Source organism: Melanerpes formicivorus, unplaced genomic scaffold (genome assembly GCF_026170545.1).
Source record: "Melanerpes formicivorus ecotype bairdi unplaced genomic scaffold, bMelFor1.0.p_v2 SCAF_520, whole genome shotgun sequence".
In the NCBI taxonomy this organism is placed as follows: domain Eukaryota; kingdom Metazoa; phylum Chordata; class Aves; order Piciformes; family Picidae; genus Melanerpes; species Melanerpes formicivorus.
The window spans coordinates 57,367-125,424 of record NW_027142872.1 but is presented as its reverse complement, the minus strand read 5'-3'; the positions used below and the strand labels follow the sequence as shown (position 1 = coordinate 125,424).

Sequence of the window (68,058 nt, the reverse complement as noted above, 5' to 3'; positions counted from 1 at the left end):
AGCTCCTCCCCCTCTGCTCCCTCATCTGTCCCCAGGGCGGGTGGGCAGCTGTTGGCTCTCCTGGTTGGAGGGGGGAGAGGAGGGGGAGAGGAGGGGGAGAGGAGGGGGGAGAGGGGGGGGAGAGGAGGGGGGAGAGGAGGGGGGAGAGGAGGGGGAGAGGAGGGGGGAGAGGAGGGGGGAGAGGAGGGGGGAGAGGAGGGGGAGAGGAGGGGGAGAGGAGGGGGGAGAGGAGGGGGGAGAGGAGGGGGGAGAGGAGGGGGGAGAGGAGGGGGGAGAGGAGGGGGGAGAGGAGGGGGGAGAGGAGGGGGGGAGAGGAGGGGGGAGAGGAGGGGGAGAGGAGGGGGGAGAGGAGGGGGGAGAGGAGGGGGGAGAGGAGGGGGGAGAGGAGGGGGGAGAGGAGGGGGGAGAGGGAGGGGGAGAGAGGGAGGGGGGGAGAGGAGGGGGGAGAGGAGGGGGGAGAGGAGGGAGGGAGAGGAGGGGGGAGAGGAGGGGGGGAGAGGAGGGGGGAGAGGAGGGGGGAGAGGAGGGGGAGAGGAGGGGGGAGAGGAGGGGGGAGAGGAGGGGGGAGAGGAGGGGGGAGAGGAGGGGGGAGAGGAGGGGGGAGAGGAGGGGGGGAGAGGAGGGGGGAGAGGAGGGGGGAGAGGAGGGGGGAGAGGGAGGGGGAGAGGAGGGGGGAGAGGAGGGGGGAGAGGAGGGGGGGAGAGGAGGGGGGAGAGGAGGGGGGAGAGGAGGGGGGAGAGGAGGGGGGAGAGGAGGGGGGGAGAGGAGGGGGGGAGAGGAGGGGGGAGAGGAGGGGGGAGAGAGGGGAGAGGAGGGGGGAGAGGAGAGGATTAACCAGGTTGGAAGAGCCCTTTGAGATCATCAAGTCCAACCTCTCACCAGCACCATCTGATCAACTAAACCATGGCACCAAGTGCCTCATCCAGGCTCTTCCTAAGCACCTCCAGGGATGGAGACTCCACCACCTCCCTGGGCAGCACATTCCCATGGCCAATCTCTCTCTCTATGAAGAACTTCTTCCTAACATCCAGCCTAAACCCTCCCCTGGCACAGCTTGAGACTGTGTCCTCTTGTTCTGGTGCTGCTTGTCTGGGAGAAGAGACCAACCCCCACCTGGCTCCAGCCTCCCTTCAGGGAGTTGCAGACAGCAATGAGGTCTGCCCTGAGCCTCCTCTTCTCCAGGCTCAGCAACCCCAGAGCTCCCTCAGCCTCTCCTCCCGGGGCTGTGCTCCACCCCCAGGTGCCAGTGCCAGCCCCGCCTGGTGCTGAGTGCGGGCAGCAGGGCTGGGATGAGAGTTGCACTCTGGACCCCGTCCCTCCCGGCCGCTCTCTGACACCTCACCGCCCCCCCCCCATTGCTGTCCCAATGCACATCCTGCACAGCACAGACTGCAAACAGCCAAGAGCTTCAGGAGCCAAACCCCGCGGCCCCCAGCCCCGCCGGCACCGCCCTGCCCCTGGCCCAAGCCAAACAGAACAATTCCTCACCCTCCCCGACCCTGCCCCAGCCCCACGGAGCCCCCTGCCCCCCCGGGCCCCTCCCGACCCCCAACTCCACACACGCCCCCGGCAGCCCCACGCAGCCAGAGCCTTCCCCGCTGCGCTGCCGCCGCCCTCAGCGCTCCCCGGCCCCCCTCAGCCCCTCCCGCCCCGCCGCAGCTCACCAGCCGGCAGCTGCCGCTCGCCCGCCAGCACCTCCGGCACTTCTCCCGCGCTCCGGGCCCCGCTGCCGCTCCCCACGGGGGCAGCAACAATGGCGGGCCGCGGCCGGCAGGGGCAGCTCCTGGCTGGGCCTCGGCAGCGCCCAGGGGGGAGGAGCTGCCGCGCTCCCGCCGCCTCTCATTGGCTGCGGCTGCCCGGCCGTGGGCGGGGGCTTCCTCTGCGGCCCCAGCCCCCGCCTGGGCTGGGCTGCAACGTGGGCGGTTCGGGGCCTCCATTGCATCGCTCTCTGCTCGCCCAGGCTGCCAGGAGGCTGCAGGGGACGGCAGTCGGCAGCTGCCTCTGCTCCGAGCTCTTCCTCCTTCCTCTTCCTGCTGCTGTGCGCCCCTTTGGCCTGGGCTGTGGGGTAGGTGTGGGCAGGCGCGGGGCAGAGTGGGGGCTGCTGGGGTGGGGATCCCTTGGGGCTTGGGGGAGCGGCTCGTGGGGTTGGCATTGGGCTGCGGTGGGGCTGAGGGCTGTGTCCTGGAGCTGGGCTTGAGGAGGGCTCGGTGAGGTGTGGGGGCTGGTGTGGGTGGGGCTGTGGGGGGTGGTTGTTGGGGGCTGTGGAGTTGTGGGGGGCGTGTGTGAGGTTGGGTGGGGGCTTGGGGTCCGAGAGGGGTATGTGAGGGGCTGGTGAGGAGCCCGTGGGGCTGTGTGGGTTTGGGGGTAGGAGTTGGTGGTGGTGGGGGAGGCTGTGTGGTGGGTGTGGTGTGGGGTCGGGGTGGTGAGGCTGGGAGTGGGGAGCGGTGGGGGTGGTGCGAGGGGGGTGGGTGCGGTTGTGGGGAGCTGTGTGTGGGGCTGGGGTCGGGGGTGGGTGTGTTTGGGGGTTCGTTGTGGGGGCTGTGCTGCTGCCTCCCCCTGGTGGGGGCAGCTGCAGGCCCCCCTTTGGCTGCTGCTGTGTTGCAGGCGGAGCCATTGGTGGGCTGCAGGGGCTGTCCCTGGCCCTGTGTCCCTGTGTCCCTGTGCTGGGGGCTGGGCTGGCAGCAGAGCTGAGGTGGCAGCGGCGCTGTGGGGGCTGCTGTGTGCAGGAGAGGTGGTGGTGAGCGTGGGGTGTGGCTTGCAAGCAGAGGCTGCTGTGGGGGTGTGTGGGGGAGCCCTGGGGGTTTGGAGGCTTTGTGCTGGCAGGTGCCGGGCGGCTGCTGTGCTGAAGGGCAGCGGCTGGGCTGAGGGCCAGGCGCGGGGGGGGAGCTGTGGGCAGGCTGTGTGCTGGGTTGCCGTGGGGGGTGTCAGGCGTGGGTGCTGTGCTGAGCCTGAGCTTGGGAGCGCCTGGGGCTGGTGTCAGCTGTGGGGCGGTTTGGCTGTGCTGGGGGTGGTGGCATCCAAGGCCTCTGTGCTCTGCAAGCTCTTGAGGCACAAAGATTCCCTGGGGGGTTGCAGAGTGATTCTCAGTTTCTCTGCAGGCCTCCTGAGCACAGAAAGGCTCAGGGCAGGAGGAGCTTTTGCTGATGGTTGTTTTGTGCAGCCTTGGCTGAGGTTTGGTCCTTTCTCTTGTGGCCAAGTTGAGGTCCCTTTGGTTTTGTCAGCTGAGCACAGCTTGAGGCTTTTGCTGCGATGGTTTTTGTGCTGGCAGCATTGTGTGCTGCCAGCTGGAGTGCTGTGTGCAGCTGTGGTGCCCCCAAGAGGGGCAGGAGGTTGAGCTGTTGGAGGGGGTGTGTAGGAGGCCCTGGGGCTGGTGGGAGGGCTGTGGCAGCTTCCCTGTGTGGGTGATCTGTAAGAGTTATGTCTGAGGCTGGAGAGGAGAAAGCCTTGGGGAGAGGTTGGAGCAGCCTTGTGGTAGCTGCTGGGGGCTGCAGGAGAGCTGGGGAGGGACTTTGGTGAGGGGCTGGGAGTGATGGGCTGAGGGGGACTGGATTGAAGGTTGAGGAGGGCAGATTTGGAGTGGAGCTTGGGAGGCAATAGTTTGGAGTGGGGGTGGTGAGAGCCTGGAGCAGGTTGGGCAGGGAGGTGCTGGCTGCCCCCTCCCTGGAGGTGCTGAGGGTGAGGTTGGATGAGGGCTTGAGCAGCCTGGTGTGGTGGAAGGTGTCTGTGGGCATGGCAGGGGGTTGGAGCTGTCTGATCTTTGGGGTCCCTACCAGCCCAAAGCATTCTCTGGCTGCTTCAATTTGGACACTTAGCAGAAGTGCAATGAAGGGAACTTGAAATAAGCAAAGTTGTGAAACTGTCTCTGAGCCTGGGGGCTGGGGGTGAGCTTGGAAGTGGTTCTGACCTTAGTTGCTGGCTCTGGGCTTGGGGTGTGGTTCCTGACCTCAGGGTCTGTCTCTGAGGTCAGGGCCTGGTTCCTGAGCTTGTAAATGGCTCTGACCTTGGTTGCTGGCTCTGGAGCTTGGTTCTGGCCTTTGTTGCTGGTTCTGGAGCTTAGGGGCTGGCTCTTGAACTTGGGGGCTGGCTGTGAGCTTGGGAATTGTTCTGACCTTTCTGGCTCTTGAGCTTGGGAAGTGGTTCTGATCTTAGCTGCTGGCTCTTGAGCTTGTGGGGGGCTGGCTCTGGAGCTTGGCTCTGACCTTTGTTGTTGGTACTGGAGCTTGGGGGCTGGTTCCTGAGGTTGGGAAGTGGTTCTGACCTTAGTTGCTGGCTCTGAGCTTGGGAGCTGAGTCTGCCCTTTTGGTTTAGGTTGCTTGGGTGCTGGTTCTGCAACTTGGGGGCTGGCTGTGAGCTTGGGAAGTATTCTGACCTTAGTTGCTGGCTCTGGGCTTGGGGTGTGGTTCTTGACCTCAGGGCCTGTCTCTGAGGTCAGGGGTTGGTTCTTGAGCTTGGGAAGTGGTGCTGACCTTGCTTGCTGGCTCTTGAGCTTGTGGGGGCTGGCTCTGGAGCTTGCTTCTGACCTTTGTTGTCGGTACTGGAGCTTGGGAGCTGGTTCCTGAGGTTGGAAAGTGGTTCTGACCTTAATTGCTGGCTTGGGAGCTGTTTCTTGAGCTTGCAGAGTCCCCTTTTGCAGAGGGACCTCGACAGACTGGACAGATGGGCAGAGTCCAATGGGATGGCATTCAACAAGTCCAAGTGCCGAGTGCTGCACTTTGGCTACGGCAATCCCATGCAGAGCTACAGGCTGGGGTTGGAGTGGCTGAGAGCTCCCAAACAGAGAGGGACCTGGGGGTGCTGATCGACAGCCACCTGAATATGAGCCAGCAGTGTGCCCAGGTGGCCAAGAGGGCCAATGGCATCCTGGCCTGCATTAGGAATAGTGTGGCCAGCAGGAGCAGGGAAGTCATTGTGCCCCTGTACTCTGCATTGGTTAGGCCGCACCTTGAGTACTGTGTCCAGTTCTGGGCCCCGCAGTTTAAGAAGGACATTGAGGGACTTGAACGTGTCCAGAGAAGGGCAACAAGGCTGGGGAGAGGCCTTGAGCACAGCCCTGTGAGGAGAGGCTGAGGGAGCTGGGATTGTTTAGCCTGGAGAAGAGGAGGCTCAGGGGTGACCTCATTGCCCTCTACAACTACCTGAAGGGTGGTTGTGGCCGGGAAGGGGCTGGCCTCTTCTCCCAGGCAACCAGCACCAGAACAAGAGGACACAGTCTCAAGCTGCGCCAGGGGAGGTTTAGACTCGAGGTGAGGAGGAAGTTCTTCACCGAGCGAGTCGTTCGTCATTGGAACGGGTTGCCCAGGGAGGTGGTTGAGTCATCGACCCTGGAGGCGTTCAAGGGGAGATTGGACGTGGCACTTGGTGCCATGGTCTAGTCATGGGGTCTGTGTTGATAGGTTGGACTCGATGATCCTCGAGGTCCTTTCCAACCTAAGTTCTACTGTGATACTGTGATTGGGGTCTGGGTGTGAGTTTAGGAAGTGGTTCTGATGTTAGTTGCTGGTTCTGGAGCTTGGGGGCTGGCTCTTGAACTTGGGGGCTGGCTGTGAGCTTGGAAAGGGGTTTTGAGCTTAGGTGTTGGCTCTGGGCTTGGGCTGTGGTTCTTGACCTCAGGGCCTGTCTCTGAGGTCAGGGACTGGTTCTTGAGCTTGGGGGCTGGTTGTGAGCTTAGGGGCTGGCTCTGAGCTTGGGAAGTGGTTCTGATCTTAGCTGCTGCTTCTTGAGCTTGGAAAGTGGTTCTGACCTTACTGGCTGGCTCTTGAGCTTGTGGGGGCTGGCTCTGGAGCTTGGCTCTGACCTTTGTTGCTGGTACTGGAGCCTGGGGGCTGATTCCTGAGCTTGGAAAGGGTTTTGACCTTAGGTGCTGGCTTGGGAGCTGTTTCTTGAGCTTGGGGGCTGGATGTGAGCTTGGGAAGTGGTTGTGAACTTAGTTGCTGGTTCTTGAGCTTGGGAGCTGAGTCTGCATTTTTGATCTAGGTTCTGAAGCTTGGGTGCTGGTTCTTGAGCTTAGGAAGTGGCTCTGAGCTTGGGGGCTGGCTCTGAGCTTAGGGGCTGGCTCTTGAAATTGGGGGCTGGGTCTGAGCTTGGGAAGTGGTTCTGAGCTTGGGGGCTGGCTCTGAGCTTGGAAGTGGTTCTGACCTTAGCTGCTGGTTCTTGAGCTTGGGAAGTGGTTCTGATTTTGTTTTCTGGCTCTTGAGCTTGGGGTCTGGATGTGAGCTTGGAAAGGGGTTTTGAGCTTAGTTGCTCACTCTGGGCTTGGGGTGTGGTTCTTGTTCTCAGGGCCTGTCTGTGAGGTCAGGGGCTGGTTCTTGAGCTTGGGAAGTGATTCTGACCTGAGTTGCTGGCTTGGGAGCTTGGGAGCTGAGTCTGCAGTTTTGGTCTAGGTTCTGGACCTTAGTGGCTGGCTCTTGAGCTTGGAGGCTGGCTCTTGAGCTTGGAATGTGGTTCTGACCTTATTTGCTGGCTTGTGAGCTTGGGGCCTGGGTGTGAGCTCTGGAGGTGGCTCTCAGCTTGGGAAGTGTTCTGACCTTAATTGCTGGTTCCTGAGCTCAGGGGCTGGCTGTGAGCTTGGGAAGTGGTTCTGATCTTAGCTGCTGGTTCTTGAGCTTGGGGCCTGGATGTGAACTTAGGAGCTGGCTCTGAGCCTGGGGGCTGGCTCTGCATTTCTGATCTGGATTCTTGTGCTTGGGAGCTGACTCTGACCTTAGTTGCTGGTTCTTGAGCTTGAGGGCTGGGTGTGAGCTTGGGGGCTGGGTGTGAACTCCTGGGCTGGGTGTGAGCTTGGCCCCTGTCTTGAATTTAAAATGTGAGAGTTCAGGCAGTTGGAAGTTGAAGCTGAGCTGCTTTGCACTGCAGTGCTTCAGAGTTTGTGGTGCTCCAAAGGCAGATCTCAAAGAGCTGCTGCAAGAGTTGAGCTGAAGTGGCACAGTGCCCTGCAGAGGCAAAAGCTTTTCCCTGCCAGTCAGCCATTGGAATCCTCTCCCCAGGGCAGTGGTGGATTCCCCTGCAGGGCAGAGTTGGAAGGCTCAGCTTGGCAGGGGGCTGGGCCAGCTCCTTTCCAGTCCAGTGTCAGCTGGCAAGGTTGGAGCAGCTGAGCCTTGGGGTCCCTTGCAGCCTGGCATTGTGTGGCAGCAGAGCTGTGCTGCTGGTTTTGAGGGCACTTGGAAAGCTTCTGGAGCATTTGTGCAGAGTGTGCAAGACATCCCTGAGCCTAGCAACTCCCTCAGCTCTCTTCAGAATGAACTCTGCAGAGCTGGAAGAGCTTTCCAGGAATTTGGCAGAGGTTTGGAGGAGTTTGGAAGGGATTTTGGTTCTCCTCCTCCTTGTCCTCTTCCTTGTCCTCCTCTGCCTCATCTTTTTCCTGCTCTCCCTGGAGGCTGCACTTAGACTCCTAGAATCCTGGAGTGGTTTGGGTTGGCAGGGAGCTGCAAAGGTGCTGCAGTCCAAGCCCCTCTGCAGTCATCAGGGACATCCTGCACTAGCTCAGGTTGCCCAGAGCCCTGTCCAGCCTGACCTTGAACATCTGCAGGGTTGGGACCTCAAGCCCCTCCCTGTGCAACCTGTTGCAGTGTTCCAGCAGGCTCCTGGTGCAGAACTTGTTCCTCACCTCCTATCTCAATCTGCTCTGCTCTAGTTTGAAGCCATTGCCTCTGGTGCTGTCCCTGCAGGCTTTGCAAAGAGTCCCTCTGCAGCCTTCTTGTAGTCCCCTTGAGGTACCAGAAGGTCACTCTTAGGTTTCCCCAGAGCCTTCTCTTCTCCTTTGCAGGCTGATCACCCCCAGCTCCCTCAGCCTGTCCTGGTAGCAGAGCTGCTCCAAGCCCCTGATCATTTTTGTGTCCCTCCTCTGGGCCCTCTCCATCAGGTCCATGTCCTTCCTGTGCTGAGGGCTCCAGAGCTGGCTGCAGTGCTGCAGGTGAAGTCTCAGCAGAGCCAAGTGCCAGGATGGTCTCTGTCCATCTCTGGCCCTGCTGCTTTTGGTGCAGCCCAGGCTGCCCTTGTCCTTGTGGGCTGCAGGCTCCCCCTGTCTGTTCCTGTCCAGCTTCTTGTCCAGCAGCACCCCCCAGTGCTTTTCTGCAGGGCTGCTTCCTATCCCCTCCTCCCCCAGCCTGTCCTGATTGTGAGGATTGTGCCAGGCCAGGGGCAGGACCCTGCCCTTGCTCTTGTTGAAGCTCAGGAGGTTGCCCTGGGCCCCCTCTGCAGCTTGTCTGCTTGAGCTCCTCCAACTTGTTCTGCAGGATATTGCCTTAGGTTTCAGGAGGCAGAGAGGCTCTCTTTGAGCCTGGTGAAAGGAGTTGATGCCAAGCTGTGGCCAGAGGGTTGGATAGAATTGGGCAGTTTCCATGGCTGTGCTGTTCAGAGCTGCATCCTACAGTGCAAAGCATCCAATCCACAACAATCCATAGTGTGCCTGGGCCACGGGAGCCAAGCAACCTCCCTAGGCCAAAGCTTCCTCCAGAGCTCCACCAAAGCAGGCCAGAACCCCAGGCCCCAAATGCCTTCCCCCTCCCCCATGCCTCTTTGCCCCTCCTCCCCCCATACCCAAGAGATGCAGTTAGATTCTGGTAGGCAGCTCCCACGTGAGCCAGGCTGCTGCAGGCTGCAGTTGGCAGCATTGCCAAGGCCTCAAAGCTCCTCTGCAGAGAGAGATCCCAGAAGATGTTGCTGGGAGCAGAGAGGAAGGGCAAAGGAGGTTGGAGAGCCTGTGCTGTTCCTTTGTAGAGAGTGGGTGCAGGCCTTGTGGGAATGAACTAAGCTAGATGACACTTTGTGATGTAGCTCTGGACTCTGCTGTCCCTGCTGGAGGTCTCTACTCTCTGGTGTAAGACATCCCAGTGCCTTCCACCCACCAAAGGGATTCTCCTCCATGCTCTCATCCAGGGGTTTCTGTTGGGCCCTGCTGTCTGTGAAGATCAGCCCTGGGACCTTGGGGACTCTGAGAGGGCAGCAAGTGAGTGGAGCTGGAGCAATGGATGGAGAGATGGAGGGTGGAGGCTGCAGGGGGTGGGAGGGTTTAGTTCAGCAGCTGTGTGGCTCTGCCTGGCTCCTACTTCCAATGGTGCTGGCAGCAGCTGACCCCAGAAGCTCAAAGCCCAAAACCCTGCCTGGCTCAGGTCTGACACCCCTGACATCCCCTGATCCCTTCTGACATCCAGCACAGCCCAAGCTGGCACTCAGGGCTCCTAGCCACACAGCCCAGCCATCCCCCATGGCAGGAGTCACCTGCGGTCTCACTCCCTCTCTGTCCCCCTTGCTCTCATCAGTTGCTGCCTGAGGTGGCTGCAGGGTCCCTCCCCAGCCCTCATCTGTAACCCCCCCTTGGCTTGGTGCTGTTCTTTCAGGCCTCCAGCTGATCCCAGCCTTTAGTCTCAGGCCCCTTCCATTCTTGTGCTGCTGCTTGCAGCCCAGTTCCTTAGATGCTTCCTCAGTCACAGCATTTCCCGCTCTACCCTTCTAGCTGCATTGGCAGTGGAGGTGGGGGACACAGGGCCATGGGACAGCCAAGGCAGTAGGGACATGGATAGGCTGGGAATGAGGGAAAGGCCTGAGAATGCTCAGGCAGGAATTAGGACTTGTCCCCCCAAAAGGGGAGAGGATCCAGGGCCCAGGTGGCAAATGTGTGTGCAGGGAATGGCAGAATCTGGCAGCATTTCAGGAGGTGAAAGGAGTGAATTGTGCTGCAGCTCTGCCTGTGTCATCTGGGAGATGAACAGCAGCCCATGGGCACTGTGCCCTCCCATCCAACCTCATTTTCTCTTGGGGATGTGGAGTGGCAGCTGCAGGGAACTGCAAAGAGCAAGCTGAGAGAAATGGTCAGGGAGAGAAGGAAGCCAAACCCTTTTCACTGAGTATCTTTGGGCTGCAGGTGTGTGAAGGGTGCTGGAGGTGTGAGGTTTGGGCAGGAGCCAGAGACTCCTGCAGCATCCCAGTGAGGGCTGAAGAAGTTTATCAAGAAGCTGCCCAAGTCCCTTCCCCCTTTGATGCACCTTCAGAAAGCATGAAGCTCCCTTTGTGTGTGTCCTGAGGGCTGCTGTGATCTTCTGTTGGGGAGTGGGCAGCAGAGAGGTGTGCAGTGCAGAGCTGAGCACAGACTGGATGTGGTTGGGGCAGAGCCAGGGAGGAGAGCTGGGACCAGAGCAAGATCTGCTATCAAATGCAGCTGCAGGCAGCAGAGGTCTGGGCAGGCAGTGGGAGGAAGCTTTAGGCAAGGGCTGGGAGAGGCTGTGTGGAGGCAGCTGTGTTGTGGTGCTGGCCTGCAGCTGTGTGCTGGGGGCTGTGTGCTGGGCAAGGAGCTGAGTCTGCACTTGTTGAGGTCTCCCATCTTGATCAGCCCTGGCTGTGTGCTGTGGCTGTGCTGCTGGGCTTGGGAGCTGCCCCCAGCAAGGCTGAGCTGTGCTGCCTGGTCCTGGGCAGTGCTGAGTCATCCCTTGCAGATCAGTGCTCTCCCCTGAGCCCTTTGCTTCTCTCTGTCAGGGGCTGAGTGGTCTCTCAATCATCCCTGCCCCTGTGTGCTGTGGAAGAGCAGAATTTGCAGTCCTGCCCCTTGGAGCAGCCCAAGAGGTAAGAAACCCAGAGTGGGTTAACAGCAGGACCCCAGCCCCAAGGGCAGCTCCCAGCCTCCACCTCCTCCTGTGCAGCATATTTCACCTCTCCAGGAGCTCTGAGGCACATCAGGTGTTGTGGGAGCTGAGGAATGCTCCAGGCTGCTGGGAGTGTGTTGTGAGCAGGAGGTGATGTTTGGGGGATGGGATCTGGAGGGTGGTGGGAGAAGGTTGGAGGTGGTTTGTTCTTCCTTGGTCAGTGCTGCTGCCTCCATTGTCTGAGCCAGGGGAGATCAAAGGACAGGGCCTGGTCCAGGAACCACCCTGCCAATGCCACCAGGCTCGAGCAGAGTAGGACAAGACCATGTGTAAGTCCCACGGTACCTCAGGGCACTGATCACAGGAACCTGGGGTCTCAGCACAGGTATTAGAGGTCTGTGCCCACACTGTGGCAGAAACTGAAGGTTTGAGGTCCCCTCTGCATTCTCTCCTCTAGCTGGGTGTTGGGAGTCAGGGACTGTCATGACCCAGTCAGGATCTGAGGGTTTGAGGTCCTGGGCTCAGGTGCTTCCATCTTCCCTATTGCAGAGCTGTGACCCCTTCCTGCCACAGTATAGCCTCACAGAAGGACCCAGACACGAGCTGGGAGGAGAAGCAGCACCCAGAGATCAAGTTGGAGAAGCCAATGTGCAGTGCCAAGGTAGAGGAGGATGGGGAGGAAAAAGAGGAGAAGATGGAGGATGATGTTCAGAATGACAACTATGAAGAGGAGGATAATGATGATGAAGGTGAGCAGGATGAGGGGGAGGAATGTATGGAGGAGGATGAAGCCAGAGCAGGTCCCTCAGTGTCACCCAAAGAGCTGAATCAGTGCTCTGAGTGTGGGCAGAGCTTCCCAGGTAGGTCAGAGCTAGTGAAGCACCACTGCCCGCAGCCTGGCTCCCGGCCCTTAGTTTGTGGTGACTGTGGCAAGAGGTTCCGCTGGAACTCTCATCTCATATATCACCGCCGCACCCACACTGGAGAGAAACCTTTCACTTGTGCTGACTGCGGCCGGAGCTTCACCCGGCGCGGCACTCTCACTCGGCACCGCCGCACCCACACTGGAGAGAAACCTTTCATTTGTGTAGACTGCGGTCAGAGCTTCACCCGGCGCGGCCATCTCACCCAGCACCGCCACACCCACACTGGAGAGAAACCTTTCACCTGTGCTGACTGCGGTCAGCACTTTACCCTGCGTGGCATTCTCACCCAGCACTGCCTCACTCACACTGGAGAGAAGCCCTTCTCTTGTGACAGCTGTGGCAAGCGCTTCAGACAGCTCTCTCATCTTATGCAACACCACCTCACCCACACCAGTGAAAAGGCCTTCACCTGCAGGGACTGCGGCAAGAGCTTCAAACACAGGTCCACTCTCACCATCCATCGCCGCATCCACACTGGAGAGCACCTGTTCCCCTGTGCCGAGTGTGGCAAGAGCTTCACCACGAGTAATCGATACATCCGGCACCAACTCATCCATAATGGTGAGAAGCCGTACAGCTGTGCCGACTGCGGCAAGAGCTTCACCCGGAAGAGCCATCTCACAGAGCACCGTACTGTGCACACTGGCGAGAAATCTTTCAGCTGTGCTGAGTGCAGGAGGAGCTTCAGCCACAGGAGCTATCTCATTGCTCACGGCCGCACCCACACTGGAGAGAAACCTTTCACCTGTGCTGACTGTGGGAGGAGCTTCAGCCAGAGGCACGCTCTCAGTCGCCACAGACGCACCCACACCGGTGAGAAGGCTTTCACGTGTGCTGATTGCAGTAAGCGCTTCACCCAGAAGGGCCATCTCAACAAGCACCGCTACATCCACACCAGAGAGCAGCCTGCACTGGAGGGGAGGCATAAATCCACCTAGAATCTCTTGAGTAATCGTGACCCCTCTGAGAAGGCCTTTCCAGGACCAAAATCATCCCTTTTTCCTTTGCAATTCTCAGGGACTGGGGACACCAGCAGCAACAAACACCTCCTGCCCATCTGAACACCAATTATTGCTAATGAGAACAATTACAGTGCTGAGTCAGCATACCTGGAGCTCCCAGTGGAGCTGGGCAGGGCTTTGCCAGGGTCTGTCTGGTTCTTCCCCAATGCTTTGTGTCTCCCTGGGGTAAGAAATCCTCTGTCCATTGACCAATTGTCTCAATAAACCCCAAAAGTTACCCAAATCCTGTCTGTTTGCTTTTATTTCAGATATCCCTGCCTCAATGCCTGAATTTTGGGGGCATTTGCTCCCAAGGGATGGGTTGGAGCTGTGTTCCCCGTCGAGGGAAGGCAAAATGAGGTTCTCAGAGGAGTCTTGAGGGGCATCTCAGAGACATTCCTCAGGGGCTTTCAGGTGATCTTACATGTTTGGGATTTGGATGGTCCTGGGACTGACTTTTGGGATCTTTGGAGGGTGTAGGGGGAAGCTCATGGAGATCTTTGGAAGAACTCAGAAAGCTTCTGTTGGCTTTCCACTCTGGGGCTGGAACAGGTTGAAGAGCTGAGAAGAGGTTAAGCTGTCTGTTCCCTCCCAAAACAGAAGTGAGGGAAAAATACACACATGAATCAAAAAACCCTCTGGGCTGGGATAAGGACTTGAGATAAGCTCAAAAGAGTTGAATCCAAATGAGATCCCATAATGCACACTGACCTGAGGCTGTTTGCAGAAAGAAGCACAGCAGTGAGCAGCAGCAGTCAGGAGTTCAACCCCTGCAGCCCTCCCCCTCAGCAAAGAGCCAGCACCTGAGAGCCAGAACCCAACAGCAGCAACCAGAACAGGAAGCCTCTCATGTTGCCATCTGAACTTCAAGCCCTGTAGTCCTTTGCTCCAGCCAGCACTGTCCCTATGAAGGAACCACCTCTGCAGAACGTTTGTGCCTGGGCACTTCAGAGGAACCAAATGAGTTCTAGAATTTAGAGTTGAAACTGATTGGAAAAGCAGTGGGGGAGGGGTTGGTCGGTGACCGGCAAACCCACAACCCAGGACAGTTTCAGCACTACCTGAACCCAAATTCTATAAAGCAAAGGTTTGGCTTCCTCACGAGCTGAGAACCTCATGAAATCTTTCCTTGGTGATGTGTTTAGAGTCCTGACAGCGTGGCACGGCTGTGCCCTCATGAGGAACTAGAGAACGGCGCCGCTGTGCCGCGGGGTTGCTGCTTCTCCCAGAGCACAAAGGTCCTGGAGCCTCCCAGGGGAAGCTTCAGAGGCTTTTGCCGCTGGCTCCATGAAGCGCAGCACCTGGCAAAGGTTCCCCGCTCTGGGGGCTGTAGCGCTTCAGGACCGGTGGTGCACAGGGGCTGCCATGGTTTCCTCCCGTGGTGATGGCTCATGCGGCAGTTGACCCCACGCTCCACGGCACTGCCCCCAGCCGGGCAACAGTGGCAATGTGCAGCGAGGCCTTCTGGAGCTGCTTCAAGTCCCGGGCGAGGCGGACCGTAGCGGCACAGAGACGCACGCAGGCATAGGCACGGACACCAGCGTGGGGGGCACTTGTTTACCAAACAACTCCTATTTACCATTTGCCCCAAAGAATACTGCTCCAGTCAGCATCCACTGCTAACACAATAATTAACCAATCAACTGAGACTTTGCCAAATGAGCATAAGCACACGCTGTAAACGGGGGTAAACAAACATGTAGCCTGGGCCTTGTTTACCACAGGGGTGGAAACATGCCCAGGCAGATTGTTGACCTGGACTCAGTGTTGCTAAGGTCCCGCCCTCCCTCAACTCCAGAAGGGAGGGGGGAGAAAGGGGGTTTGAGTCACACACACAGAAGCATGTTCTGGTAATATTTGGGGCACAATCCTGGCCATAAGCACCATTCACTACGAGGGGCAGCTGATCCTGGCACAGGCTGCTTCTCTGACACAGCTGCCATGCCTGTCGTACTGTCTGTAGGTCCAGAGACCTTCTCTTGCCCCTGAGCCCTCTGCACAGAGATGAGAAGGGCTCGAGAGGCATGGGCCAGGCCCAAGCACATTGCAGTGATTTCTGTCTCTCAGGAACAACAGGCTTTCCCCAAACCTTTCCCCAGCTGGGGAGGATTTTGCACTTGATCTGGGCTGAAATTTCAAAGTATTAGAGGTGACCACCAGCCTAAGAATTTGCCCCTTCTCTCCCCCACCCCCTGCCACTCCTCAGTATCCAGCATCTGGGCAGATCTCACAGTGGTTTCCTTGGGAGTGTCCTGTATTGCTCTGGATGAAACCAGAGCAAGCTGCCCAGCAGTGGACAGCACAGCTCTGAACCATTGCCCTAAGCTAATACTCAGCACCATCAGTAGCACAACCAGGACTGCAGCTCATCAGCCCCCCGAATGCAAATCCATCAACATAGTGAACACACCACAGGACTATAGCTCATCAGAGAAGAGCTCATCAGAGAAGAGTTTCCTGAGCAAATCAGATCATCAGAATACAAAAGGACAGTGACCTCAGCCTGTGTGCAGAAAAGGCACAGTGGAAAGCAGCAGCAAGCAGCAGCAAACAAGGCAAAAGCCCAAAGCAGTGAGCTGATCCCCTACCCCTCCCTGTCCCACTGCTATCCCAGCAGAGCAGCCAACACCCAAAAAATCCCAGGACCCAGAAGCAGCAACTGGAACAGGGAGCCTCCCATGCTGCAACCTGAACTTCAAGCCCCCTCATCCTTTGCTCCAGCCAGCACTTTCATTTCTGAGGCTGGCATGGCTGCAGCATGGTCTGGATAACAGCAGCAGAGTCAACTTAACCCATGACAATCAGGAGCCTCTCCAAGCAAAATGGAAAGGAGCCTCTCAGCTTCTGTGAACAACTTACACTGCTTTGAAGGCACCTGGACTTGCCACATGGATACATCATCTCAGAGCCTAGAAGAGCCCAAGGGGGCAGTGGAAGGTGACTTCAGAAGGATCCTTGAAGATGAAGCTCAGACTTCATGATTTGTAGCTGGAACCTTGGTATTTCCTACTGGGATCTCCTTTGGATTCAGAGCCCTGTGACAACTCACAGGGTTAGGGATTGGAAGGGACCTTTGGAGATCTCTGAGTCCCCCTGTCAGAACAGGACCATAGAATCCAGTGCAGGTCTCACAGGAACACATCCAGACAGGACTGGCAAGTCTCCAGAGAAGGAGACTCCACAACCTCTCTGGGCAGCCTGTTCCAGGGCTCTGAAACTCATACAGTAAAGAAGTTCTTCTTCCTTTTGATGTGGAACTTCCTGTGCTGCAATTTCCTTCCATTGCCCCATTGTCCCATCCCAGGGCACAAGTGAGCAGAGGCTGTCCCTGTCCCTTCCTTTCTGACCCCCAGCCCTTGGATATTTATTGATATTGATCAGATGCCCTCTCAGCCTTTTCCTCTCCAGACCAAACAGCCTCAGGGCTCACAGCCTCTCCTCATCAGGCAGTGCTGCAGTCCCTTCAGCATCCTCACAGCCTCTGCAGCAAATCCCTGTCCCTCTTGAACTGGGGAGCCCAGAGATGGATGCAATATTCCAGGCGGGGCCTCCCCAGGGCAGAGTAGAGGGGGAGGAGAACCTCCATGGAAGTGCTGACCACACTCTTCCAAATGCACTCCAGGATCCCACTGGCCTTCTTGGCCACCAGGGCACATTGCTGTCCCATGCAGAACTTGCTGCCCACCAGAACTCCCAGGTCCTCCATGGGGCTGCTTTCTAACTATTTGTTCCCTTGAGTGCTGTAGGGTTCACATTGCTCTGGACATTGCATGGGGCAGATCACCTCTAGTGAATCTGAGGCTCCCCAGAAATTGCCAGTGGGTTCCTCTTAATCACATGGATCCTGTCCCAGCAGGCACTAGTGCAGGAGAAGGAACAGCAGACTGAAGAGAAGGAGAAAGGGAACTGAAAATCTCATCACCTGAATCTAGAAAGAAAGCCCTTGGTAGCAAATGTCCATTCTGGATGGACACAGAACACAACACAGAGAGCTGATGAGAGCAACTGCTGGGGGTGCACCAACAACCCTGAGAACCCTAAGGAAGGGCTGGAGGGGGGAGGGCATTCACTGGAATTCCAATACCTGATAATACCTCTTGGGACCTCAAGGATCATCCAGCTCCAAGCTCCCTGCCATGGGCAGGGACACCTCATACCAGAGCAGGTTGCTCAGAGTTACATCCAGCCTGGCATTAAAACCCTTCAGGGATGAGACTTCTACCGCCTCCCTGGGCAACCTGTGCCAGTGTCTCTCCACCCTCATGGGGAAGAATTTCTTCCTAACATCCAATCTGAATCTCCACACTTCAAGTTTTGCTCCATTCCCCCCCAGTCCTATCCCTACCCAACACCTTAAAAATTCCATCCCCAGCTTTCTTGTAGCCTCCTTCAGATACTGGAAGGCCACAAGAAGGACTCCTTGGAGCCTTCTCTTCTCCAGACTGAACATCCCCAACTCTCTCAGTATGTCCTCACAGCAGAGCAGCTCCAGCCCTCTGGTCATCCTCATGGCCCTTCTCGGAACACCTTCCAGCACCTCCAGATCCTTCTTGTAATAGATGTCCAGAACTGGACACAGAGCTCCAGGTGTGGTCTCACCAGGGTGGAGCAGAGCGGGAGAATCACCTCCCTGGCCCTGCTGGTCACATTTCTCTTGCTGCAGCCCAGGATACAATTGGCTCTCTGGGCTGCCAGTGCACACTGGTGGCTCCTGTTGAGCTTGTGGATGAACACTTCCCTTATTAACCCAGAATTAGAAGCACAGGATGGGGATGGAAGAGGCTCCTGATCAAAAAAAGACCTATTCCAAATGTGTCCAGAGATGCAACCTAACTGATTAGCAAACATTGACTGCCTGAAGTCAAGGCACCTCTGTGGGAAAAACACTCAGGCTGTGCATCCATCCAGGCTGTCACCATCCCATAATGAGGAACAAACACACAGGGTGGGCAGCACCAGGAGGAAAGGGAAAGTATTGGAGATGTGGCAGTAAAGGCAGGAAAAGATTACCCCTCAGCTGGTCAGGAATGTGTGCCCCTGGGGCAGTGCTCCCAAATCCAACTGTGGCGGATCAGTGAGAGACTCAAAGTTGGGTCCAAGGAGATGTGAAATGGCACAAATGAAACAATGCTGCAAAGGAAAAGACCTCTGCTTGGCATAGCTTGGCCTGATGGTTTCTGCCTTGCTCAGGAGAAAGTGAAGCACAAAAGGCTATGGTGAAGATCTCTGCTCTCCCAGTCCTCTGGAATAGGACTGCAGGTGCAGGATCAGCTTCCCAGGGAGGAGTGAAACAGTTTGCAGAAATAGCTGCTCAGGAGGGAATGGCTCCAGGCATGGTCTTTGCTTCAGAAGGAGGAGTGGGCACAGCACTGAACACAAGTTGCTGTGTTTCCATGGATCAGAGAGGAAGGACATCCATAGACATGGGAACAAAGCAGGATTGTGCAGGAAGGAGGAGCCAGCACAAGTTCTGCACCATGAGGGTAATGGAACACTGGAACAGGTTGCCCAGGGAGGGGGCTGGGGTCCCATCCCTGGAGAGATTGAAGGTAAGGCTTGACAGGGCTCTGGGCAACCTGATCTAGTTGAGGATGTCCCTTGGGAAGGTTGGACAAGATAAGCTTTGGAGGTCCCTTCCAACCCAGCCCATTCTGTGATCAGTGAGATATGGGAACCAAGCAGATTCTGCATGAAGTGCAAAAGGAAGACACCACCTGGGGCTTCTCAGAGCTCTGGGCCTGGCTATGGTTGTGGATTCCTGCCTTGGGCTTCAGTCTCAAGCAGTTGGTTGGAGCACTAACCCTGAGCTTGTTCCCCTTTGTTTGCATGGCTGTTAGAGTGCAGGGCATGTGTGAGTGCTGGTCTGCTTGAGGGAGCAGAACAGGGGACAGCAAGGACCTCTCTGGGAAGAGCTGGGGCAAACGTCACCATAAAGAGCAAGCCGTAAGTCTCTGTATTCTCCTAAGGTCCCATTTCAAGGACCAGGCCTAAGGCCTGTCTGCATTTCATAGAGCAATACTGAGCAAGACTTTCCTGAGGTCCTTTTCCCTATTCCAAATGCCCTGGGATGGAACAAACCCTGCACACAGGGAAGAAGGCCAACTGCAGATGGGTTGTGGCAGAAGAAAAGTGGCCACCCAGACACAGGAATTGTCCTCCCGCAGGCTCAACACTGCTGTGGCCACATCTGGATTCCTGGTATCTGGGTGCAGAGTTCAGAAGTCCAAAGGGGAAGCCAGGAACTGGGGAGGCTGCAGAGGAGATTTTCCAGGGTGGCGATTGACATCTCTGTGGAGAGGCTGAGGGACCTGGGCTGCTTCAGCCTGCTGAATGGAGGCTCAGAGCACTGCCATAGCAGTGTGCACATGGCTGAAGGGTGGTTTCAGAGAGGATGGAGCTCTTCTGGAGAGTGGAAAGACAAAAACCTTCAGAAAGTGCAGTTTGGAAGGTTCAGAGTGGAGAGGATGCCAAAGAAATGTCCCTCAAAGGGCAGAGCTGCTATGCATGAGGCCATCCAGAGGTGTCAGGAAACGGCAGGGAGAGCTGAGACAGCTCAGGGAAGGGATGGAAATGGCAGGAGGAGAGCTGGCTGGGGAAGCAAGATTGGTGTCAGCAGCAAGAAGGGAAAGAGCTGCAGGCATGGGACAGTGTAGGAGAGGCTGCAGTAGGGATGGCCAAGGGCCCTGGCAAGGCTGAGAGGCCCAACAGGACCAAGGGCTTTTTGCCCTTGGCTCTGGCAGTTGCCTCTGCCACCAAGGCCTGTGAGGAGAAACTTGGCTTTGAGGCTTTGAGGTGGTTCTATTGGAAGGGCAGTGGTCAGGGCTTGGCCTTTCTGCTTCTTAGACCAAAGGCAAGTTTTTCTGCCCTGTACTTTGCCTTTGTCTCCCTGCAATCCTGGCCTCTAACAAGCTGCTCTAACGAGTCCCTGGGGAGCCTTTGTCAGCAACAAGCCTCAGTGAGGCCAATCAGTGCTTCAAGGTACTTTGGAGTTTTCTTCTGACTTGGACTTCTTGAGAGGCTTCTTGGCAGTACCTTGGCAGAGTCTCCTGGCATTACCTAAGGATGATGTAATCAGCCCCAAAGACTCCATGGGGCTCATTAAATACTGCTGAACCTCTAATTATTGCCAAGTTTTCTGCAGCTAATTGGAGAGGTTTTTATTGCACAAAGCATCTGATAAAAAGTATTTTTAAAGGTACAATTCATTCCTTTTCAGCAGGAGTTGTCTCTTTGCAGTCAAACCACAGCAAAACCTGACAAGGTCCTACCCTGCTCACTGCTCATCCTCACTCCCCACTGCTACCAGCAGAACCCTGAGCCACAGGTGAGGGACAGGATCTACCTTGTCAGGGGCTGAGGGTCAGGGCTTGGCCCTTTGGATCAATGAAACCCCTCCAGGTTTCCTCAGCAGCAGAGCCACCTTTAGGTGCTTGTCCTGACCTGTCAGCATTGTCTCACTTCTCTGCTCTTACCAGACCCTGAGGTCATTTTCCCTGTAGTGTCCCCAAGTGGAACCTATTAACACTATAAGAAACTTCAGAGTTTGACTCTAACTTTGACTTCTGCAGAGGTTTCATCAGCTTCCTCTCCGTCCCTGAGGTGTACCTGGCACCAAAGCCACCAGAGGGCTCCTTTAAATGCCCTGTGCTGATCATCTGCTGCTAAGCTGGGCCAGGCTCCTGGGCTGCATGGAGATCTGGCCAGGAGCAGCTCCTCTGCACAGCACAGCAGGACTGAGGGCACTGCCAGGGCATCTCAGAGAGATCTGGAAAGCAGAGAGAGCTTCAAGGCAGCCAGGACTGGGAGGATGCTGAGAGCTCACTGGAGGAGAAGTCACTGCAGGTGCTGACAGGGTGAGTCTGAGGTGATCTTGAGCCTTTCCTGAGAGTGACAGCTTCAGGCAGGAGAGGGATGGGCTGGGGATGAGGGGAAGATGCCAAAAAGCCCTTGTGGAGGCTGTGTTCAGGCTGCTCTCTCAGTGCTTCTCTGCAGATGCCTCTGGGTTCTGTCTGCTGGGCAATGACTCTTTAGAACATCTCATCTCCAGGATCCCTGACTGCTCTGCCCCTCCTGCTGGACTTGGAGCTGCCCCCAGGAAGGCCCAGATCTCCCATAGTGTACTGGACAGTGCTGAGCCTTTCCTTGGGGGTCAGCACTCTGCTCCCAGAGTCCTTTGATTCTCTTCAGGAGCGGCTGTGTCCTACTCTGTCTCTCACATCTGTACCTCTGGGCTGGGACAGAGAAGAGTTCACAGAACTGTCCTTTGAAGCAGTGCTGCCCTGCTCTCCTCAGAGCACAGAGAGCTGGGGGGGGGGGGGGGGGGGGGAAGTCCTAAAGGCTAATTTGGGCATAAAATCTGCCAGGCAGCACAGGGAAAAGTGCAGGGCAGAGGGAACAGCCTGATGGGCACTGTAGCTCCAGTGTAGCAGAGCCAAGATGAGCCCTTGGCAGTACATGGACTGAGCTCCTGCTCCTCACAGCAGCCTCAGCCAGAACATAGCAGACAGCAAATCATTTTCAGCTGTGGGATTGCTGTGCCCCCTGGAGTGCCTCTTCTCAGAGGAGTCTGTCATCAAGTTTTGCTCTCTTTTCTTTCTTAGACATTCCCACAGGCAGCAGATGTCCAACAGCAGCTCCATCACCCACTTCCTCCTCCTGCCCTTCCCAGGCACAAGGCAGCTTCAGCTCCTGCACTTCTGCCTCTTCCTGGCCATCTACCTGGCTGCCCTGCTGGGCAATGGCCTCATCATCACCACCATAGCCTGCGACCACCACCTCCACACCCCCATGTACTTCTTCCTCCTCAACCTTGCCCTCCTTGACCTGGGTGCCATCTCCACCACTGTGCCAAAATCCATGGCCAATTCCCTGAGAGACACGATTGACATCTCCTATGCAGGATGTGTTCTCCAGGTCTTCTTTTATGTATTCCTAATTGATGCAGAGTATTTTCTCCTCACCACCATGTCCTACGATCGCTACGTTGCCATCTGCAGACCCCTGCACTATGAGACCCTCCTGGGCAGCAGAGTTTGTCTCCACCTGGCAGCAGCTGTCTGGGGCTGTGGCTTTCTCACTGCTGTGCTGCACACAGCCAATACATTTTCCTTGCCCCTCTGCCAGGGCAATGCTCTGCACCAGTTCTTCTGTGAAATCCCCCAGATCCTCAAGCTCTCCTGCTCCACATCCTACCTCAGGGAACTTTGGCTTATTTTGGTCAGTGCCTGTTTATACTTTGTCTGTTTTGTGTTGATTGTGGTGTCCTATGTGCAGATCTTCAGGGCAGTGCTGAGGATCCCCTCTCAGCAGGGACGCCATAAAGCCTTTGCCACCTGCCTCCCTCACCTGGCTGTGGTCTCCCTGTTTGTCAGCACTGTAATTCTTGCCCACCTGAAGCCCTCCTCCATTTCTTCCCCATCCCTGGACCTGGTGATGGCAGTTCTGTACTCAGTGGTGCCTCCAGCAGTGAACCCTCTCATCTACAGCCTGAGGAACCAGGAGCTCAAGGATGCCCTCAGAAAAATGACCGCCGGATGCTTTCAGAAGCAATAAACTCTTTGTCTTCTCCTGCAGAGCAGTTCTGATGTCACTCACAGTCTACTTTCTCTCCTTTTGGCTGCTGCTGGTGCTGTTCCCTTTGTGGGAATGTTGTTTCCCCACCACAGTCTTTCTTTAGACCATTTCTGATTCAGTGCTGGCCTGTCTGCTGTGACCCAGAGGCTGCAGACAGGAGCAGCTGTGCTCCCTGGGTGTGCAACATGCAAGGAAAAATTCTTCCCATCTAGAAGTTCATAACAGAGACAGAGGAGTCTTGTAAAACTTCCTTTGAATAAAGGCAGAGTCCACAGGACAACTCCCTGTGGGGTCTCTCTCACTGCTGAAGGCACAGCTCCCCTTTCATCCTACATTTCTGGGTGCAGATTTCCCTCTCCCTTTCCCCACTGGCTCAGGTACTCAAGATTTAGTCTTTCTTAAGACCCCTGCTCCATGTCCCACTTCACATGAACCCTCCCTGCTTCATGCATCCTATCTTCATTTAAATTAGGTTCTCCACTTCTCTGGGTGGAGAAGTTAATATTCAGTAGTCTCTTAAGCCTGTGCTCTGGCCTAAAAGTTCAGCAGTTCAGGCTGTGTTCAGTGTCTGCTGACTCTGGACAGACCCCTACTGATTTACAGCATGGTTCAAGGGAAGGGACTTAGCAGAGGCCCCTCTGTGATTTACATACACACAGAGAAGGGGAACTGTCTGGTTCCTCCCTTTCTCTTCCAACTCCCTCTTAGCCAATTCTTCCTTTGTAAAGACACTCTCTCCTTTTGATCCCATCAACCCCTCCTCTTCTTGCTTTAATAATTGTCTTTACAAATTTAATTAACCATTAACTTAATCTTTTCCTCTTGGCTCATTTCTGATGTTGGTCTGATTTGCAGATACATCATACTGCTCTTTTTTATAGCTTTTCTGGCTCACTTGATATGGCTACAACCTGCACCTGGCTGACTGCAGGATGGATAAGCCATACAAACCAGGGTATCAGACATGGTAGAAAGATTAGAGCTGCTGTTGCACAGAGAGAGAAGAATGACACTCGTTTGACCCATGGCCCACCAGGCAACCAAGACAATGTGTCCCACGCCAGTCCTTGCCAGGTTTGGACTGGTCCATGAGCTATTTTCCTGCTGTTGGTGGCTATATTTTATTGCTGCCTCCCCATTGTCCTCAGTCTTTAGGCACCAATCAGATGTATTAAACTTTCCACATCCACCTCCTTCCTCAGCTAATAGACAGTCTGGAGAGTCCATTCTGGTGCATTGCCTCTCACACCTGAGTTTGGTGTTTGGCTAATAGCACAAAGTACTACTACAAAGGAAAAGTACGAAATAACAACAATAATAATAATAAAAAAAGCAAATTATAGAAAAGAAAGAAAAATATTTAATATAAAAAACAATTTAACATAATAATAATTAAAAAAAACCCAAACAAATAAACCCCATAAGGATTACTAACAAAAAATAACTATTAACAAAAAGCATAAGGATTATTAGCAAAATAGAAATTTACAAAAGTTAAAATGAAAAATAAGGACAAAATATTAAATACAAAAAAGGTTAAAAATAAAATAAAAAAGGAAAAAATAAAATAAAATAAAATTTAAAATTAAATAAAAAAGTAATTAAAAAATTAGATTATAAAATAACATTAAAAATTAATTAATACAAGATTAAAGTATGTTAAATAAAATTCAAGAAAAACTAAAAGCTGTAACAAAATCAATCAATAAAAAAAGACTTAAAAGAAAAATAAAATTATCTAAAAAAAATTAAAAATTATAGACCAAAAAATACAGATAACAACAAAAGAAAAAATATTTAAAAGGCATATTAAAAACTTTAATTATATTAAAAATTAGATTATAAAAATTAAATAAAAATAATTAAAATTAAAAAATAAAAATTCATTAAAAAAGTATTAAAAAATAAAATACAAAATATAAATAAAAAAATGTAAAAAATAATTTTTTTTAAAAGGTAAAACAATAAAACCAAAACAAAATAAAATTAAAATATTAAAAAATAGATTAAATAAAAAATTAAGATATTTAAAAAATGATTAATTTTTTAAATTGAAATAAAAATTATAGAAAATTTAAAAATAGATTAAATAAAGCAAACAATACAAAAATAATTAAAATAGTTTTTAAAAAATAATATAAGATCAAAAAATAATAAATTTTTAAAATTGGATTAAAAATTAAAATTAAGAAAAATATTTTAAAATAAAATACTTAAAAATTAAAATTAAAAATAAAATTTAAAAAAATAAAAATAATAAAACCCAAAATTTAATAAAAGTAAAAAATCTATCAAGAAAAAATCAACAAAACAAAAGAGAGGATGTATATTTTATAGCTAAGGGGCTTTAGTGACACCAGCAAGAAATGTCTACCCCATGCCAACTGCAATCATCACAATGAACAATGGCAGAGGAATCAAGGCCATGAGCACACAGCATTTCCCATGCAGTCGAACATCGATCACAACAACTGCTATGGTAATCTGGGATCAAAAGCATCACTCAGAAGAATGCACCACAGCACCGTGTGAATTAGGACTGGCTGTTATGATTGTTTAATTGTTGTGTGACTAGAGAAAACGTTCCTATGGATTTCTGTGTTACCTCACCAGTTTGCCTTAGTTTTAAATAGTTAATGGGAAAGTCAAAATTCCTTATAACACAACATGCATTCTCATTTTAGGTTAAAAACAAACAAACAAAGAAAAGGCCTAGTCCATGAGCTAGCCCAGGGTAAGCCAGGGATGGATCAGGACAGAGAGAAATAGAGAACTGAGAGGTGTCCTTGGTGTGCTGCACCCTTGCTCTCCCAGCCTTGCACTTCTCTCCCTGTGGCTTGGGGGTTGTTCACCTCCTGCCAGCTCAGTGCATCTGTGCTTGGATCACAGCCAACAGGGAGGTGATAGAAAACTCTGAAAGTCAAAAACTTCAGGGTCTGTGCAAGGGGCAAAAGATCCCAGGATGATTCAGCATCCAAGGTTCTCCAGCTCAGAGAAACACCTGATGGAAGTCAATGATCTCCCCCTCTAAAAACAGTGACCCTAAAGCCAGAGCCTTGGAGCTCTCCTGGATCACAGCAGCTGTGTCCAGCATCTCCCCCACGCAGACATCTCTCAGGCACAACCTGCACCAAGGGCCAGCACCAAGTCAGACTTCTCCAGGCTCAGTTCTTTTGCCCTAAGAATGCCAAAGCTTTGTGAGTGTTTGTCCTGAGCTCCAGGAGGAGGAAACTGAACTCCCGGGCACCCTCCGCCAGCCACCTCTCCACCTCTCTGTGTCTTTGGACACACACCCTTGTTGTCACCAGGAGCAAGGTTTCTATCTGCACTGAACCCAGCCAGCTCTGTCCCTGTGTCTGTGTGCTTGGTGCTTCTCTCCAGGCACAGCCATAGGAAGAGATTTGAATTCAGGATCCCTTGCAGTCACTCAGGGTCAGCCTTGTCCTTGTCCACTCTGTCATTCAGAGGCTCTTGGATTAGAACACATTTCTGCTGAATCACTTTGTAAGCCCCAGGTGGGCAGTGACAGCAATGGGGAGGTTGGAGAAGGTGGGGAGCAAAGTTGTCCATTCAATGTCAGCCCTGAAGGACAGATGTTCCTGCAAGTGCAGATGTCCTGCTGAGACAGCCTGGGTCAGTGTCACTTGGGGAATTATCATCTCTTCTCTAAACTGAAATGGAGTAAAATATTTTATCTTTGGCATACAAAATTGAGCTTTGTGAGGTGCACTTTGAAACCCTGAAGAAGATTGCAGAGACACAAACATCTCCTTAGGGCACTTGGGACTCATTGCAGGAACCTCAGGTACTGAGAGAAGACTGAAGAAACTTCTTCAGAAGTCAGAAGGAAAACACAAAGTGCCTTGAAGCACTGATTGGCCCCACTGAGGGGCATTACCAACAAAGCCTCCCAAGGGCTCCTTAGAGCAGCTCGGTGGAGGCCATGATTGCAGCAGACAAAGGCAAAGTGCAGGAGAGCAAACTCTGGGTATGGTATATGGAGCAGAAAGGCCAAATCCTGGCCACAGTGCCTGGGCAGGCAGATCCTGTCCCTCATGTATGGGTCAGGGCTCCTCAGGTGCTGTGGGCTGTGGGGTTTGTGATGCTGAGAGAAGGACAAGGGGATGACAGCCCCCAGCCTTCCTGGGGGTGTTTAAGGAAGCACTGAGGACCCCCTGGTGCCTTAGGAAGTCTCCTCACAGCCCTTGGTGGTGGATGATTGCCACAGTCAAGAGGGCAAAGCTTTGGATTCTCCTGATGACTTCCAGCCTTGCCAGTGATCATTGCCATCCCCACCACAGGTTGTCCTACACTGTCCCCCACACTGGGTTTGGTTTCTGCAGCAGAAAGGCCAAGCCCTGACCACAGAGCCTGGGCAGTCAGATGCAGAGAGACTCAAGCTAAAATTTCCTCTCCCTGGCCCTGGAGGCAGAGCCAACTGGCATAGACAGGAGGAGAAAGACCTCAGTCCTGTTGAGCTTTCAGCCTTGCAGGTGGTGCTATACTGCCCCATGCCTGCAGCTCTTTCCCTTCATGCTCTTGACACCCATCTTGCTTTCCTAGCAGCTCTCACCACGACATTTCTGTACCCTCCCTGCTCTGTCTCTACTCTCCATGGCCATTTCTTGAAACACAGAGCCAGGACCTCTTGGACCACAAGAATCCCCTTTGATTGGCTCTTCTTTGTCCTCACCTCCTGTACACTCTCAGGGCCAAGAGAGTATCTGCCTGGCCTCAAACCAGTTCACCTCCACTCTCAGCCTTAAAACTTGCACTCTATGGAGGTTGTCTTCCTGTCTTACAACCACCAGAAGCTCCATCATCCCCAGATTTCAAGTAGGTGCACACTGCATCTGTAGTGCCCTGAGCTTGGACTTCACCAGGTTACAGAAGCCCCAGTCCCTCTCGCTCTCCACCTCAGCCCTTCCAGATATCCTCTGAAGCTTCTCAGACTCTTCAAAACTCCTTCAGAGCAGAAGTCCCAAAGCCAGACACTAAGAATCCAGATGTGGCCACAGCAGTGCTGAGTGCAGGGGAGGACAACTTCTGTGTCTGGGTGGCCACACTCCTCCTACCACAGCCCAGCTGCACTTGGCCTTCTGCACTCTGCTCAGCCTCTGCTCCATCCCAGGCCATTGGGAACGGTTCCTGATGGAGGCCTTTCTGCCTGGGCACAGAGCAGAACCTCCAGCTCCAAAGCAACACCCAAGGCACCTCCCTGCTGCTGCCTCTCAGCTTGGCAGTCCCCAGCCCAGCCCTGGGCCTTCTGCTGGCCAATGACACAAAGGGATTGGAGTTTTCAGTGAGCTCACACTCACCTCATGGTCCTGTGGCTTCTCCTGCCCTAGGAGCTTCTCAGCCATCCCTGATGTCCCAATGCTGCCCCAAGGCCTCAGCCTGCTTGTGGCCTGGCAGCTGAGCAGCCACAAGAAACATCTCCAGGGCCTTCCAAGGCAGGTCCCTGCTGCTGCCTTTCAGCTTCTCCAGCAGCCACAACCAAGCCCTGTCCCTGCTGCTGTCCCCTCAGGCCCTCAGTTGGCAGGGAGGTAACAACCCAGCTCCAAGGCTATTCCTGCAGGGGCAACCAGGTGCTTAGGGACAGGGAGTCACACAAGTCCCTTGCCCTCCACATGCCTTCAGCTGGGGACTCTGGCAGCTGGGAGGCCAAAAGCACAGAGGCCAGGCAGGATTCAGGGGCTGCCCTCTCAGCTGCTGCATCAAGAAGTGACCTCCCATTCCCTTTCCTGCCCTCTTCCTTCTGCTGCCTTATCAGCTGCTGAGCCAGCAGTGAGCTCCCAGCCCCTGCCCAGCCTTGTGGCTGCTGCTGTGCAGGAGATCCTGAGGCACAGCTGAGCTGCCCATGGCATTGCCACCCATCTGCTCCTGGTGTCCATGAGCTTCCAGTCTACAGGCCACCTCCTACTCCTCTTCCTCTGGCAGCTCCCCGCCCCTACCCTGTGCCAGGTGCCAAGCAGGGTCAGTCAGGGATGGGAGGGGATGCAGGTGAGGGTCAGAGCACAGGAAGTCTGAACTGGGAGCCTCACCTTGAATATCTCCAGGAAGAGGCCTCAATCACCTCCCTGGGACACCTGTTCCAGTGTTCCACCACCCTCATAGTGAAGGAGTTCTTCCTCATAACCTATTTGAATCTACTTTTCTCCAGTTTGATTCCATTGCCTCTCATCCTGTCCCTGCAGGCCTCTGCAAACAGTCTCTCTCCATCCTTCTTGTGTCCCTATTCAGGTACTAGAAGGCTGCTATTAGGTCTCCCCAGAGCCTTCTCTTCTCCAGGCTGAACACCCCCAGTTCCCTCAGCCTGTCCTCATAGCAGAGCTGATACAAGCCCCTGATCATTTCTGTGGCCCTCCTGTGGATCTGCTCCATCAGCTCCATGTCCTTCCTGTGTTGAGGGCTTCAGGGGAGGTCTTACCAGAGCAAAGTGGCAGGATCCTCTCTCTCCATCTCAGGCCATGCTGCTTAGCATACAGCCCAGGCTCCCATTGGCCTTCTGGGATGCAAGCTCACACTGCCTGCTCCTGTCCAGCTTCTCCCCCACCAGCACCCCCAAGACCTTCTCCTCAGGGCTGCTTTCTACCACCTCCTCTCCCAGCCTGTATTGATAGTGAGGATTGCTCCAGCCCAGCTGCAGGACCCTGCTCTTGCTCTTGGTGAACCTCATGAGGGTTACCTGGGCACCACCTCTCCAGCCTGTCCAGATCCCTCTGGATGCCATCCTGTCCCTCTGGCATCTCAACAGCACCATCAGCTTGGTGCCATCTGCACACTTGCTGATGGTGTCTCCATCCCTCTGTCTATAGCACTGATAAAAATATCAAACAGGACAGGATGGGATGAGTGGAATCAGTTTGTACTGGGACAAGGCCTGGGCTGTACTTGGAGATATTAATGAGAGCCAGTTTGAACTGGGAGATGGCCCAGGCTGGACTCTGGTGTGATTAGGGTATGGAATTGTAACTGTAACAGGGCCCAGCCTGTGGTGGGAGGGTATTAAGGATCCCAATATGTACTGGGATGAGTCCCAGACTGTATTGGGATGTGTCCAGGGGACTCAAGTTGTACTGGGATGCAGCCCAGTCTGTCTGGGAGGTGGTTAAGGAACACAGCATGTACTGGGAGTGGTTCCAGTCTTGTCCTGGGAGGGGTTCAGGTGGTGCAGCTTTTCCTGGGAGCAGGCACAGTCTGTACTGGGAAGGAGTCCTGTTCTCTGGTTTGCAGTGGGAGCAAAGCACTTGGCACTTGGAGGAGGTCAGAGCTTCAACTTTGCTATGGGATGAGACCCTGTCTGTACTGGGAGGAGATCAGGAGATGCAGTTTGCACTGGGCAGGTCCCCAGTATGTACTGGGTGATGCCATTGATCCATTTCCTCTGGGACAGGACCTGCACTTTACTGGGATGGGATCAGGGCACCAGTTTGTCTTGGACAGGGCCTAGTCTGTACTGGGAAGGAGTCAGGAGATGCAGTTTGTACAGGGAGTGGGCCCAGTCTGTACTGGATTGGAACCAGTGTACACAGTTAACATGTGGAGGGATGCAGTAGGTACTGGGAAAGGGTCCAAGGGATGCACTTTGTAGTGGCACAGGAAACTGTATGGGAGATGGCAAAGTGATGCAGTTTGTCCTGGGATAAGAGCACATCTGAGCTGGGAAGGGTTCAGGAAATGCAGTTTGTACTGAGATGTGACCAGGTCTGTACTGGGAGGGTTCCCAACTGTACTATGTGGGGACCAGACTGTAGTGGAATGTGCCCAGGGATCACAGCTTGTACTGGAACAGGGCCCAGGCAGCACTGTAAGGGCATAAGGGGATTCACATTTTATTGGGACAAGGCCTAATGTGTACCTGGAGGGATGAAAGGGATCCTGTTTGGACTGGGACAGGGCCCAGACTGCACTCAGAGGGTATGAGGGTGTGCAGTTTGTACTGGGATGGATGCATTCAGTACTGGGAAAAGAGCCAGGGGATAGATTCTGTACTGGGATGGGACCAAGGCTGCAGTGCTAGAGGACAGTATGATCCAATTTGTGCTGGGATGAGGCCACATCTGTACTGGGAGGGGTTAAAGGAACCATGCTTGGGCTGAGTCTATGCTTCAAGGGGCTCAGGGTATCCAGTATGGACTCTGAGTAGGTGCAGTCTGTAATGGGAGGGGATTGGGGTATGAAGGCATGAGGACTCCTCCTGTTCTGATGGCAGTGCTGCTCTGGAGCACAGCTCTCTCCCACAAGCAGCCCTTGCCTGCAGTCCCGGCACTGCCACACAGCAGCACAGTGCCCAAGCTACCAGAGCACTCAGGCCTTGCCCCAGCACAGAGGCTCAGCAGGAGAGGGTGGAAGAAAGAGCACCTGAGGACAATCCAAGCTCTGGGGCTCCCTGGCACTGCTGCTGTGCTGGGACTCTGCCCCTCCACTTCTGCACACAGGCACTGCCCTGCAGCTCCACAGAAGCCTTGGAGGAAGGGACTCAGAGAAACAACTCCCTGCAGGGTCCTTTATTATGTTCAGCACACACAGGGAGCACAGCTCCTCACATACACAGTCTCTGGGTCACATCAAACAGACAAACAAGGAACCAGAAACGGTCTGAAGAAAGACATTTGTGTGGGAACAACATTCTCACAAGGGGAACAGCCCCAGCAGCAGCCAGAACTCCAGCAGCCAGGCTGGGCCTGCACTGAGTGACATCAGAACTGCTCTGCAGGAGAAGACAAAGAGTTTATTGCTTCTGAAACCATCCAGTGATCAGTTGCCTCAGGGCAGCCTTGAGCTCCTGGTTCCTCAGGCTGTAGATGAGAGGGTTCACTGCTGGAGGCACCACTGAGTACAGAACTGACACCACCAGATCCAGGGATGGGGAGGAGATGGAGGAGGGCTTCAGGTATGCAAATGAGGCAGTAGTGATAAACAGGGAGACCACAGCCAGGTGAGGGAGGCAGGTGGCAAAGGCTTTGTGGCGTCCCTGCTGAGAGGGCATCCTCAGCACTGCCCTGAAGATCTGCACATAGGACACCACAATGAACACAAAACAGACAAAGACTAAACAGACACCGAGCAGAATAAGCCAAAGTTCCCTGAGGTAGGATGTGGAGCAGGAGAGCTTGAGGATTTGGGGGATTTCACAGAAGAACTGGTCCAGAGCATTTCCCTGGCAGAGGGGCAGGGAAAATGTATTGGCTGTGTGTAGCACAGCATAGAGAAAGCCACAGGCCCAGGCAGCTGCTGCCATGTGGAGACAAACTCTGCTGCCCAGGAGGGTCTCATAGTGCAGGGGTCTGCAGATGGCAATGTAGCGATCGTAGGACATGGTGGTGAGCAGAAAATACTCTGCTGGCATGAAAAAGACAAACAGAAAGACCTGGGCAACACATCCTGCATAGGAGATGTCCCTGGTGTCCCTCAGGGAATTGGCCATGGATTTGGGGACAGTGGTGGAGATGGATCCCAGGTCGAGGAGGCCGAGGTTGAGGAGGAAGAAGTACATGGGGGTGTGGAGGTGGTGGTCGCAGGCTATGGTGGTGATGATGAGGCCATTGCCCAGCAGGGCAGCCAGGTAGATGGCCAGGAAGAGGCAGAAGTGCAGGAGCTGCAGCTGCCTTGTGCCTGGGAATGGCAGGAGGAGGAAGTGGGTGATGGAGCTGCTGTTGGCCATCTGCTGCCTTTGGCTATGCCAGAAGAGAAGGAGACAGTGACAAGTCGGAAGAATTCTCTCAGCACAGCCAAAATCACTCCCCACAGACCCTCCCCTGTCACATAGACACCTACTGCTTCTCAGGGACTTTCCTTCAGCTCCTAGGCTGGAGCACACCTTGGTCCTGGCTGAGGGTAAAAGGCAAGAGTGGGAGAGCTTCCCATGGACTCTCTGTCACCCTGCTTTGCCCCTCAGCTGGAGGGTGACCATGCTCCCATGTCACCCTGAGAAGCCACCAGACACTGCTGAGAGCAGAGGGATCCACCACACACCACTCCGTGTCTCAGGGTCTCATCATCCCACTTCTTGTCCAGGAGACACTTGCCTCAGTGTCCTCTAGAAGGCAGCACAGCCTGGATGGACACCTCAAGGACACAGCCAAGGCATGACCATGGCTGCTCCTGGAGTCAGCTCATTCCCAGCCTCACAGCCTGCACTGCCAGAGCTTCCCAGGCTGGAGGACAGCTGGGACACCTCATTGCTGTGGCCCCACCTGCACAGAAGATCTCACAGTGTCTGTGCCTGACTCTGCAGCTGAGGCTTCCATGCCCGGAGAGCCATCAGCAACACAAAGAGGATCTGAGGCAAGGAGAGGGACAGACAGACACTCAGGAATGCCTTCAGGTGAGGAGTGTAGGCACTTGGTGAGGTTCCCAGTAAAGCTCTGTGTGATGGTTTAAGAGGCTCAGCCCCTGCTCTAAAGGCACAGCTGAGTTTTACTCCTCACCAGCCAGGCCAGAGACAGTGGAAGCAAAACTTCAGGAGAGCAGAGACTGGGTCAGGAATCCCTGGCCTGAACATAGTCATAGAAAATGCCACTGGAAATGATCTGGACATGAGCTGGAGATGTGAGCAGCCCTGACCCACACAGCTGCCTCTCCACAGCAGGAGGACTCTGTCCTGTTCAGCCCTGCCCTGCCTTGCCTTGCCAAGGGTGGCTCCTTACAACCACAGCTTCTCCCCAAAGCAGCATGAAGAGATCCCTTGGGTGCTTGAGATCTGAGCCTGGCAGGCAGCAGAGTCCCTGCCCCAGCACACAGCCCCAGCTTTAGGAGGTGCCTCCAGGAACTGCAGCTGCACTGCCCTGCAACCACAGACTTACCCTGTCAGCAAATGCAGTGACTTCTTCTCCAGTGAGCTCTCAGCATCTTCAGTCTTGGCTGCCTTGAAGATCTCTCTGCGTTCTTCATCTCCCTGAGATGCCCTGGCAATGCCCTCAGACCTGCTGTGTGGTGCAGAGGAGCTGCTCCTGGCCAGAGCTTCACGCAGCCCAGAAGCCAGGCCCAGCTCTATGGTCAGCCCAGGGCATTTAAAGGAGCTCTGTGGTGGCTTTGGTGCCAGGTAAACCTCAGGGACTGAGAGGAGGCTGATGAAACCTCTCCAGAAGTCAAAGTTAGAGTCAAACTCTGAAGTTTCTTGTAGTGTTAATAGGTTCCACTGGGGGACACTACAAGGAAAGTGTCTTCACAGTCTGGTGAGAGCAGAGAACTGAGGCAGTGCTGACAGGTCAGGACAAGCAGATCAAGGTGGCTCTGCTGCTGAGCAAACCTGGAGGGGTTTCATTGATCCAAAGGGCCAAGCCCTGACCCCCAGCCCCTGGCAAGGCACATCCTGTCCCTCACCTGTGGCTCAGGTCTCTGATTCACCCTGTGAAATCATTTTTATCAGATGCTTTGTGCAATGAAATCCTCTCCAATTATCTGCAGAAACCTTGGCAATAATTAGAGGTTCAGCAGTATTTAATGAGCCCCATGGAGTATTTGGGGCTGATGACATCATCCTTAGGTACTGCCAGGAGACTCTGCCAAGGTACTGCCAAGAAGCCTCTCAAGAAGTCCAAGGCAGAAGCAAACTCCAAAGTACCTTGAAGCACTGATTGGCCTCACTGAGGCTTGTTACTGACAAAGGCTCCCCAGGGACTCGTTAGAGCAGCTTGTTAGAGGCCAGGATTGCAGGGAGACAAAGGCAAAGAACAGGGCAGAAAAACTTGCCTTTGTTCTAGGAAGCAGAAAGGCCAAGCCCTGACCATTGCCCTTGCAATAGAAGAACCTCAAAGCCTCAAAGCAAAGTTTCTCCTCACAGGCCTTGGTGGCAGAGGCAACTGCCAGAGCCAAGGGGACAAAGACCAAGGACAAAGACCAAGGCCTCTCAGCCTTGCCAGAGCCCTTGGCCATCCCTCCTGCAGCCTGTCCTACACTGTCCCATGCCTGCAGCTCTTTCCCTTTAGGCTGCTGACACCAATCCTGCTTCTCCATCCAGCTCTGCCCCTGCTATTTCCATCCCTTCCCTGAGCTGTCTCAGCTCTCCCTGCCATTTCCTGACATCTCTGGATGGCCTCATGCATAGCAGCTCTGCTCTTTGAGGGACATTTCTTTGGGCTCATCTCCACTCTGAACCTTCCAAGCTGCACTTTCTGAAGGTTTTGGTCTCTTCCCACTCTCCAGAAGAGCTCCATCCTCTCTGAAACCACCCTTCAGCCATGTGCACACTGCTATGTCAGTGCCCTGAGCCTCCATTCAGCAGGCTGAAGCAGCCCAGGTCCCTCAGCCTCTCCACAGAGATGTCAATCCCCATCCTGGAAAATCTCCTCTGCAGCCTCCCCAGTTCCTGGCTTCCCCTTTGGACTTCTGAACTCTGCACCTAGATACCAGGAATCCAGATGTGGCCACAGCTGTGTTGAGTCTGGGGGAGGACAATTCCTGTGTCTGGGTGGCCACTTTTCTCCTGCCACAACCCATCTGAAGTTGGCCTTCTTCCCTGTGTGCAGGGTTTGTTCCATCCCAGGGTATTTGGAATAGGGAAAAGAACCTCTGTAAAGTCTTGCTCAGTATTGCTCTATGAAATGCAGACAGGCCTTAGGCCTGGTCCTTGAAATGGGAGCTTAGGAGAAGACAGAGGCTTAGGGCCTGCTCTTGAAGGCAACATTTGCCCCAGCTCTTCCCAGAGAGGTCCTTGCTGTCCCCTGTTCTGCTCCCTCAAGCAGACCAGCACTCACACATGCCCTGCACTATAACAGCCATGCAAACAAAGGGGAACAAGCTCAGGGTTAGTGCTCCAACCAACTTCTTGAGACTGAAGCCCAAGTCAGGAATCCACAACCATAGCCAGGCCCAGAGCTCTGAGAAGCCCCAGGTGGTGTCTTCCTTTTGCACTCCATGCAGAATCTGCTTGGTTCCCATATCTCACTGATCACAGAATGGGCTGGGCTGGAAGGGACCTCCAAAGGTTATCTTGTTCAACCTTCCCAGGGACATCCTCAACTAGATCAGGTTGCCCAGAGCCCTGTCAAGCCTCACCTTGAATCTCTCCAGGGATGGGACACCAGCCACCTCCCCAGGCAACCTGTTCCAGTGTTCCACTACCCTCATGGTGTAGAACTTGTGCTGGCTCCTCCTTCCTGCACAATCCTGCTTTGTTCCCATCTCTCACCCATGTCTATGGATCTCCTTCCTCTCTGATCCATGGAAACACAACACCTTGTGTTCAGTGCTGTGCCCACTCCTCCTTCTGAGGCAAAGACCATGCCTGGAGCCATTCCCTCCTGAGCAGCTATTTCTGCAACCTGTTTCACTCCTCCCTGGGAAGCTGATCCTGCACCTGCAGTCCTATTCCAGAGGACTGGGAGAGCAGAGATCTTCACCATGGCCTTTTCTGCTTCACTTTCTCCTGAGCAAGGCAGAAAGCATCAGACAAAGCTATGCCAAGCAGAGGCCCTTTCCTTTGCAGCATTGTTTCATTTGTGCCATTTCACATCTCCTTGGACCCAACTTTGAGTCTCTCACTGATCAGCCACAGTTGTATTTGGGAGCACAGCCCCAGGGGCACAGATTCCTGACCAGCTGAGGGTTAATCTTTTCCTGCCTTTTCTGCCACATCTCCAAGACTTTCCCTTCCTCCTGGTGCTGCCCACCCTGTGTGTTTGTTCCTTATTATTGGATGGGTACAGCCTGGATGGATGCACAACCTGAGTGTTTTTCCCACAGAGGTGCCTTGACTTCAGGCAGTCAATGTTTGCTAATCAGTTAGGTTGCATCTCTGGACACATTTGGAATGTCTCTTCTTTGGATCAGGAGCCTCTTCCATCCCCATCCTGTGCTTCTAATTCTGGATTATCCTTAAGGGAAGTGTTCATCCACAAGCTCAACAGGAGCCACCAGTGTGCACTTGCAGCCCAGAGAGCAAACTCTATCCTGGGCTGCAGCAAGAGCAATGTGGCCAGCAGGGCCAGGGAGGTGATTCTTCCACTCTGCTCCACCCTGATGAGACCACACCTGGAGCTCTGTGTCCAGTTCTGGAGCATCTATTACAAGAAGGATCTGTAGGGGCTGGAAGGTGTCCAGAGAAGGACCATGGGGATGAGTAGAGGGCTGGAGCTGCTCTGCTATGAGGACAGACTGAAGGAGTTGGGGCTGTTCAGCTTCGGGAAGAGAAGGCTCCATGGAGTCCTTCTTGTGGCCTTCCAGTATCTGAAGGAGGCTACAAGAAAGCTGGGGAGGGACTTCTTAGGGTGTTGGGTAGGGATAGGACTGGGAAAGAATGGAGCAAAACTTGAAGTGGGGAGATTCAGATTGGATGTTAGGAAGAAATTCTTCCCCATGAGGGTGGAGAGACACTGGAACAGGTTGCCCAGGGAGGTGGTGGAAGTCTCATCCCTGGTGGCTTTGAAAGCCATGGTGGATGTGGCTGTGAGCAACCTGCTCTGGTGTGAGGTGTCCCTGCCCATGGGAGGGGGCTTCGAGCTGGATGATCCTTGAGGTCCCTTCCAACCCTGACAATTCTGTGATTCTCAGTATGTCCAAGAGGTATTATCAGGTACTGGAATTCCAGTGAATGCCCTCCCCCCTCCAGCCCTTCCTTAGGGCTCTCAGGGCAGTTGGTGCACCCCCAGCAGTTGCTCTCATCAGCTCTCTGTGTTGTGTTCTGTGTCCATCCAGAATGGACATTTGCTACCAAGGGCTTTCTTTCTAGATTCAGGTGATGAGATTTTCAGTTCCCTTTCTCCTTCTCTCCAGCCTGGTGTTCCTTGTCCTGCACTAGTGCCTGCTGGGACAGGATCCCTGTGATTAAGAGGAACCCACTGGCAATTTCTGGGGAGCCTCAGATTCACTAGAGGTGATCTGCACCATGCAATGTCCAGAGCAATGTGAACCCTACAGCACTCAAGGGAAGAAATAGTTAGAGAGCAGCCCCTTGAAGGACCTGGGAGTTGTGGTGGACAGCAAGTTCTGCATGGGACAGCAATGTGCCCTGGTGGCCAAGAAGGCCGATGGGATGCTGCGGTGCATTTGGAAGAGTGTGGCCAGCAGATCCAGGGAGGTTCTCCTCTCCCTCTACTCTGCCCTGGGGAGGCCCCACCTGGAATATTGCATCCAGTTCTGGGCTCCCCAGTTCCAGAGGGACAGGCATCTGCTGCAGAGGCTGTGAGGATGCTGAAGGGACTGCAGCACTGCCTGATGAGGAGAGGCTGAGAGGCCTTGGGCTGTTTAATCTGGAGAGGAGAAGGCTGAGAGGGCATCTGATCAATGTTTATCAATATCTGAGGGCTGGGGGTCAGGAGGCAAGAGGCAGGGACAGCCTCTGATCACTTGTGCCCTGGGATAGGACAAGGGGCAATGGATGGAAACTGCAGCACAGGAAGTTCCACTTCAACAGCAGGAAGAACTTCTTTACTGTAAGGCTGACAGAGCCCTGGAACAGGCTGCCCAGAGAGGTTGTGGAGTCTCCTTCTCTGGAGACTTGCCAGCCCTGTCTGGATGTGTTCCTGTGAGACCTGCACTAGATTCTATGGTCCTGTTCTGGCAGGGGGACTCAGAGATCTCCAGAGGTCCCTCCCAAGCCCTAACATCCTGTGACCCTGTGAATTGTCATAGGGCTCTGAATCCAAAGGAGATCCCAGCAGGAAATACCAAGGCTCCAGCTATAAATCATGAAGTCTGAGCTTCATCTTCAAGGATCCTTCTGAAGTCACCTTCCACTGCTCCCTTGGGCTCTTCTGGGCTCTCAGCTAATGCATCCATGTGGCAAGTCCAGCTGCCTTCAAAGCAGTGTAAGTTGTTCCCAGAAGCTGAGAGGCTCTTTCCATTTCACTTGGAGGGCTCCTGATTGTCATGGGTTGAGTTGACTCTGCTGCTGTTATCCAGACCATGCTGCAGCCATGCCAGCCTCAGAAATGAAAGTGCTGGCTGGAGCAAAGGATGATGGGGCTTGACGTTCAGATTGCAGCATGGGAGGCTCCCTGTTCCAGTTGCTGCTTCTGGGTTCTGGCATTTTTTGGGTGTTGGCTGCTCTGCTGGGATGGCAGTGGGACAGGGAGGGGTAGGGGAGCAGCTCCCTGGTTTGGGCTTTTGCCTTACTTGCTGCTGCTTGCTGCTGCTTTCCACTGTGCCTTTTCTGCACACAGGCTGAGGTCACTGTACTTTTGTATTCTGATGCTCTGATTTGCTCAGGAAACTCTTCTCTCATTTGTTTCTGTATCAACACAATGAGGTTTTGTGTGTTGTTCTTTCCCCCTGCATTCTGTGTTGGAGGAAGCAGAGAGGTTAAGCTGCTGGTTCAGCTGAACCCATTACATTCCTTTTCTGGAGCCCAACATGGGGCAGGAAAGCAGCTGCCTTAATGAGGACAGATCTTGGCAGGAGACAAAACCAGATGGGTCTAGTCTGGTTTTCATGGCTGAGAAGTTTAATTTCTTCTGACTTTTTATTGAAACAGATCTTTGCCTGTAGCAGAAATTGTGTTAAAAGTAGAGTGAAAAAAAATAGCTGGGCAGGCAAGCTCAGCTTACCAGTCACATTGATGGTTTGTGACACAGATGATATGTATGTCTCTCATCTTTTAGTGGTTGGGATGGCAGTTCTTCAGGATGGTGCTTATGAGGTGAAAATGTATTACAGTATCACAGTATCACAGTATAACTTAGGTTGGAAAGGACCTCGAGGATCATCGAGTCCAACCTATCAACACAGACCCCATGACTAGACCATGGCACCAAGTGCCACGTCCAATCCCCTCTTCAACTTCTCCAGGGATGGCGACTCAACCACCTCCCTGGGCAGCCCGTTCCAATGACGAACGACTCGCTCGGTGAAGAACTTCCTCCTCACCTTGAGTCTAAACCTCCCCTGGCGCAGCTTGAGACTGTGTCCCCTTGTTCTGGTGTTGGTTACATTGAACATTAGGAAGAAGTTCTTTACTATGAGGGTGGTGAGACGCTGGAACGGGTGGTGAGACGCTGGAACGGGTTGCCCAGAGATGTGGTTGAGGCCCCATCCCTGGAGACATTCAAGTTATGTGGCCCTGAGCAACCTGGTCTAGCTGGAGGTGTCTCTGCTCACTGCAGGGTGGTTGGGAAAGGAACACTTTGAAGGTATCATCCAGCCCAATGAAACCTGTGATTCTGTGATGAATGACCATGGGGAAGTTTAGGCTGGAGGTGAGGAGAAAGTTCTTCACAGAGAGAGTTGTTGGGCATGGGAATGTGCTGCCCAGGGAGGTGGTTCAAGAGGGGATTGGATGTGTTGGTGTCATGGTCTGGTAGTCATGAGGTCTTGGGTGACAGGTTGGACTTGACGATCTTTGAGGTCTTTTCCAACCGTATTGATTCTATGATTCTATGAAAAGGATTGTGGTAACAAAAAGAGAGAAGAGGATTCAATTAAGGCTTGAGGCTTGTCGACAGAGTTTGACAGAAGTTTTCTTTCCTGCGGTGTGTTCACTACGTTGATAGATTTGCTTTCAGGGGGCTGATGAGCTATAGCCCTGTTTGTGCTGCTGATGGTGCTGAGTGTTAGCTTAGGGCAATGGCTCAGAGCTGTGCTGTCCACTGCTGGGCAGCTTGCTCTGGTTTCATCCAGAGCAATACAGGACACTCCCAAGGAAAACACCGTGAGATCTGCCCAGATGCTGGATACTGGGGAGTGTCATGGGGTTGGAGGGGGAAGGGGCAAATTCTTAGGCTGGTGGTCACCTCTGGTGCTTTGGAATTTCACCCCTGAGCAAGTGCAAAATTCTCCCCAGCTGGGGAAAGGTTTGGGAAAAGTCTGTTGTCAGCCTGGGAGTTCCTGAGAGACAGAAATCACTGCAATGCGTTCAGGCCTGGCCCATGCCTCTCGAGCCCTTCTCATCTCTGTGCAGAGGGCTCAGGGGCAAGAGAAGGTCTCTGGACCTACAGACAGTGCCACAGGCATGGCAGCTGCATCAGAGAAGCAGCCTGTGCCAGGATCAGCTACCCCTGTAGGGAAAAAGAAGCCTACAAGGAAAGCAGCTGATCCTGCAAAGGACCAGGAGGGATCAGGGTCCCCATGGGAACAAGAGAAAGAGCCAGGGCTGCTGGCTTGGTTCTTATCTCTGGCTTTGGAAAGATGACCAAGGACAGTGGATGAAACAAGCAGCAGGCCCCAGCAAGGCAAAGGAAATCTCTGCTCCTCTGTCCAGGTGTGACAGTTCAGGCTATGCCTTTAAGAAAAGATAGCTGCAAAATTCTCTAGCTGAAGATTCAGGTGCAAAACGGAAAACAAAGATTATTTTTAAATTAATTTCATTGGTCAGATGTGAGATGTGCCATAGCAAATCTCTCTCTCATTCCTTTCTCTCAGGCACTCCATCTCCTGTCTTTCTCTTGGCATGCAGGCTGTCCTGGACAGAGAGAGGCTGCTTATCAGCAAATGAGATAAGCAAAACTAACTTTCTTTACAAAGCTTTGAGCTGTGTAAAGAAATTCCCTTAACATATTCTTCCTTTTCTTTTTTCTTCTAATTAACAGAGGAAAAAGGGATGGGAGAGAGGTTGGGGCGAGGCGAGGTGGAATCCTCCTGCCCAAGGAGGATTTCTGTGTTGTTGTTTCTTTTTTTCAAATACCTGCATAATATTGTAACTCCTGTATATTTTGTATATATTGATTGCATTCCATTATTGCTTGCAAAACACAGTTCCATTGGCTTCCCCAGCTGGGCTCAGCCAAGTTTTTGTTGATGTCAGTATGTTAAACCATCACAGAGGGAGCAGCCTCTTCTTGATGAACAATGACAGGACCAGAGGAAATGGTTAAAAGCTGCAGCAGGGGAGGCTTCACTGAATCATAGAGAAAAATGTTTGATACCATATATAGGGCATTGTGACATCACAGAGGGTTCTGTGACACCATAAACAAAGGTGTATGACATCATAGACCAGGCTGTGTGACATCACAGGACTTGGCGACATCAGAGAGGGTTGTGTGACATCATTGGGTTGTGTGACATCATAAATTGGTTTGTGTAACCTCGTAAGGTGTGATGTGTGACATCACAGAGTAAAATGTATGACATCATTGAGAGGGATGTGTGACAGAGTGGGATGTGTGACACGAATCAGGCTGTGTTATAGAGTAGGCTGTGCAACATCATAGGACTTAGTGACACCATAGAGAGGGTTGTGTGAATATCATGGGTCTGGGGGTGACATCACAGGGATGGTTGTGTGTTGTGGGTTAGGACTGGAGCACCCAACAATTTGGAAATTTACCCCAAGGAGTAAATTCACCAAACTTACTCAGAATGTTGGAATCAAAATGGAATTACATTTAGAATCATAGAATCAGTCAGGGTTGGAAGGGACCACAAGGATCATCTAGTTCCAACCCCCCTGCCATGAGCAGGGACACCTCACACTAGATCAGGCTGGCCTGATCTAAAAGTAGACTAAACATCAAAATATAAAAGGCAACAAACAAACACAAAATACATTTACATAAAATTACAGTTCAATAACAGCTCAGTGCCCCCTTGGACCAATAATCCAACTCTCTCTCTCTTTCCCCCCACATCCTGGACACAAAGCCCAGAGGGCTGTATATAGCCAGCTCCAGTTATCTCTCTACCCACTGTACCTTTGCAAACCCAAACAAGAAGATCAGCCAGAAGCATGCACAGGCAGCACAGTGAATCAAGAAGCAGGCAGAGCCAGCCCAGAGAGGGAGAGAAACAAGCTTGTGCTAAAATATAGAAGATATTCAGCAGTCCAATGAGATGAGAGAAACTTATCTTGCATTATTCTGTGTCCAGCCCCCAAAGGTGTCCAGCCCTAGACTCAAATTCTCTGGAAAAGCTTCTTTACAATTAAGATGTTAGCCTTAAAACTGTAACATACCAGCCCTTGTATCTCATTCCATTGTCTGCATCAAGCCATTCATCTAAGCCAAACCAATATCAATGTGGTGAGCAGCAAAAGTTCAGGTTTCAGGTCATGTTGCATTCTGGCTGTCTCAGATGCAGGTCAGTGTAAAGCTCAGGAAGCAGGAAACAGTCTGTCCCTCAGCAGAGGAGACCAAACAGGATCTCCCAGGTGACACAGGGCTCCTGCTCATGTACTGTAGGTTCCTCTTAGATTCTTCTTTAAGCACCACGTTGTACCTGAAAAGAAACTCCAGTAATTCCATACAGCTTGAACCCTCTCAGATAGAATTAGAGTTAGAGTTAGAACTAGGTTTTTAGAGTAAGCTTAGAGAAATAAAAGTTCAGGTTTCAGTTTGTTCTCCATTCTGTCTGTCTCAGATGGATACAAAGTTCAGGAAACAGTAAGAAGGAAGCAGGAATCAGGAATCAGTCTGTCTCTTCAGCTGATGAGAGGAAACAGGATCACCCAGGTGACACAGGACTCCTGCTCATGTCCTGTAGGTTGCTCTTGGATTCTTCTTTGGATGCCACATTGTTCCTGAACAGAAACTCCAGACAGTCATGAAATCCATTGTTACACACTCTGAACTTGAACTCTCTCAGTTAGAGTTAGATTTCTTGTGGAACACACTGGCGTTCGCCATTCTCTTGCATTACTCAGCATGTATGACCAGGACCTTCGGCAGACACCAGCCCTCAAAGAGGTTTACCCTCAGCCAAAGGAGAAAATACCCAAACAGTTTTTCTAACAGATTCTTTTCATGAGCAACAGGAACTTAGTCACCTTCTACTGCTTGTAACAGATCTGATTGAGCTGGTCCTGCTTTAGTCACAGAACCTCTGCTATTGAACAGCCAGGTTGCTTGTGCTAGATGTTTCTCCCAGTTTTTCAAAGTTCCACCCCCATGGCTTTTGGGGTGGTTTTTAGCAAACCATTGCAGTGTTCAACCTTTCCTGCAGCTGGTGTATAGTAGTGGATGTGGTACAGCCACTCCATGCTGTGCTCTTTGGCCCAGTCTGTTGGAGATTATTCTTAAAATGAATTCCATTATCTGACTCAATCCTCTCTGGAGTTCTTTGTCTCCACAGGATTTATCTCTCCAGACCAAGTATGGTGTTAGCTGCAGTTGCCTGTGGCACTGGATAAGTTCAGAGAGAGTTAATTTGGACAACTAACTTTATGCTAGTTGTCAGAGCACTGGGATAATTTAGACCTCATCATTATCTTCCTTTGCATCCCATGGTAATTTATTTACATTCTACCACTTTCACTCAAGGTCTGTGGAAAATGTGCTAGGCATCAGCCTAAAACTGCCACAGTGAGGAATGGCTGAACCTTGGCAAGTCCATGCTGATGTTTCTGGGACAGGTTCTGCTCTTTCAGGTGCACAGAAAAGCCGCCTAAAAGGACTCGCAGGTAGTGGGCCTCATTGCTCATCCAGCTGAGCTGGCATAGCCTGGGCTTCCCTGGGCTGCACTTTGGCCTCTCCCAAAGATGGGAGACATTGGTTTGTCCTCTCTCACCAGAGACCTCTGCCAATGCCAGGACCTATCCAAAAGGATGCTCCAAAGAGATATTGATCTGCCCCTGGCACTTCCCTGCTACTCTTCTACCTCTTAGACCATCTGCTTAATTAAGCTTTGATGTACTGTCCTCTCCAGGACACAGTGACCATCTCTGGAGTCACCTTTCCAGGTGCAGACTGGACTGCCCAAGGCCCTTTCCATCATTCTCCAATTTGCTTCTGCACTTATTCTTTGTTCATTCAGATGCCTCTCTCCTATGCTGCTTTGACCTTCAGGGAGGCAAAGCTGCAGTTGTCCCCTGGGCCACCTCTGTGATTGTTTTTGTTCTCCATCTCTTGTATCTACTTGCCTAAAACATTGCTTCTCACATCATGCCTTGGAGAGAGACAATCTGCTGAGAGACAATTTGTGCTGAGCAGCTGGTTCCAGAGGGGTTTGGTTACTGATGCAACTTTATCAGACTTTGCTTTTTTTTACTTCCAAACAGGAACAATTCTCCTGTGGCTATGTACAGACACATCTCTAAGGAGAGCAAGGGGGAGCTGCTTCCATGGAGCTGTGACCTGCAGCTGCAGGGAGAAGTAGAGGAGTCTGATGGGACATCAGTTGTTCATACAGTGTCAGTTCTTGATGGAGAGTTTTTTCCCCTACTCCAGGCCTCCTAAGGAGACTCTGTGGATCAAGATCACATGGAGAGTGCTGCTGTCAGCTCCCTTCTCTCAAATACAACTAATTAAAAACATCCTTTAAAAACAACCCAGGGTTTTATGAGGCCCAGTGGGAAGACTTCTTAATTAACTGCACTGTGAAACAGATTCAATTAGCTGTGAAAAAGCTCTAATGAGCTGGACAAGTCTTCAGGACCTGAAGGAAATCCCAGGCAGAGCCACAGTTCCTGAGGGACTTCTGTGTTCTAATGAGCCCCATGGAGTGTTTGGGGCTGACTCCAGGTATCAGGGACTGAGAGAAGATTGAAGAAACTGCTCCAGAAGTCAGCAGCAAATGCCAAAGTAGCTTGATTGGCCCCACTGAGGCTTGTTACTGACAAAGCCTCCCCAGGGGCTCCTTAGAGCAGGTAATTGGAGGCTGTGATTTCTAGACCAAAACAAAGGTAAAATGCAGGAGTCTGTGATGCTGAAAAACCCGGGTTTGGTTTATGGAGCAGGAAGGCCAAGCCCTGGGCACAGTCCCTGGGGACAGTAGAGCCTGAAAGCCTCAAAATATCGGATCTGCTCCCAGGCCTGGGTGGCAGAGACAACTGCTGGAGCCCAGGGACCAAAACCTAGGTCCTGTAGGGCTTTCAGCCTTGCCAGAGCCCTTGGCCATGCTTTATCAGCAGACTTGGTAGGCTTAGGTAATGGCTGCACTGGATGACCTTGAAGGTCTTTCCCAACCACAACAGTTCTGTGATTCTATGTTTCTATGTAGGAGAAGGATTGGTTTACCTTTGCTTTAAGATGAAAATTATATATATATATATATATATATATATATATATATATATATAAAAGGAGAGAGAAAAAGAGGGATGCATATTGTGCATATTTTATAACTAAGGCTTTAGTGATACCAGCAAGAAATAGCTAACCCAATTCAACACCTGGAAACATCAATTTTGCAACACAGTACTGCAATCATCTCAACAAACAACAGGACAAGAATGGAGAGGACAGAACACAGAGTACTTCCCATGAAGCTGAAGATCAGCAGAGCTACCTAACACCAATCACAATGATTGTCATGATAATCTGAGATCAAAAGCATCAATCAGAAGAATGTACCAAAACCCATCTGAATTAGGAGTGCGTATCATGACTGCTTCATTGTTGTGTGATAATGGAGTATGTTCACATGGATTTATATGGTAACTCACCAGTTTGGCATAACTTTAAATAGTCAAAGGGAAAGTAAAAATTAATTATAGCACAAAAGACATTTTCATTTCAGCTTATAAAAAGCAAAAAAAAGGGGGAATTTAGGTATTATGTCACAAGAAAGAATGGTTAAAGCTTCTACCTGTACACCACCTGCCTCTGTCACAGTCTTCCCAGTACCAACCTCCAGCACTGCAGCTTTCTGTTGCCATTTGCATCCCATACAGTGGGTGGATGCAGCTATGAACCACACTCCTCCTGCATTTGAGTCTGTGGTCAGCTCAGCTGCTGCCTTAGTTGCAGAGAGTTCATAGGGCAGACCTAACAGCACTGTGTCTGCAGTCCCAGGCTGTGGTAGGTTGGAAACTTCTACTGGAGCCTTTCCCATTTTCCAGTGACTGTCCAGTGAGCAGCATTCAAGCCAAGAAAGACAAGTCAAAAAGAAGACATCAGGAATCTGATCAAGATCATTCTTGGCCAGCCCTGCAACTTGCTTCTCATCAGGGGGTATTTGTCTTCCTTCACCAGGCATGGGCGCAGGGCTCCTTGGCAGGGAAGTGTATCCCTCCCTCCCCACCCAGCTCTCCCGCAGTGTCTGGGGGTCTCCTCGGGGTCTGAATTGAAACTGACACACCTCCCATTACAGTCTGAATGCTTTTAACACCTCCCAGTACAGGCTAGACACTAGGATGCCCTCCCAGTACAGCCTGGGCCCCTCCCATCCTCTCTACTCAGTCCCCTGCTCCAATGCAGTGGAGTTTAGCCAATCCCTCTCCTCACCCCTTACAGTTCAGCCCCTCCCAAACCCACTCCTGACCCTAACTCTGCCCCCATTGCTCATCCGGGCTCCAGCTTTTACCCTTGGCATTGACCCTTGGGTGTTAAACCCAAGCCTCAACCCAGCCACAACCTAAACTCTGCATCTCAGAACTGACCCTCAGCTGAGCCCTTCCCAGAACACTCAGCAGGACATCTGAAGGAAGGAGACTTCTTAACCTTCTCACTACCTGTTAGAAACTCTCCCACTGGTTCAGAGCTTAGCTTTCTGACATCAAGAAAGTAAACCTGGAGCTTGGGAGAGCAAATGGAGCTAGAGCAGCAGATGGCAGCTCTAGACAGAGAGAGAAATAAGGCTGAGTCTGGAAAGCAGGCTGGGTTCTCACACCCCTGGGCCTCACTAGCAAGAGAAGGACAGTTCTGTGGGATTGGCAGAGGACACAGGAACAATACAAGACAGAAGACATGGGGACTGCAATGTTGTTAAAAGGAGAGGAGATGGCAGCAAAGACCAAGACATGGAAGGACTTTGTCTATCAAATAAGGCTTTAGGCTTCTAATGCCTGTGTGTTACTGAGTCCTAGATGAGGACCATGGTTAACCTTTTCAGCACAGGTACATTTTGGAGTGAGCATTCCATGTCCATGCAGGTTAGTGAAGGATACTGCTGAATGGCTATGGGAGGCACTGAGTTTGATTTCCTCACTTCAGTTTCAAGACCCTCCCAGGACCCCTCAAGGACACCTCCCTGAAGTGGGCACATGGCTTCATCCCTGGCCCTGGGGAAGAAATGTCCCCAAAATTGGCCTTTTGGGACAGAAATGTTCAAGAAAAACTTACCAAAGACAAGATGTTATTAGGGTTGGGGGTTTCCATTCTAATTAGGCATTATCCTTGGGATGAGGTTTTTCTTTTACCTCTAGGAAACCCAAAGTGTTGAGGAACAAACAGCCAAACCCCAGCCTAGCTGCTTGGTGGCAGTGGTTGTGCTGACTCAGCACTGTCATTAATTTCCTCAGCACTGGCTGGTGTTGAGAAGGGCAGGGGCACATTTCCTGCTGAGGAAAGAAGCTGTACAAGAGGAGACTGCAGTTCAACCTGCTGGAAAAGGTCCCCCAGGGGGACTCACGTTTGGCCTGGCAGTGCCGGGGTCAGTGTATTGCTGTGTCCCCTGGCGCACACTGGTCACCGGCGCGGGGGTGAATATGCCAGGTGAGGGAGGAGCTGCGGATGAAGCCCTTGCTGCAGCCTGTGCAAGTGAAGAGCTGGCACTGGTGTGGGTGCAGCGGTGCTGGCTGAGGTTGGAGCTGAGGGTGAAGCTGTTGCCATAGTCACCACTGACAGAGGGCTGGGCACTGGGCTGGGGGCAGTGGGGCTTCAGCAGCTCCAGCAGTTGGGTGGGAAGCTTTGTCCACCCTCATGGCACTCATGTGGCTGCTTGGGTGTCACAGAGGGGCTGATATGGGTTTCCCATCTTTCTCCTCTTCATATTCCTCCTCCTTCTCTTCTTTGTCCTATTCTATATCATCTTTCTCTGCTTCCACATCATCCCCTTTGTCCTCATAATTATCGTCATCCTCCTCCTAATCCTCATATACTTCATCCTTGCTGTCCTCAGCCATGTCTTCATCAACCACTTCTCCTCTTCCTCAAGGCTGAGCTTTGGCTCCTTCAAATTATTTTCCAGGAAATTCTTCTACTCCCAGATCTTGTCCAGGTCCTTCTGGGAGGCCATGCTGCTGAGAGGAATGGTCACCCCTGTGCTCTTGGGCAAATCCTTGGGGGCCAAGTGACTGAGAAGTAAGGACACTGTGTGTGACTTCTTGCAATGGAGGGATCAGAGCCCTAACTCCTGTGCTGAGTCCCCTGGTTGTAGTGCTGATGGGGCTGACACCCCCAGGATGTAGCCATCCCAACCATCCCCCTCTGGCCATGCAACTGATACCTGATCACCTGGGGCTCAGGGAGGTGAACTCCTAAATTCCCATCAGAGCCAATGACCCTCAAAGCTCTACAAGTGGTGAAGTGTGGTTTGGGAGGAGGGTCTGGAGAGGGTTGGGAGGTGCTCAGGGGTCAGCTGGAGCCTGGGATCTTGCTGCTGTCCCAAAGTTGGGTTCTTGACCTTCTGGCCTGTTCCAAGGAGCAGATCTGCAAACTTTGCTCCTCCCCAGCACAAAGGAGCAGGGCTGATGGAGAGAAGGATATGACCACAGGCAGAGAGAAGCAAAGGGTTAGAGGAGAGGGCTGACCTGCAAGGAATGGCTCAGCCCTGACCAGAGCTCTCCCACCCTTGCACTGCTCTCCCTATAGCTTTAGGGTTGGTCACCTCCTGCCAGCTCAGTGCATCTGTGCTTGGATCACAGCCAACAGGGAGCTGATATAAAACTCTGAAAGCAAAAAACTTCAGGGTCTGTGCAAGTGGCAAAAGATCCCAGGATGATTCAGCATCCAAGGTTCTCCAGATCAGAGAAACACCTGATGAGAGTCAAGGATCTCCACCTCTCAAATCAGTGACCCTAAAGCCAGAGCCTTGGAGCTCTCCTGGATCACAGCAGCTGTGTCCAGCATCTCCCCCACTCAGACATCTCTCAGGCACAACCTGCACCAAGGGCCAGCAGCAAGTCAGACTTCTCCAGGCTCAGGTCTCATCCTCTGAGAATGTTGAAGCTTTGTGAGTGTTTGCCCTGAGATCCAGCAGAAGGAAACTAACTCCAGGGCAGCCTCTCTGGCAGCCCTCTCCACCTCTCTGTGTCTTTGGACAGACACCTTTGCTGTCACCATGTTTGGGGGCTCTATGTTCAACTTGAGGCAGCCAGCTCTGTCCCTGTGCTTCTTTCCAGGCACAGCCATAGAAAGAGAATTGAATTCAGGATTGGTTCATGAGGAAGGGCTGCTAGGATCCAACCTTTTCATCTCCTTCTCACTCTCAAGAACTCTTGACTGGCAGAAAAATCATAGCTATGTCAGAACTTGTTGGCTTTGCCTCAGCCTTGTGGACAGGCAAGCTGCTGAGAGACAGCTTGTGCTGAGCAGATGGTTCCAGAGGGCTTGGAATGCTGAGGTAACTTTCTCAGCCTTGGCTTTGCTTTGCTTCATTAGCAACAATTCTTCTGTGGCTGTGTGCAGGCAGCTCTCTAAGGAGAGCAGGGGGCAGCTGGTGCCATGGAGCTGTGAGCTCCAGCTGCAGAGAGCAGTGGAGAAGTCTGATGCAAGGAGCAGGGATGTAAGGCACAGGTGGGCAGTGACAGCAATGGGGAGGTTGGGGAGGGTGGGGAGCAAAGTTGTCCACTCAATGTCAGCCCTCAAAGGACAGCTTCTCCTCCCAGTCCAGAGCCCCTGAGCAGACAGCCTGCATCATTCTGGCTTGGTGGATGCTGCTGTCACCTCTGCCCTCATCAGAGAAAGAATCAAAGAGTTTACCATCAAAATCTGAGCTTTGTGAGGTGCACTTGGAAAGCTTGAACTCAACAACAAAGACACAAAGAGCTCCTCAGGGCACTTGGGAATCATTCCATGAACCTCAGTTACTGAGAGAAGAGTGAAGAAAATGTGCAAGAAGCAAGAAGCCAAACACAAAGTACCTTGAAGCATTGATTGGCCCCACTGAGGCTTGTTACTGCCAAAGCCTCCCCAGGGACTCGTTAGAGCTGCTCAGGAGAGGCTGTGATTGCAGCAGGCAAAGGCAAAGTGCAGGAGAGCAAACTCTGGCTCTGGTTTCTGCAGCACAAAGGCCAAGGCCTGAGCACAGGCCCTGGGCAGGCAGATCCTGTCCCACATGTGTGGGTCAAGGCTCTTCAGGTGCAGTGGGGGTGGAGTGTGGGTTTCATAGCAGCATAGCATGGCCTAGGTTGGAAGGGACCTCAGAGCTCCTCTGCTCCAACCTCCCTGCCATAGGCAGGGATGCCTCCCCAATAGACTCAGCTGCTCAAGGCCTCATCCAGCCTGGCCTCGAGCACCCTCAGGAGAGGGCATCCTACCTGGACAGCCTATTCCAGAGTCCCACAAGCCTCACAGGGAAGACCTTCTTCCTAAGACCCAGTCTAAACCTTCTTTTCCTCACCTTCAAACCTTTCCCTCCTCTCCTGTCACCAGACACCCTCATGAAAAGTTCCTCTCCAGCTTTCCTTTAGGATCCCTGTAGGGTTTGTGATGCTGAGTGGAGGACAAGGGCCTGACAGTCCCCAGCATTCCTGGGGCTGTGGAAAGAGGCAGTGAGGCCCTTCCAGTGCCTTAGGACAACATCTCCTCAGAGGCCTCGGGGGCAGAGAATTGCCATAGTCAAGAGGGCACAGCCTTGGCTTCTCTTCATCACTCCCACCACTGCCATTGCCCTTTGCCAGCTCTCCCACAGCTTTGTCCTGCACTGTCTCACAGCTGCTTCTCCTTCCCTGCAGGCTGCAGACACTCATCTCCCTTCCCCACCTTGGCCTTTCCATGCCTTCACTGACACCTGCCCACACTCACACTCTGCTCCTTGGGACACAAAGAGAAGGGCTGATCCCAGACTCCTTCTGGAGAACTTCTCAGGCCAGAGTACTGCCCTTTGAGAGAGGTTTCTTGCTCCTCATGTCCAGTCTCCACCTGCCAGGCTGCACCATCTGGCAGTGTTCCTCTCTCCTGCTCTTTCCTACCTCACCAGGAGCTCCCAAGGCTGCTGGCCTTGCAGTTTCTTGCAGAGACAGCACCAAGCCCTGTGCCTGCTGCTGTCCCATCAGGTACTCAGGCAGCAGAGGCACAGCAACCAACCCATCAGCCCCTTCCTGCAGTCAGCCCAGGCCCTTTGGCAGAGAGCATCTCCCAGATCATTGTGCCCATCTGCCAGCCATGAGCCCAGGGCTGCCCTATCAGCTCCTGCAGACACAACTGACCTCACAGTCCCTTTCCCAGCTGTGTTCCTGCTGTTGGCCAATCCTCTCAGGAGGCAGAAGTGGCCTCACCTCCCCCTTCCCACTCCTTGGCTTCCTACTGAATGGTGAGTTCCTGAGACACAGCTGAGCACAGGATTGCACACTCAGCCCTCAGCCTCCTTGTGGCCAGAGCCTGAGCAGATCAAAGTTTCACCAGATCCATCTGGGAGATTTCCTACCAAGGCTTTGAGTGGAGAAGCTGCTGGCTCTGTCCTGCTGCATTTGTGGAGGAGACTCCTGCACATCCTCTTGTCCAATGATCCTGCTCAGGGCAGGGTTAAGCAGATGAGGTCCCTCAAGGCCTCTACGCAGTTTGGCTTCATCTCCAGAGCAGCTGCAAAGGCCCTGGGTCAGATGGTGCAGGGAGTTCATGAAGATATTCCACACTGCTGGCCCAAGGGCTTGCCCTGAGGGATGCCACTGGGAAGTGTCTGACAGGAGGACTCTCCACTGGTGACATTTGGGCTTCCTCCACCCCCCAGCCACCACCTCATCCATTTCTGCACTCCTGCTCTCAGCAGTCTGGCTCTAAGGAGGCTATGTGGGACCATTGCATAGCTCTGGCTAAGGTCTAGGGACAAAACCTTCCCTTCTTGCCCCTGCCCATATGGGTTCAGCAATACCTCTCTTGTCCTGCAAGGGTCTGCAAATGGCTGCAGAGGTGTTTGAGCCTTCACCTTCCCAGGGACTGTGCTGAGGGTGACCAGCCTGCAATGTTCCCCACCCTCATTTTTTGTGAAGAGGCCTTCACCAAGGAGCTCAGAACCTCTGGTATGGCTCTGTGCACATCTCAGGGCACAGTCCAGCAAGGGTGATGTGAGCAGACAGCAGCCTGCCCAAGCCATCTGAGATGAATCTCCCTGGGCCAGTAGGGTTTGTTCTGGAGTGACACACAGCAATGTCCCAGCTCTGTCAGGTGTCCTCATCTAAGCTGTCCTCACTGACCCCTAATGGTGTGTGGGATGTTCAGAGACAGAGTCTTTCCCCATCACTCACACAGGCCCTGCCCTGCAGCAGTCAGAGAGTCTCCCTGGCCTCCTGTTGCCCCTGCCAGAGGCTGAGACCATCTTCAAACCTCCAGTACCTTGGCACCTCCAGCAATAGCTGATGGTGTTTGTGCTCACTCAGGTTCACCTCATCTCATCTGCTGACATCTCATCTGCACAATGCAAACAGGCACTGCTGACCTCCTGAGGCCATGTCCTCCTGTGGAGGGACTAAGAGTCTACCCAAGCTGAGGTGTGAGGCTGCTGCTGGAAATGGTGGTTGTGAAGGCTAGTCTAGGATGACTGCCCTGGGACAGCTTCCCCAGGGTGTCCAGTGAACACAGACACAGTCCAGACCCTTCACTGCTGATCCTTCAGGTCACTTGCAGGAGGCCTGTCTGTGTGAGGACACTGCTGTGTGCCCCAGCCCTGCACACTCACACACTTCAGCTGTTCCCTGCTGTTTGCATCTCTTGGACAATTTCTTGGGCATGTTCTTGAAGGAAACTTTGGAAGAAGACCTAAGCCTTCAGGCACTGCCCCAAGCAGATCACCTGTCTGTGTGGAACTGCTCTTGTGGAGGCCATCTGAGCCAAAGAAGTTCCCATGGCCTGTGTCTGCCTGTGGTCATGGGAGTGCCACGCAGCAGGATGGTGCCCAAGCTGCCAGAGCACTCAGGCCTTGCCCCAACACAGGGGCTGAGCAGGAGAGTGTGGAAGTGGAATGAGAACAGCCCTGGAAAAAACAAGTGCAGGGAGGACCCTATCAGAGCAGTCCTGGCTTTGGAGCACAGGGCATGAACGGTGCTCTGGATTCCCCTGGGGTTCACAGGGCATGGAGCGGTGGAAGCAGCGACTCCTCTTCTCTCCCGCAGCAGCAGGGTCACACAGCCATGCAGCTAAATGCTGCTCCTGCTCTGTGCAGCTCCTCAGGCTGCTGCTTCAGGCTGAGGCAAATGTTTGCACTGTTGGACTCGGCTATGTCCCTTCCCTGGCAACTGGGCAGATCTCACCCTCGGGGGTCCAGTCCTCTTGAAGGCACATCGGGCACTTGGTCTCTTTGTTTTCCTATGACCACCACATCTCCATCTGCAAAGACCTTGGAGAGTGCCCAGAGATCTCCCAAGATATGCTTGGGAGGCCTCAGGCACATGACCAGTAGATAGAAGCTGAGGGCCATGGGCTCAATGGTGTGAAGAGTGAGGACAGGAGCAGAGTAGCCTGAGAGTGCTTGGGGAGTGGTTTGAGACATGGAGAAGCTTTTCTGCACAGTGACAAAGTGCAAGAGAAAGAAACAAAGCCACAAAGTGCAGCTGGGGAGGTCCAGACTGGAGATGAGGAGAAAGAAATGTCACTGCAAGACATCCCCCAGCTGCAGCCTGGAGCACTCCAAGGCTTGGAGTTTCAAGGAACAGCCAGGGAGGATGGAGAGAGAGCAGCAAAGGAAGGTGCCAGCAAGGTGGGGCAGCTGGCTGGGTGACTACAGCCTGCAGGGAAAGAGGCTCAGCTGATGCAGCAGCAGAGGACAGCCTGAGGGGCAGATGGCAGAGGGCTGTGGGAGAGCTGAAAGGCTCCTGGCAGAGCCAAGCTCTTCCTGCCTTTGGTTCTGGCTGTGGTCTGTGCCACTGATGCATTTGAGGAGACAACTCCTCCTTGCAGCCCTGGGGCCTCATTGCCTCCTTGTCCATCCTCAGGAGCCTGGGAGGGGTTGTGCCATAGTCCTGCCCTTGGCATTGGTCCTCTCCACATCTCACTGCTCCATGAAGAACCCTGAGGGGTGAGTGAGGGACAGGATCTTCCTGTTCAGGAGCCAGGGGTCAGGGCTTGACCCTTTGCATTAATGAAACACCTCCAGGTTTGCTCAGCATCAGAGACATCTTCCTCTGCTTGTCCTGACCTCTCAGCACTGCCTCCACTTCTCTGCTCCAACCACAGCCTGGAGACACTTTCCCAGCAGTGTCCTCACTGGGACCCATCAACAAGAGAAGAAACTTCAGAGTTTGAAAGTGACTTAAACTTCTGGAGAGGTTTCATCATCTTCCTCTCAGTCTCTGATGTTTACCTGGCACCAAAGCCACCAGAGGGTCATTAAAATGTCCTTGGGTTGGTCCTCTGCTGCTCAGCTGGGCTGAGCTCTGTGGCTGGAGGGAGCTGGTGGAAAGTAGGCAGCAATGAAAAGTGTCAGCTGTGCCCAGGAGCAGCTCCTCTGCTCTGCACAGCAGGGCTGAGGGCACTGCCAGTGGATCTCAGCGAGATGAAGAAGGCAGAGAGAGCTTGGAGGTGTCCAGGAGGGTGACTGAGAGCTGACAGGAGGAGAAGTCACTGCAGTCACTGGCACGGTGAGTCTGTGGGGGCAGGGCAGTGCAGGTGCAGCTCCTGGAGGCATCTCCTAAAGCTGGCACAGCCACAGCTGATGGGAGCCAGAAGGAAATCTTCCTGTGCAGAGGCTCTTTTCAGGCTTTTCTGAAGAGCTGTGGAGCCCTGGGGTGCAGGCAGGGGTGGTGAGGGCTGTCCTTCAGAGCAGGGTCACTGCAGACCAGGGGCTGTGTGCTGGGACTGTGCTGCCTGCCAGGCTCAGCTCTCAGCCTGCCCAGGGAGCTCCACACAGTGCTGTGGGGAGAAGCTGTGAGTGGCAGGAGACAGCCCTGGCATAGCAGGGCAGGGCAGGGCAGGGCTGGGTCCTCCTGCTGTGGGAGGGAGCTGTGCTGGCCAGAGCTGCTCACAGTTCTAGCTCCCCCCTGGGCATTTCTGAGGAGGCTTTGCAGAAGAGCATCAAGGCAGCATTTTCGTGGCAGGGAAGGAGTCTTGGCTTTGAATGTTGATCCCCTTGGTGTGCTGGGAGGGCAGTGTGAGACTAGAGTTTATTTCACTGCTGTTCATAAGACTCTGAGGTCTCATTAGACCTTGTCTGAGCTGCTCCTGAGCTCTGCACACCCAGAGCTGCCCCTGGGCAGTTTTCCTGCTGCTGGGAGGGGTCTGCAGGGCAGAGCTCAGCACACAGCAGGTGGGATGGGCTCTGTCAGCAGGGACAGGGAGGAGAGCTAGGAACAGAGAAGCAGCTCCTGACAGGGACAGCTGCCAGCCACAGGGAATTGGGCAGCTGGGGGAGAAGGATCTACTGGCAGAGATGCCCTGGCAAGGGGGATCAGGCACCTCTGTGCCATTCTCTGCACTGCAGACACATTTCCCAATGCAACCTTTTGCTCTCTTCTTCTACCCAGCAGAGGCAGTGCCCTCAAAGCTATGGGCTTCAGGTCATGAGTCACAACCTTGGCAGCTGACATTCATCTGAAGGCTCCTGGAGTGTGCAAAGAAAAGGAGGTCGAAAGCTTTTCAGTTCCATCCTGTGAGCTGCAGAGAGCTGAGCTGGGGAAGGAGAAGGCTTCACCCCCAGCCCCTCTGCCTTTCTCTCTTCCCTTCACTGTCCCTGCAGCACTGCAGAGCTGGTCCCTGGTTCTCCACCTCTCCATGGGACTCTCATTCCCTGGCATTGGGCTGTTGGTCACTTTCGGTTCTGACACCAGAGGAATCTTCATGGCAATTCTGGGTCCCTGCTGCATTTGAAGCTGTGATAAACTCTGCCATGGGTTGGTAGTGATGGGGACTGAGCTGATCCATTCCTCATGCAGCTCAGGGGCAGGGGTTACAATGAGCCTGAGAGAAGTGTGCCCTAGCTTGTCACTGCCTTTCCCTCCTTGGACAGGTCTCCATCGCCAGAGGCAGCAGATGGCCAACAGCAGCTTCATCAACCACTTCCTCCTCCTGCCATTCCCAGGCACAAGGCAGCTGCAGCTCCTGCACTTCTGCCTCTTCCTGGCCATCTACCTGGCTGCCCTGCTGGGCAATGGCCTCATCATCACCACCATAGCCTGGCACCACCACCTCCACACCCCCATGTACTTCTTCCTCCTCAACCTTGCCCTCCTTGACCTGGGTGCCATCTCCACCACTGTGCCAAAATCAATGTCCAATACCCTGAGGGACACCAGGGACATCTCCTATGCAGGATGTGTTCTCCAGGTCTTTTTTATCCTCTTTTTCATTTCAGCAGAGTATTTTCTCCTCACCACCATGTCCTACGATCGCTACGTTGCCATCTGCAGACCCCTGCACTATGAGACCCTCCTGGGCAGCAGAGTTTGTCTCCACATGGCAGCAGCTGTCTGGGCCTGTGGTTTTCTCTATGCGCTGCTGCACACAGCCAATACATTTTCCCTGCCCCTCTGCCAGGACAATGCTGTGAAGCAGTTCTTCTGTGAAATCCCCCAGATCCTCAAGCTCTCCTGCTCCACATCCTACCTCAGGGAACTTTGGCTTACTGTGGCCAGTGCCTGTTTATTCTCTGTCTGTTTTGTGTTGATTGTGTTGTCCTATGTGCAGATCTTCAGGGCAGTGCTGAGGATCCCCTCTCAGCAGGGACGCCACAAAACCTTTGCCACCTGCCTCCCTCACCTGGCTGTGGTCTCCCTGTTTATCAGCACTGCCTTCTTTGCCTACTTGAAGCCTTCCTCCATCTCCTCCCCATCCCTGGATCTGGTGGTGTCAGTTCTGTACTCAGTGGTGCCTCCAGCAATGAACCCTCTCATCTACAGCCTGAGGAACCAGGAGCTCAAGGCTGCCCTGAGCAAACTGATCCCTGGATGCTTTCAGAAACAATAAACTCTTTGTCCTCTCCTGCAGAGCAGTTCTGATGTCACTCACAGCCTGGTTTCTCTCCTTTTGGCTGCTGCTGGGGCTGTTCCCCTTGTGAGAATGTTGTTTCCCCACCAGAGTGCTTCTTCAGACCATTTCTGATTCAGTGCTCTGACCCAGAGGCTGCAGACATGAGCAGCTGTGCTCCCTGGGTGTGCAACATGCAAGGAAAAATTCTTTCCATCTAGAAACTCATAACAGAGTCAGAGGAGTCTTGTAAAACTTTATTTGAATAAAGGCAGAGTCCACAGGACAACTCCCTGTGGGGTCTCTCTCATTGCTGAAGGCACAGCTCCCCTTTTATCCTACATTTCTGGGCACAAACCTCCCTCTCCCTTTCCCCACTGGCTCAGGTACTCAGGATTTAGTCTTTCCCAAAACCCCTGCTACATGTCCCCCTTCACATGAACCCTCCCTGCTTCACACATCCTATGCTCATTTAAATTAGGTTCTCCACTTCTCTGGGTGCAGAAGTTAATATTCAGTAGTGTGTTAAGCCTGTGCTCTGGCCTAAAAGTTCAGCAGTTCAGGCTGTGTTCAGTGTTTGCTATCTTCGGACAGACCCCTACTGATTTACAGCAAGGTTCAAGGGAAGGGACTTAGCAGAGGCCCCTTTGTGATTTACATGCACATAGAGAAGGTGAACTGTCTGGTTCCTCCCTGTTGAGGGTTGAGAGAAGGCCTAGCTCTCCCTCCCCCACAAAGAGGAAAAAAAGCAAAAGGATATGCTACATTTACAAGCAAAAATGAAATGCAGGTTATATATACACACAATATCCAGTATTTACAATATATATACAGAAATATACAGCAAATAAAAATACAGGAACAAAACTCTCTCCTCTGGACAGAGGAGAGTTCCCCCTCTGTACCCCCCTCTCTCCCCCTACCTCCCTTTTTTCCCAAGAGGGGTTAGAGAGAAATAAAAGGTAATTAATAAGCATGACATTTTGTTAGGCCTCAAGAAAGCACATGCAGGATTAGTGCTTATCTGGTATCCAAGGTCAAACTCTGGCTGCTCAGCAGCAGACAGGCTGGAAAAGCAGGACAGAGAGAAACTGAGAAAAATTCCAACTGCACTCAAACTTAAAGTTGCATTCTACCAATCTACCAGTGAAATTCGTTTGGAATATCTGATTGTTTTCATTATTATTCCAAAACATTCAGCCAGAGTGTCCCAGCACTGTGCCTTTTTTAAAGGCACAGCTTCAAACGGTCACAACCATGCACGCAGCCTGGGCAATAAGCAAGAGGAGCTGGAAGTCCTGGTCTACCAGGGTGACTATGATGTAGTCGCCATCTCAGAAACATGGTGGGATAACACGCACGATTGGAGTGCTGCACAGGGGGGTTACAGGCTCTTTAGGAGAGACAGGTGAGAGAGGAGGAGGGGTGGCTCTGTATATTAGGGAGTCACTCTCTACCACAGAACTGGAGGCAGAAAATGAGGGTATTGAGAGCCTGTGGGTTAAAATCAGAGGGCAGCCTAACAAATCTGACATCCTGGTTGGAGTCTGTTACAGACCACCCAACCAGGATGAGGAGGCTGATGAATTATTCTACAAGCAACTGGAGGCTGTCTCAAGATCATCAGATCTTGTCCTTGTGGGGAATTCAGATATCTGCTGGAAATTTAATTCAGCAGAGAGGAGGTTGTCCAGAAGATTCCTGGAGTGAATGGAGGACTGCTTCCTGACACAGCTGTTAAGTGAGCCTACCAGGGGACAGGCTCTGCTTGACCTGCTGTTCTCCAATAGGGAAGGGCTGGTGGGAGATGTGATCGTGGGAGGCTGCCTAGGGTGCAGTGACCACGAGATAGTGAAGTTTTCAATATGCAGGGAGATAGGGAGGAGCACCAACAGAACCTTCACCTTGGACTGCAGGAGGACAAATTTCAGCCTGTTTAAAAGACTTATTTGTAAAATTCCCTGGGTACCAGCCCTCAAGAACCAAGGGGTTCAGGAGGGTTGGACCTACTTCAAACAGGAGCTCTTGAAGGCACAGGAACTGGCGGTTCCCACGTGCCAAAAGGCAAGCCGGTGGGGAAGGCGACCGGCCTGGATGAGCAAGCAGCTCCTGGAGGATTTAAGGGGGAAGAAGAGGTTTTATCACCTTTGGAAGGAGGGGAAGGCTTCTCGAGGTATGTTCAAGGCAGCTGTTAGATTATGTAGGAATAAAATTAGGGAGGCAAAGGCCCAGCTGGAACTGAAGCTGAACACCTCTGTCAAAGATAATAAAAAGCATTTTTACAAACATATTAACAATAAGAAGAAGGGCAGGAAGAACTCCTCTGGAGGGGAACATGGTGACTGAAGAGGAGGAAAAGGCTGAGGTCCTGAACACCTTCTTTGCCTCAATTTTTAACAGCAAGGCAGGAGTTCAGGAAGAGTGGTCTCCGGAGCTGGGCATTGGGGTCGGGGAGCAGAGTAATACCCTGGAAATCCATGAGGAGTTAGTTCGGGACCTGCTGAGCCACTTGGATATCCACAAGTCCATGGGACCAGATGGGATCCATCCTAGGGTGCTGAGAGAGCTGGCGGATGTGCTAGCTAGGCCACTCTCCATCATTTTCCTCCAGTCCTGGCTCACTGGAGGGGTCCCAGGTGACTGGAAACTGGCCAATGTGGTCCCCATCCACAAGAAGGGTCGGATGGAGGAACCTGGAAACTCCAGGCCGGTCAGCCTGACCTCAGTGCCAGGGAAAGTGATGGAGCAGATTATCCTGGCGGCAATAACTGCGCACCTGAAGGATGGCCAAGGGCTCAGGTCCAGCCAGCATGGGTTTAGGAAGGGCAGATCCTGCCTCTCCAACCTGATCTCTTTCTATGATCAGGTGACCCGCCTGGTGGATGTGGGGAGGCCTGTGGATGTGGTCTACCTGGGCTTCAGCAAGGCCTTTGACACCATCCCCCACAGCAAACTGCTGGCTAAGCTGTCAGCCCGTGGATTGGACCATTACACTCTGTGCTGGGTTAGGAACTGGCTGGAGGGCCGGGCCCAGAGAGTGGTAGTGAATGGTGCCACATCCAGCTGGAGGCCAGTCACCAGTGGTGTCCCCCAGGGATCAGTGCTGGGCCCTGTCCTCTTCAACATATTTATCGATGATCTGGATGAGGGGGTCGAGTCAGTCATCAGCAAGTTTGCAGATGACACAAAGTTAGGGGCAGATGTTAGTCAGTTCGAGGGTAGAAAGGCTCTGCAGAGGGACCTCGACCGACTGGACAGATGGGCAGAGTCCAATGGGATGGCTTTCAACAAGTCCAAGTGCTGAGTGCTGCACTTTGGCTACGGCAATCCCATGCAGAGCTATAGGCTGGGGTCGGAGTGGCTGAGAACTCCCAAACAGAGAGGGACCTGGGTGTGCTGATCGACAGCCACCTGAATATGAGCCAGCAGTGTGCCCAGGTGGCCAGGACGGCCAATGGCATCCTGGCCTGCATTAGGAATAGTGTGGCCAGCAGGAGCAGGGAGGTCATAGTGCCCCTGTACTCTGCTCTGGTTAGGCCACTGTCGTAGTTTGGGCTGGCTGCCCTCTGCTACGGGGTGCTTCCTGTGTCCAGAAGTCCAGCCCAGTGGGTGGACACAGGAAATTAGGTTATTTCCTACCATGATCCCTTGCACCACTATAAGTTTTGTGGTGGGGTCTGGCACTTCCTCTTTTCTTCCTCCTCCATCAGCCGGTAACATGGGGGAGAGATCTCCTGGCTTTGGGCCTGGCTAGGCCCAAGGCCACGGGGGGATGGGCAGTCTCAGATCTGGCCAGCTGAGACTAGCCTAGCAATGGGAGGGGGAAGAAGGAGCCCTGAGGGTCTTGGGTGTACCCTCAGGTAGGGATGGGTTTCTCTGGGTCTGTTTTTGGGTTTCTCTCTCTTGTCACTGTATTTTTAGTTTTTTTCCTGCACGCACTCACCGTTCTATTTAAACTTTCCATCACCTTTGCAATCCGTTTGTCTGAGTCGTCATTTCTGCGCGTGGTGGGGAGGGGGGCCTGCCCCAACCCATTACATTTTGGCGCACCAACGTGGGGCTGGCTGTTGTGCCCACTCTGCAGATCGATTGCAAAGGATGGAGAGTTTAAATTTAGTTCTGGGCGTCGGTTTGGGTTTGGCAGTTGGGGGCTCAAGTGATGTTGCCGGGGCGACCGTGTGAGTTCTTGTGGACTGTGGGGGGATAACTGGTGCGCTGCCAGTGGCACGGACCCTCTCCTGCTATTTCAGGCAGGGGTGGTTCTCGACCATCAGCATCGGGGTACCGCTTGAGAACACGGAACCTGCCCCTCCTCCGCGGCGGGCAGTGAAGTGGGGGAGGGGCAGCGGCGAGCAGATCAGAGTCAGGTCCGTTCCCGCTGCGGGGATAGAGCCAGCCGCTGCGAGCGGGCGAGCCAGCTCCCGAAGCCCCGGGGGGCCGACGGGGACTCCAGCTGGAAAGCCGTTTTCAAGGGCTCTGAGAACGCGCGCATGGCTTTCGCTGGAGAAGCCGTTTGAGTGTCCGAGGGGTGGAGGTGATTTTGATTCTGCGCCGCAGCGGCAGAGGTGGGCGGAGCCCTGCTGCGTGGCGAGCGGCGGCGGCGAACCCGGCCGTGCGCTCGGGCTGCGGCGGGGCCGGCCCTAGCCTCTTCCCCGACTTTTTCGGACGAGTTCCGAAAATGGCGCCGAGCACCTGGCTCCACCTCCCTTCTTCTCAGTGAGCTGTGGTGCAGCCCCTCCCTTTCCAAGGGGGGGGTGTGCAGCCGGATGCTGTCTTGCCTTGGTACGGGTACGCCTAGTGGGGGGGCGGAGTGCCTCGGACAAGCATCCGTGTAGTTGGACCGCAGTTGGAAGCGGTTGATTGCGGCACCCTGGATGGATTGAAAAAGGCAGTCGTGGGTTGGATGGTTTCGACTGGCCTGCCCCAGGGGTGGAGAATGTGCCGCCGAGCGATGATCTGTGAAAAGTAGAGGCTTGGCTGAGAAGTTGTGAGGCTGTTCCAGGTGACCAGGATGCCCAACGGATCCATGGAGAACTTGCACCGCAGGAGAATGAGCTCTGCATCGCTGGGAGGTTCCACTGGATGAAGGAGGAAGAACTGGAATGGATAGACACTTGAGCATGACTGAGAGACTGAGTGGATGCCCAGATGAAGACACGGACTTCGCCGGACATGTCATCAGTTTTCTGATTTGATGATGCGTTTGGGTGCAGGGACCATGATATGAAATAAGGGGTGGCTCCTGTCGTAGTTTGGGCTGACTGCCCTCTGCTACAGGGGTGTTTCCTGTGTCCAGAAGTCCAGCCCAGTGGGTGGACACAGGAAATTAGGTTATTTCCTACCATGAACCCTTGCACCACTATAAGTCTCACGGCAGGGTCTGGCACTTCCTCTTTCCTTCCTCCCCGACACCTGGTAACAGGGGGAGGGATCTCCCGGCCATGGGCCTGGTTAGGCCCAAGGCCACGGGGGGATGGGCAGTCTCAGATCTGGCCAGCTGAGACTAGCCTAGCAGTGGGGGGGGAAAGGAGGAGCCCTGGGGGTTTGGGTGCACCCTCAGGTGGGAATGGGATTTCTCTGGGTCTGTTTTGGGTCTCTCTCTTGTCACTGTGTTTCTAGTTCTCCGCACGCACTCACTGTTCTATTTAAACTTTTCATCACTTTTGCAATCCGTTTGTCTGAGTCGTTATTTCTGCGCGTGGTGGGGAGGGGGTCTGCCCCAACCCATTACATTTGGCAGTGACAGCAATGGGGAGGTTGGGGAGGGTGAGGAGCCAAGTTGTCCATTCAATGTCAGACTGAAGGACAGATGTTCCTGCAAGTGCAGATGTCCTGCTGAGACAGCCTGGGTCAGTGTCACTTGGGGAATTATCATCTCTGCTCTAAACTGAAATGGAGTAAAACATTTTATCTTTGACATAAAAAAAAATGAGCTTTGTGAGGTGCACTTTGAAATCCTGGAGAAGATTGCAGAGACACAAACATCTCCTTAGGGCACTTGGGACTCATTGCAGGAACCTCAGGTACTGAGAGAAGACTGAAGAAACTTCTTCAGAAGTCAGAAGGAAAACACAAAGTGCCTTGAAGCACTGATTGGCCCCACTGAGGGGCATTACCAACAAAGCCTCCCAAGGGCTCCTTAGAGCAGCTCAATGGAGACCATGATTGAAGGCAGACAAAGGCAAAGTGCAGAAGAGCAAACTCTGGGTTTGGTTTATGGAGCAGAAAGGCCAAATCCTGACCACAGTGCCTGGGCAGGCAGATCCTGTCCCTCATGTATGGGTCAGGGCTCCTCAGGTGCTGTGGGCTGTGGGGTTTGTGATGCTGAGAGAAGGACAAGGGGATGACAGTCCCCAGCCTTCCTGGGGGTGTTTAAGGAGGCACTGAGGACCTCCTGGTGCCTTAGGAAGTCTCCTCACATCCCTTGGTGGTGGTGGATGGTTGCCATAGCCAAGAAGGCAAAGCCTTGGGTTCTCCTGATGACTTCCAACCTTGCCAGTGCCCATTGCCATCCCCACCACAGGTTGTCCTACACTGTCCCCCACACTGAGTTTGGTTTCTGCAGCAGAAAGGCCAAGCCCTGACCACAGAGCCTGGCCAGTCAGATGCAGAGAGGCTCAAGCTAAAGTTTCATCTCCCTGGCCTTGGTAGGAGAGGCAACTGCCATAGAGAGGAGGAGAAAGACCTCAGTCCTGTTGAGCTTTCAGCCTTGCAGGTGGTGCTATACTGCCCCATGCCTGCAGCTCTTTCCCTTCATGCTCTTGACACCCATCTTTCTTTCTTAGCAGCTCTCACCATGACATTTCTGTACCCTCCCTGCTCTGTCTGTGCTCTCCATGGCCATTTCTTGAAACACAGAGCCAGGGCCTCTTGGACCACAAGGATCCCCTCTGAGTGACTTTTCTTTGTCCTTACCTCCTGTACACTCTTAGGAGCAAGAGAAGATCTGCCTGGCCTCAAACCAGGACTCCTCCACTCTGAACCCTAATATTTGCACTCTATGGAGGTTGTCTTCCTATCCCACAACCACCAGAAGCTGCATCATCCCCAGATTTCGAGCAGGTGCACACTGTATCTGTAGTGCCCTGAGCTTGAACTTCACCAGGTTACAGAAACCCCAGTCCCTCAGGCTCTCTACCCCAATCCTTCCAGCTATATTCTGAAGCCTCTCATGCTCTTCAAAAGTCCTTCAGAGCAGAAGTCCCAAAGCCAGACACTAAGAATCCAGATGTGGTCACAGCAGTGCTGAGTGCAGGGGAGGACAATTCGTCTGTCTGGGTGGCCACAATCCTCCTACCACAGCCCAGCTGCACTTGGCCTTCTGCACTCTGCTCAGCCTCTGCTCCATCCCAGGCCATTGGCAATGGTCCCTGCCAGAGGCCTTTCTGCCTGGGGACAGAGCAGAATCTTCAGCTCCAAAGCAACAACCAAGGCACCTCCCTGCTGCTGCCTCTCAGCTTGGCAGGCACAAGGGATGGCACAGTCCCCAGCCCAGCCCTGGGCCTGCTGCTGTGCAGAAGTACCTGAAGCACAGCTAAGCTGCCCATGGCATTGCCACTCATCTCCTCCCTGTGTCCATCAGCTGCTCAGCCACAGCTCAACTCCTGCTCCTCTTCTGATACTGCTCTGGGAGGTCCCAGCCCCTGCCCTGTGCCAAGCGGAGTCACTCAAGGGTAGGAGGGGATATAAAAGAGGGGTCAGAGCACAAGAAGGAGGTTTGGGGATGAAGTGTCCAAGGGAAGGCTGCAGGCTCAGAGATGCCTTTGAGGGCTGGGCTCAGGCCAGGACTGAGGTGCGGTTCTGGTGTCCTGATGAGGCCAGTCTGAACTGGGAGGACTTCAATCACAGAATCACAGAATATGAGGGGATGGAAAGGACTTCCAGAGATCCTCCAGTCCAAGCCCACTGCCAGAGCAGGATCACCCAAGGTTGGTCACGCAGGAATACATCCAGACAGGTTGGAAAACCTCCAGGCAAGGAGACTCCACAACCTCTCTGGCAGCCTGCTCCAGGGCTCCAGCACCCTCACAACACAGGAGAGTCTCTCCATGCTGAGGTGTAACCGCCTGTGTTCCATCTTGCACCCATTGCTCCTTGTCCTGTCACTGGGCATCACTGCCAAGAGCCTGGCACCTTCATCTGACACCTCCTTCTGATATTGATAGCCACTGATCAGATCCCCTCTCAGGCTTCTCCCCTCCAGACTAAACAGCCCCAGGGCTCTCAGTCCTTCACAGAATCACAGAAACATTCAGGTTGGGGAAGACCCTCAAGATCCCCAAGTCCAGGCAATAACACTACTCTACAAGGGTCACCCCTAAGCCATGTCCCCAAGCACCACATCCAAACCGCCTTGAGACACCTCCAGGGTTGATGACTCCACCACCTCCCTGGGCTGCACATTCCAGACCCTGACCACTATTGTTGGGAACATTTTTTTCCTATTATCCAGTCTAAACCTTCCGAGTCCTAGTTTGAGGCCATTCCCTCTTGTTCTGTCACTAATGACCTGTGAGAAGAGACCAGCAGCAGCCTCTCCACAACCTCCTTTCAGATAGTTGTAGAGAGCCATGAGGTCTCCCCTTAGCCTTCTCTTCTCCAAACTAACCATCCCCAGCTCCTTCAGTTGCTCTTCATCACATTTATTCTTCAGGCCCTTCCCCAGCTCCTTGCCCTCCTCTGCCCTGGCTCCAGCACCTCCACATCTCTCTTGGATGGAGGGGCCCAAAACTGGACACAGCACTCGAGGTGTGGCCTCACCAGAGCTGAGTACCAGGGGGCAGTCACCTCCCTGCTCCTGCTGGACACAGCATTTCTGATCCCAGCCAGGATGCCTTTGGCTTACTTGGCAACCTGGGCACACTGCTGGCTCCTATTCAGCTGCTTGTCCATCAGCACCCCCAGGTCCCTTTCTGCCAGACAGCTCTGCAGCCACACTGCCCCAAGCCTGGAGCATTGCTTGGGGTCGTTGTGACCCAAGTGCAGGACCTGGCACTTGGCCTTCTTGAAACTCCTCCTGGTAACATTGGCCATGGATCCAATCTATCCAAGTCCCTCTGCAGAGCCTCCCTACCCTCATGCAGATCAACTCTGCCACCTAACTTGGTGTCATCTGCTGACTCACTGCTGACACACTCTGTGTCTTCATCAAGGTCATCAATAAAGATGTTAAGCAGAAGTGGTCCCAACACTGAGCCCTGAGGAACACCACTTGTGACTGTTGGCCACCAGCTGCATTTAACTCCACTGAGCACCACTCTTTGGGCCCTTTCACCCAGCCAGGGCTGTATCCAGCAGAGCATTGCTCATCCAAGCTAGAAGCAGACACTTTGCCCAGGAGAATTCTGTGAGGAACAGTATCAAAGGCTTTTGGAAAGCCACAGCCTTGCCCTCATCCAACAATCACTCATCCTGTCAGAGGAAGAGATCAGGTGAATCAGGCAAGACCCTGTCATGGTACAGGGATGCTTTTAGTAGGACCATAACCCACCCAGATGCCCCCTGGCAGGGATGCAAGTGCCAACCACATGGAGTCTTCATCCCCATCTGTCACTGAGGGCCAGAACCTGCACCTTGACTGCGTGGTGGCAGGACCTGGCTCCAGCACCATTACCTGGTACAGCTATGGTGGCTCCTTGCCTGCTGAGCACCAGGTAGGGCCTGGGCAGCAAAAGCAGCACCCCAAGCCCTGCCCTATCCCCCACCCTGTGACACTGATGGCTGTCCCCAACCCCAGGTCTTGGGCTCCCGGCTGCGTGTGCCCCATGTCATGGAAGCTGCTTCTGGCAAGTATGTGTACAGGGCCACCCTGGGCACCAGTGCCTGTGAGGCCTCAGTCATTGTCACTGTGATGCCTGGCTCCAGCTCGTCGTACAGTGAGAGCAGGCTCAGTGGCACTGCTGGGGATGTGCTGGGCACAGCCAGGACCACAACTTCATCCAGATTGTAATATGTGGAGACCAGACTGTAGTGGAATGGGCCCAGGGAATGCATCTTGTACTGGAAGAGGGTCCAGTCTGAACTGGGAGAGGATAAGGAGATCCACTTTTTATTGAGATATGCCCTAATGTGTAGCAGGAGAGATGAAAGGGATCCTGTTTGGACTGGCACAGGGTACAGGTCGTACTGGGAGTACATGAGGGTGTGCAGTTTGTACTGGGGTGGATGCAGATGGTACTGGGAAGGGAGTTGGGGGATACATTCTGTGTTGGGCTGGGACCCAGGCTGTAGTGCTAGAGGACAGCAGGATACAGTTTGTACTGGGATGAGGCCACATCTGTACTGGGAGGGGTTAAAGGAACCATGTTTGGACTGAGTTTATACTGGAAGGGGATCAGGGTATCCAAGTTGGATTCTGAGTAGGTTCAGTTTGTAATGGGATATGAAGGCATGAGGAGACCTCCTGTTCTGATGGCAGTGCTGTTCTGCAGCCCAGCTCTGTTCCACAGGCAGCCCTGCCCTGTCCCTGCCTGCAGTCCCAGCACTGACACACAATAGCACAGTGCCCAAGCTGCCAGAGCACTCAGGCCTCACTCAGGGAAGAAAGAGCAGCTCAAGACAGCAAAAGCTCTGGGGCTGCCTGGCACTGCTGCTGTGCTGAGACTCTCCCCCTCCACCTCTGCACACAGGCACTGCCCTGCAGCTCCACAGAAACCTTGGAGGAAAAAACTCAGAGAAACAACTCCCTGCAGGGTCCTTTAATGTATTGAACTGAGAGGGAGCACAGCTCCTCATGTCTGCAGCCTCTGAGTCACACCAGACAGGACAACACTGAACCAGAAATGGTCTGAAGAAAGACATTTGTGTGGGAACAACGTTCTCACAAGGGGAACACCTCCAGCAGCAGCCAGAACTTGAGCAGCCAGGCTGGGCCTGCACTAAGTGACATCAGAACTGCTCTGCAGGAGAAGACAAAGAGTTTATTGCTTCTGGAAGCATCCAGGGATCCGTTGGCTGAGGGCAGCCTTAAGCTCCTGATTCCTCAGGCTGTAGATGAGAGGGTTCACTGCTGGAGGCACCACTGAGTACAGAACTGACACCACCAGGTCCAGGGCTGGGGAGGAGATGGAGGAGGGCTTCAGGTAGGCAATGGAGCCAGTGCTGAGAAACAGGGAGACCACAGCCAGGTGAGGGAGGCAGGTGGCAAAGGTTTTGTGGCATCCTTGCTGAGAGGGCATCCTCAGCACTGCCCTGAAGATCTGCACATAGGACACCACAATGAACACAAAACAGAGAAATAATAAACAGGTACTGACCACAATAAGCCAAACCTCCCTGAGGTAGGATGTGGAGCAGGAGAGCTTGAGGATCTGGGGGATTTCACAGAAGAACTGCTGCACAGCATTGCCCTGGCAGAGGGGCAGGGAAAATGTATTGGCTGTGTGCAGCAGAGAAGTGA

The 68,058-nt window shown here is 53.2% G+C and overlaps 3 protein-coding genes across 3 annotated transcripts in view; 1 reads left to right on the top strand and 2 right to left on the bottom strand.

Annotated features, from left to right (window-relative positions):
• Window positions 1–11,469: 11,469 nt before the first annotated feature.
• Window positions 11,470–12,453, top strand: LOC137460114 (oocyte zinc finger protein XlCOF6-like; the record flags this gene model as incomplete). The annotated part of the gene is made up of 1 exon (XM_068170683.1): window positions 11,470–12,453. A coding segment is annotated over one exon (969 nt), but the record flags the coding sequence as incomplete, so codon positions are not given.
• An 18,355-nt stretch (window positions 12,454–30,808) lies between these two features.
• Window positions 30,809–31,573, bottom strand: LOC137460113 (olfactory receptor 14A16-like). The gene has a single exon (XM_068170682.1). It carries the CDS (start codon window positions 31,571–31,573, stop codon window positions 30,809–30,811), a length of 765 nt encoding a protein of 254 aa, XP_068026783.1.
• A 36,006-nt stretch (window positions 31,574–67,579) lies between these two features.
• Window positions 67,580–68,058, bottom strand: part of LOC137460112 (olfactory receptor 14A16-like) — a 933-nt gene continuing 454 nt past the window's right edge. The window contains exon 1 of the mRNA XM_068170681.1: window positions 67,580–68,058. This exon is cut by the window's right edge and continues 454 nt beyond it. Coding sequence (XP_068026782.1) covers window positions 67,580–68,058 — 479 coding nt within the window.

What these genes read in the sequence shown, in the direction of transcription:
- LOC137460113 (XM_068170682.1), bottom strand. Translation starts at nt 31,573, where the DNA reads ATGTACTTCTTCCTCCTCAACCTCGGCCTCCTCGACCTGGGATCCATC.